At 42.5% G+C, this 72,089-nt stretch overlaps 1 protein-coding gene and 1 pseudogene across 2 annotated transcripts; both read right to left on the reverse strand.

Moving 5' to 3' along the window:
* Positions 1-7,511: 7,511 nt before the first annotated feature.
* LOC147466199 (uncharacterized) lies at positions 7,512-13,737 on the reverse strand. Of its 2 annotated transcripts, none has more exons than XM_086513460.1 (3): positions 13,488-13,737; positions 13,301-13,381; positions 7,512-8,856 (listed from the first exon to the last, which is right to left on the reverse strand). In XM_086513460.1, exon 3 carries the CDS (start codon positions 8,177-8,179, stop codon positions 7,514-7,516), a length of 666 nt encoding a protein of 221 aa, XP_086369586.1. In that variant the 5' UTR covers positions 8,180-8,856; positions 13,301-13,381; positions 13,488-13,737; the 3' UTR covers positions 7,512-7,513. The 2 variants fall into 2 exon arrangements, with proteins under 2 accessions (XP_086369586.1, XP_086369588.1); XM_086513462.1 differs by having other exon boundaries at positions 7,552-8,856.
* Positions 13,738-23,182: 9,445 nt separating this feature from the next.
* Positions 23,183-25,636, reverse strand: LOC147466200 (AAA-ATPase At4g25835 pseudogene; annotated as a pseudogene).
* Between the last annotated feature and the right edge of the window lie 46,453 nt (positions 25,637-72,089).

Here is a 72,089-nt window from a genome sequence, read left to right on the forward strand (position 1 = left end):
TCTGTCCTTATTACTGTCAGTATTTTTGCGATTATTGCCGCAAAAATTACCACGTTGGAGAGGGGAAAGGGGAACACACCCAGCACACAACACAATGCCTCACTATAGCCCAGGGTATACACATCGCCCCAATCCACTAGAGTTCATCTTCAAAACTCAACACTAGCCGCAAGCAAACCATCACTTTCACACAACCATACACATCTATGCCTTGCAATGCACCAGACAGACTCAATCACTCCACTCCACTCAATTCACAGCCTTCCACTCTCACACAACCTCTCTCTATCTCTCTTTGCATGACAAACCTCGGGGGGGCACATACGCCTACACACGCCCGGAAACACACGCACACAAGCAGAAAAGAGAAGGGAGAACGACGCCCAAAAACCGTAGAGAATAGTCTTCTAGCATATGCAATACCATATACAACCAACACCCTGCTGGCATGAATCTCGGCAACCAAAAACAATGGCTCAAAAGCTTTGGCAAAAAAACTAACCTTGGTCAAAGACCCCAAAAAATGAGCGTTTATCTCCTTTTATAAGGGTGTGTCTAGGAGACCCAAAAAAGAAAAATGGGGTGAGCTTCCATGTCTTACACTTCACTTGGAGCTCCATTTAGAATTTACTTGCATTGCCACCACTTGGCACATTTGATTTTTGGAAACATTTGCATGCTACACTTCTTGACTCCTTGTCCATTCCATTTGGCCGCCCGGCTTTCCCATCTTGGACCTTTGAATTCTCTCTCTCCCACTTTGCTCTTCCCTAACCCTTTAGCGGGATTGGACCCTTGGCCGGACTTCTTGAACCCTTTCTGGCCCGCTTTCTCTGCTTGTGTGACCACTTCCTTCCACAAGGGGGGAGGCAATAGCGAGGTCGCTATTGCCCTCCCTCGTTACCTGCAAAAATTTGGGTCCTTAACGGCCGCAAGATCAACCGCTAGCCGGATGCTACGTCATCACCCCTCTCCACACGGGCGCGAGTGCCTCTGCACCGCTGCCATGAGCCAAAACTGCCGCCAACCGCCTCAATGTGCCACACGCAGCGCCTGGCAAGGTTTCCACACGCGCGTCATAGCCAACGAGGAGGGAGCTCCCCTCTCCTCCCTTTGATACCCTATGAGGGCTCATGGCCCTGCTATTATACTGTGGCCCCCTTGCTTCTGCCATCGCATATGGGACGACTACTCGGCCACATGGCATCCCATGAAGCCCAACCCTTCAAGGCTTTGGAAAAACCACCTACTTTTTTTTAAAAGCAAACTTTGTTTCCCCTTTCTTGCCCTGCTTGCCAACTGGGGCCCGGTGGATCGGATTTCGGGGCCGTAAGGTGCTACCTGTAGTCCATCGTCCCTACTTCAATTTGCCAAAGCCTTGCTCCGTTTGAATTTCTCCGGGCACTCTAATGGAGACCGCCAGAACTTGCAACAAACTCTCGGCACTACACTACCGCCTTTTGGCATCAACTTTATCCTGCAATAACTCTCTGCCCCGATCTCCAATTCACGTGTCTTCACTTTGTGCTAACTCCACATGATGTTGCTATCACCGAGAAATTTGGCGAGGTCAAAAAAATGCCAAATGGCACATCCTCCAACACGGCTAAGTGAGCTCAGACCCGGCCCCTGAAAAAAATTCAACTGGCCATAAAATGCAAACCATAGCTCTGATCCGCAATCTGAAAAGATGGGTAGGCTCCATAAGTTGAGCTCAACACACGTGTACATCGACTTCCACTTGGACCACTTGTCTCCAGCTGTCATGTCCGTCAAGAATCTGTGCAAACCACTGAAAATTCAACCTTCAATAACTTGGGCTCCGTAGCTCGGTTTGATGAGCCGTCTGGACTTGCTCCTTCAACACTTCAATCTCTTCATTTTTGGACCCAAAAGCTGCACTTTGCATCTCCTTCATCTGCTACCCAAATTAGCCCCTCATGGAGCCTTCCTTGGCCTATAAGCCGCATCAGGTATACAATTCTGCTTCTACCTATCATCCCATGATTTTCCTAGCTGCTCTAGCCCTTTGCCATGCTTCTGCTTGCCTGCATATATCTGCCCATGCCATCTTCTAGAGTCGACACACTTTGGCTACACCAACGTCTATTACCAAACCCCGCTTTAGCACTTAAATATTCAAATTTTGGTGTTTCCCTTTGTTTTTCTTGTTAATATAAATTAAAGGAAATTATATAAAATCTCAAAAAATGATATTAAAACATGAAACTACAAAGGGCCTGCTCCATCCTAAAGTTATGCATGCACCTCCATGTAAAGCAAGCACTCTCAAAAATGAGAAGATAAACATGGACGACATCTTCTATTGAGCCACGGGCATGATAGAGTGAAGTGTGCCCACATTTTACTAGATGGTAGCACCTATGTTAGTTTCTTGAAGATCTATCTTGCAATAATGTGCACATGGCCTACACTTGTATTATCAATTAAATTAATCACTGCCACTTGATTAACATAATCTAGCATGCTTCACAAAACTAGAGAGAGAGAGGGGGGGGGAGAGAGAGAGATGAATGGACAACAGGACAAAAAAAATTCATAACTCAAAGTATACAAAATGTTTATGAATCATCTTCCAAAAGATCTCAACAAGAAGTGTCATCCAATTCTATGTGAATGGCTCCTAAAGCAATAAAGAGAGAAATAAAATTGTCATTTGTGGATGTCTTGGCTTCATCATCTTTGAATTTGTCATCCTCCATCTCATCATCATCATCATGGAAATCATCCTTGCTAAGACTTGCAGCTGTAGGACTTGAATTATCGATCTCTCTCTCCTCTGCCTCCTCGTCATCCAAAGTAGGAGGTGAAAGAGGGTTGAAGATGGTGTCCACTTCATCAGTGGCAAAAATGATTCTCGCTCGAGGTGTTACAAGAACTAGAAATTAAAGTTTTGGTTGGTGGATTGTTGGGATATAGATGAAAGATAGAAGAGAAGCTCAAAGTGAGTAATATTGGTATAATTAATGCGACAAGAAAATAAGGGTAAAGAAGGTAGCCACTCACCTTCTCACAATTGCATGGAAAAACTAAATTGTCATACCTCCATGTGTGATGCACACTAGAGTCCACAATGTAGAGACCATTCTCATGCCATCTAGACACATTTGCAAACCACTTGCACTCAAAGATGAAGGTATGAAAGGTTCTAAAATTAACTTTTAGTATCTTTTCAATAGTCCCACAGTACGTGGCTTCATCACCATCTATGTCAAGGTTGCCCATGATGCGACAATCCATGGGGGTCTGACTCTCGTTAATGTGGCATGTACAAAAGCATCGACCCTTTGACCACATAGAGTTAAAGGAAAGGCACTACGAAATAAGAAAATATATTTTTATCAGTTACAAAGATACAATCAAGAAAAAACTATACAATATGGTTTAAGTATGTAATGGAAATGGCCTATGAACTTTGAGAGTAGCGGAATTAGGAAATTAGATGAAGCACTTTTGTGAGATTACTTTGTGAGCATAGCGGGTGAACTTAATTGATGGTAGCAACATAAACATTGTACTTAGTTAACTTGGCATGAACAATACTTTTGCAAGAGAGAGAGAGTTTAGAGAACATGACAACAGTTGAGGACCGGATTCATACGGAGCCGGTCCCCTCTCCAATAGGCATTTGTATTATAGTTTCTCCCATCAAGGGAGACTTGGTACAATACAATCTTTGTGTTCCTTGTGACCTAGGTGATGCAATGAAGATGAAAAGCTTTATGCATCACAAGCATAACATAAACTTTATAGAAAGCATTAACTATCCCAAGCCTCGGTTCCAAGGCCTCAAACACCTTCAAAGGTGGAGAGAGCTAGCGGGGAATGAGGATAGGGAACAAGAAGAAGAAAAATTTCATAGAAGAAAGAAATAGTTCCTCACTTATCATCACTCTTCTTGCTAGCATACACAATAGCATAGTAATGAAGATGGAGAAGATGGAAAGCTTAAGCATTGAAGCATGGCTCTTGGTTGGATTTGCATTCTATAGCCAAGAGTGTTGGTGTAGGCTCTCACTTCTCACAAGCTTGGAGAAGGAGGTGGAGTTCCTCTACTTTCACCAAGTGAGAATGGATCCACAAAATGAGTGTGTGTGTGTGTGTGGTGTATATCCCCCTAGCACCCCCCTTGCTTGCTTGGGGCAAGTTGTAACTTTTCCAAATGCTGCACGCTCATTGGACCCCTCTCTCTCTAGCTAATGACATGCAACATGCAGTCAAGTACATGGGTAGTCTTTTGACAAGTGTTCTCCTTACCCCTTAGAGAGAGAGAGAGAGAGAGAGAGAGAGAGAGAGAGAGAGAGAGAGAGCTTGAAAATATCTTAATATTTGTTGGATGGAACTAGAAGGTCATTGGACCCCTCTTTAGCCCAACCAATAGCATTCAAGCACACCATGTGGTTAAGCTTAGGGAGAGTCTCACATGTGTCCCATGTGTCCTTTGAGAAAAGGGGTGCCCTTTGGGTGAGTGGGTGAGTCGGATGGAACTAGAAGGTCATTGGACCCCTCTTTAGCCCAACCAATAGCATTCAAGCACACCATGTGGTTAAGCTTAGGGAGAGTCTCACATGTGTCCCATGTGTCCTTTGAGAAAAGGGGTGCCCTTTGGGTGAGTGGAAGGTTAGGTCAAAGATTCCCCTAACTTTGGGACTTTCATGCATAGGAAGCTTCTCAAGCACCTTCCTCATTAAGTTTGTAGGGTCTCTTTTTTACTCAAGCACCTTACCCCCCATGCATGGGAAGCCTCTCAAGCACCATCCTCATTAAGTATGACAAGTACCTCAAGTACCTTAGTCATCAAACATGACAAGAATCTTAGGTGGAGTTACCACCTCAAGCTCAGTTGCCTGCCTAAGGTCAAATGCAAGTTTAGGTTGGGTTCCCACCTCAAGCTCAGCCCTAGCTTGCCTAAGGTTAAAGGTAAGTTTAGGTCGGGTTCCCACCTCAAGCTCAGCCCCAGCTTTCCTAAGGTCAAAGGACTTCTAACACTAACCATTGGAGGTCTTTAATGAAGCTAACCCTAAGGTCTTTTAAGCTCCATTAGATGCACGTTTCTCTTTGATAGACTACCTCCTTTTGGAACCGTATTGAGATGTAACCATCTCTCCTCTTGGTCCCTTGCTGAGATAATTCTAGAAGCACTTATTGCACATTGCTCTTTGGTAGACCATCTCCTTTTGGACCCGTATTGAGATGCAACCATCTCTCCTTTTGGTCCCGTATTGAGATAGGTCTAGAAACACATGTCTCTATTCTAACTCTTGTTCTCCCACATTAAATGATTAGTTTCATATGAGAAAATCATTTGGTAAAGTTAGATATTATATTTTATGACAAAGTATATGAGTACTCTACCTTTGGTATGCAACCTCGTGCATACTCCCATTATTTGTCGGTGATGTCTTGTCCCCGTGCTTTTGCTTCGGCCATTCTCTCATGAATCCACTCGGCACTAATGACATCTGGGAAACATACAAGGTGTCTAGGCTATAGGGGTGCCCTTCTTCCTCCATGCGCTTACTTCCATGCTTCCCTTTCCTGCATATTCCTTGCCTTTGGCATTGTCCACAAGTCCACCCACTTGATCATAACCTTTGCATTGAGGATACAAAAGTTATTGACTACTCGGGATAGATTCATATCCATGTGAAATAAATTTTTCCTTTCCACTTGGCAAGTATGAAATCATCCTTGCATCCTCCTCGTCTGAACACATGCGAGGCATTGAGGGCCCATCAACTTGTGTCAAATACTCTGAGATGTAAACAAACTCCTCTTGCATGATCCACCCTTTGGCCATACATACCTCTAGCTGGGACCACAGCCACACAAAATCTTTGAGAGCCTTTAACATCTCTCTAGAAATAACATCCATCATGCATGCACTCATTTATGTGACAACTTAAGATGGTTCAAGACTAGGGATATGATCATATATACCTCAGACACATAGAAACCACAAGGCGCATAAACCTTAAATACCATAGCTACAAAGACGTTGCTGGGAAAACAAGAGCAAGGGGCACCTCTATAGCTATGTCTCCCAAGAGTGTTGAAGACACAAGATCAGCACCACAAATGGTATCAAAAGAACCTCAACAAAACCACAACTCAAAGACAAGTGATCTCTTGGGAATTTACCAGCACACGCCCACCCAAAAGACCACCATGAAAATTAGGAAGCACTTATCGTGGCATGGATTTATAGCACACGCCGACCAATGCAATTGAGAGAAAGAGCTTTCACCTTCACCAATAACTCTTCAAAAACACAACTTTGAAGTGTACACACATCTCCAAACAAGAGAGCTTCCACAATCTACCATTCACCAAACTGCCTGCAAGCTGCCATATCCTGTGCGTTGTGGAAAATAGATTGTATCTCCCAAACCACAACTCCAAAAGGGATGCTTTAAAGCCTCAAAAATTCTCTACATTTTCTACAACAAAAGCTCTGAAGACCACAAATTTCAATTCTATGTACCTCTATGTGCAAAATTGGCGCGAACAGCAAGCTGCCATGGCCCGACTACGCGTAGGAAGGCTAGTCGAGGGCAAAACACTGCATCCAAAAGTATCAAGAAGCCACCACGACCCAAAACCTGAAAAATTATGATATTTTACTGAACTTTTTTAATTTTGTACATGATTTTTTATTATATACAAGTCTCACTTCAAAAAACTCACTCACGGGCACTTACAGTAGCCCGACAACTGTCACTAAACTAGCGACTTGCAGTGCATGTACATGTGCTTGCTAAAGCAAACTAAAAAAACCACAAAAAGAAAGCCCACACACCCTTTTGACGTCGGGAGTCATGTCCGTATGTACAAATTTACAAAAAACGGGGTGTCAGAAATGCGCCCAACATAGTTTGCCAACCCCCCAGTCTGCTAGAGCATTCATGCTCAGCAGTAGACTACGCAAAATATTATGTACAAAGATACATCATGTACAATGGAATCAGCACCATATACCCTTACCACAATCAAATGGAAAAGTATTATCCCTTGCATCCATCGTGCACACATAATGGCATCCTTCAAAGTCATAAGAACAATCATCAATCACTAGTGAGCTCCAACCATCAACGTACATGTCATACAAACCAAAATACCATGGATAAACATTCTCATTATCATGAGATGTATCACTCACATCAAGCCAAGACAAAACATCCACTGTATCCATGTCATCATGGCTATCGCAATTTTCCAAGCTACAATCCTCTTCAACATCCACACATGCATGTGAGGTTTTCATAAGCTTCTTCACCCTTGACAATGCATGGCCCACACTAACTTGCATCTCCTCATCCATCTCAACTTGTGGGTCATCAAAGCCCCAATCAAGACTACCATCACAATCCACATCACTCAAACCATCCTCTTGCTCACAATGAAAATCATAACTAGCAGGCAACTCAGTGTCACCAATAGCATCATCAACATCACAAACATTAATCTCAGTATCCCAAATGGGTCCACATACTCACAACTCATCAGGGTACCATAACAACTCATAAGATGGAGGAGAGAAAAGATAATCCATAATCTCAATATGCATGTCATCTACCTCACAATCAAAATCATCCAAAGGCATATAACGCAAGCACATAGAGCTAGACAAGTCCTCATCTTTACAATCATTCAGACATGCATCCAAATCAGCTATATCGTTGCCCTCTTTGTCATACATGCACTCCAAGGTCTTTTCTTTCACAATATTGCTCGCACAAAACTGTTCATTAATATCTACATCATCAAGAGAGAGAACCTCATCTTCTACATCTGACTCAACCTCATCATCACTGCTATAATCATCATTAGTGACAAAGGAGCTCTTGTGTGAAATGCATGAAGAAGTAGACGACTGATTGACATCTTCCAACCATCTTCCTTGCTTCAAGAAATCAACAATTCCTTTCACACCCAAAAAGTCAATGCAAGCAACTTCAATGCCCAAACAACCTGGAAGGGTACCAATGAACAAGAACTTCTCTTCCTTTGTATCCAGAACCATATCCTCAAGAACCTCTAGCTCCTGCTTGAGAGAGCAAAACCTCATATAATGCATGTCCAACTCTTCTACCTTGCTTAGCTTCAATTGTTTCATCGTGTCATTCATCCTCAACAAGGCATCACTGAGCTTGACCATGGCTGCAATTTTATGTCTACACCATCAAGATTGAAGGTAGCTTGAAGCACTCCTCAGTGGGGGCACCAAAACACTGTTGGGAAAACAAGAGCAAGGGGAACCTCTATAGCTATGTCTCCCAAGAGCGTTGAAGACAGAAGATCAGCACCAAAAACGCTATCAAAAGAACCTCAACAAAACCACAACTCAAAGACAAGTGGTCTCTTGGGAATTTACCAGCACACGCTCACCCAAAAGACCACCATGAAAATTAGGAAGCACTTACCCTGGCATGGATTTACAACACACGCCGACCAATGCACTTGAGAGAAAGAGCTTTCACCTTCACCAATAACTCTTCAAAAACACAATTTTGAAGTGTACACACATCTCCAAACAAGAGAGCTTCCACAATCTACCATACACCAAACTGCCTGCAAGCTGCCATATCCTGTGCGCTGTGGGAAATAGACTGTATCTCCCAAACCACAACTCCAAAAGGGATTCTTTCAAGCCTCAAAAATTCTCTGCATTTTCTACAACAAAAGATCTGAAGACCACAAATTTCAATTCTATATACCTCTATGTGCAAAATTGGCGCGAACAGCAAGCTGCCATGGCCCGACTACGCGTAGGAAGGCTAGTCGAGGGCAAAAAACTGCATCCAAAAGCATCAAGAAGCCACCACGACCCAAAACCTGCAAAATTATGATATTTGACTGAACTTTTTTTAAGTTTGTACATGAGTTTTGATTATATACAAGTCTCACTTCAAAAAACTCACTCACGGGCACTTACAGTAGCCCGACAGCTGTCACTAGACTAGCAACTTGCAGTGCATGTACATGTGCTTGCTAAAGAAAACTAAAAAACCCACAAAAAGAAAGCCCACACACCCTTTTGACATCGGGCGTCATGTCCGTATGTACAAATTTACAAAAAACGGGGTGTCAGAAATGCGCCCAACAACGTGAACCGAAACCCAGTGGAAGAGTTTGATTCAGCTACAATAGCTGGATCAAAGCTTCCACCTTGGTTAGGCAAGCCCAAAGAGCTATGGATATGCGGTGCATCACATTAGGAAGTGAATGGGGTATAGGAGGGCCTCTTTATTTGGCAGTTTAAGGGAATGCTTAAAGCTTAAGCCAAGTTTGACCAAGCCTAAAAGAGAGGGCAAAAAGGCCTACGCTGAGATTTTTTTAAAAGCCATTTCCATGTTTTGTATTTGAAAATAGTCTAATTAGTAACCCAAAAGAGAGGTGAGTAAATGAATTTTAAAATGTTTTATTTCCACCCCTCTTCTCTCTCTAACATATAAAACACTCTCTCTCACTTAGGTCTCATTAAAGGAGGCACTTTTTAGCCCCTACCAAAAAACCAGATTTTCCACATTCTCTCACTGCATTCTCTCTGTAAAATGTGAGCCAACTCTCTCTCTCTCTCTCTCTCTCTCTCTCTCTCTCTCTCTCCTTTCTTCTCTTGTCAGTTTTCCCTCCCAATCATTAAGGGGACATTCTTTGTTGCCTACTTCTGACAAAGTACATATACTCCAAGGTTGCAGATCTACTCTCTCTCCCACTATCTCTTCCTTTATTGTCTTTCTATCCCTCTCTCTCTCTCTCTCTCTCTCTCTCTCTCTCTCTCTCTCTCTCTCTCTCTCTCTCTCTCTCTCTCTCTCTCTCTCTCTCTCTCTCTCTCTCTCTCTCTCTCATGCTTCTCCCACTCCAGCTCTAGCTGAGAGCAATGAAAAAGCCCATTACCTTTGTGTGCAACGGCATTTCTATCTCTACACTCATGATCAACAATTTGAATTCAAAAGGAGATTGAGTTGCATTCCATCTCTTTCTTCCCTCCAGAACATAATCCTTTTCTCCCAACTCTGAGTACTCTCCATTTCTTTCCTCCATAGCCAGCTTCACCTGCTTGTAGCAGTCACCATTACACATTCTCTCTCTAATTTGGTTGATTGGCTAACACAAATGTCATTCAATCCCCTACCACTGCAGGACAGTAGTAACAAGACAAAACGATATCGATTAAACGCTGATTTAGAGCGAGATTACGCTATCGTGCGACTTGGCACATCTAATCCCAATGTTGTAGATCAGCTATGGAACCTTGGGTGTAAGGCAATCAACTTATGGGTTGATTACCATATTTATCCTGGCAATCCAATAACCAATGCATCACATCCCTTTCGTAACATCACTAAGCTACTGCGTTTTATTGGAGATGGGAGAGACAGATTGTTTGGCTACTGCTGGAGATTGTATTCAGCTTTTGTCAATGAAAGGGAAGCAAAAAAACATCTATGTGCTACCTATTTATCATTGCAAGAGAAGTACATGAAAGACATTCAGCAAGTCAGAGAGGAAGCCAACAAGAAGACGAAGCAGCTAAACGATGAGATGGTGAAGCTCTATCAAAAAGTAGAGCATCAAAAAATGGAGCAAGAGCATCGTCTAGACAATTATGTTCAGCTACAATACATTGCACGTAATATGCATCGGCAAATCGATAATTTCACACACATTCCATTGGGCTACCACATTCACAAGCGCAAGAGACATGCAATGTCTATGCTATCTTCAAGCGGTGGAGCTCAAAAGAAACGTATCCGTCAAACTTGGTAGGGATACAAATGCAAGCTTCTAATTTCTTACATTTTTTGTAGGTTGTTGTATTATTATTTCAATATGCAGAAACTTGTCTAAGATGATGATGGAAATCCATTCCGATGCACAAATGACTGAACATACTCTGTTGCATCATATCATCAAGCCAAAGGAGTCCATCCAATCCTGGCATTGCTAATGTTTTGCACCAGAAGTATTTCAGTGAGCTAAAGAGCATTGTGTCGCCTCAGGAGATGATGGAGGTGTGTGACAGTGCAGGAATAAATTTCAAGGCCTACGAAGCTTTGTATAGAATTTTTACACTAGGTCACGGAGCAAAAGGTTTGTTTAGGTTGCTGCCAACACCTTACAGTGTCAGCGTTGTGAAAAAGTGCACTAATAATGACGTTGTAAGCTTGTTGGGTGGATTTAAATATGTGGAGGATGCTCTGCCATTAGAAGAGAGAAAATTCTTCCATTACAATGAGATCAATAATGTCTATGTTGACTTGTTGAAGCTCCAGGAGTCAATGATCAGATTTTATGGGTTGACACAGGAAGAGTGTGATGGAAAATTTATATTTGTGATGAAGCTTGATGAGTGCCAGATTGTCAAAGGTCAAAGGCTTGAAAGGGTAAGCATTATACTTATGAACAGAGGCTGGTGGGCGTCGATGTTGAGCTAAATGCCAATGAGAAGGGAAACACCTATTTAGGTGTTCAATCAGAGAAGAATATTTGGTGGCTGGCAGCTTTTCATCTCCCACACAAGACACATGATTCCCTCAAATGGTATTTTAATCACACCCCAATCTTTGATGTCATTCGATAACAACAAGAAGGACAACGATTGCAAAATTCAGTCTAGGTACGTTCCAAGTGGAGTGGAATTTGGTAGGAGACTTGAAAACTCTCAAGTGTATGTTATTGTTAGGGTGTAAGAAAGGTGCAATGACCCTCTTTCCATGCATTTATTGTTGTCATAGTAAAGTCTCATTAGGAACTGAGGGCAAGGGTGGCAAAGCTGCGATCAACTCTGTGAAAGGTGTGCCCACTACACAAATAGTGGGTAAAGCACTACAACAATGGTTTCAAAGTATCCTCAATTGTAACCAGAGTGTACCCTCTAATCAAGACATGGACAATCCAAATTGGGACCCTATTCTACCAAATCCTTTGGTAAATGTGCATGTGTGCACTCTTCATACCTGTCTACGAATCTTGACAAGTTGCTTATGATCAATATTAATTATTCTTGGAATATGGAGCCTACAGAAAGAAGATAAGAGTGATAAGAGAACTCAAATCTATTCTATCAAGTGTTGGTCTACATGGGGGTGTAGTTGAGTTATCAAAGGACAAGAAGGCATCTGGAAGTACACTCAAATGTCCTAATAAAATATGTATGGGTGGTAGTAAAGCTAAGCATTTTATTTTATACTATTTTGACTTCCAAAGTCCCAATGAGTTACAATTCTGGAAAAAGGTGTGTGACATTACCACCTACAGAGGTAACAAAGCATCCCTAGGAATTAAGCGTGCTCGTGTGTGGCAGTCTGTAGAGGATATTTTTTGTTTGCTTGAAAAGGCAAAACTAACCTGTGCTGAGATATCCACCTTAAAGTTTGTAATCAATAGTTTCACAACGCAAATGGTGGATTCCTGGGAGGAGACGCACATACACATTACATGGTGCGTTGAATGCTTTGTCTTTGCAGTAAAAAAACATCAATGTTTGAACTAAAGTTTAATTGTTTTTTTAGCACATTCTTTTTGCACATAGCTCATTTTTTCTTGACACATACGGTTCATTGGGCATCTAGAGTAGCCAAGGAATAGGCCAAGAGATCTCACTTGGAAAACTTACAAGCACGAGCAAAGGCAGAGAGGAAGGTGGTAGAGGATAGACCTCAAGCCACCCAACAAACAAAGGCTAGGAGCTCAATGCCTTCAAAAATACCTAAAAGAGCCAAGCAATGTGCGAAGACGAAGAAGGACAAGGTGATGCCTAAAGAACAACATGCCCAGATCCTCCTCAATGGGCTAGACAGGCGGCTTTTCCACCACCGCCAATAGCACAGAAAAAGTGGAGATGGAAGTGAGGCACAGTTTCTTTGCGGGAGATTCAAAGGTATCAGAAGAGCACTGATCCCATCATACCCAAAGCGGCCTTCTCTCGGGTGGTGAGAGAGATAATGGATGAATATAGTGATTCCGTTACATGCATACAATTCACAGCCTTACTAGCCCTACAAGATGTTGCCGAAGACATTTTGGTGCAGCTGATTCAGGATGGCGTTTCTTGTATGGTGCATTCTAAGTGCGTAACATTGAAAAATACAGATTTATCTCTAGCAATCAATTTGCACTGGCTTAGGCCATTCCATACTCTCCAAGGTTGGCAAGTGAACCGAAGAAAGATTACCATACGCATTTTGCCAGCTAGGTGTGACATAAGTATGATTATAAAAAAAAAAGTCACGTGCGGCAAGCTCAGAGGATGGACAGCCAGCATAGAGCAACTTACCAAGGTTAGTGTGGATGGCCTCAAAAGTTCCTGTGAAGGACTCTATTGGCTCCCAGTCTACAAAATCTGATGGAACAACATCTGCAAACATGAAAAAGAAATGAAAATCTTACAATCATCAAAAGAAACGTACAATGCAAAAATACTAAATAGACAACATAAAAACTTGAAAGAGGAGTAAAATTACAATTTGCAGGAAACCTCGATGGAGCCACTGCTATCTCTAGCTTCACTTGTGAAGCAGCATACACATGTTGTACCTTCATAAGCCTCTTGTCATCTTGTGTTTGCTTGAACTCCACGATTCTTCCCTTGCAATGGTGTACTCGAGAAGCCATGTGTCTCCTTGAGACCTTGTGTGCACCTCTTCAGTTGAATTGCATTGTCATCCACATCATTCGTTTGAACTCCATCGTCACCCAACATCCCTTATCGTCTTGTACATTGCTGCATGAAATGAAGTCAATGACTGTAATGGAAATGGCCTATGAACTTTGAGGACAATAGAATTTAGAGAATTAGAGTGAGCATTTTTGTGAGATTACTTTGAGAACATAAAGGGTGAACTTAATTGATGGTAGCAACATGAACATAGTACTTAATTAACTTGGCATGAACAATAATTTTACAAGAGAGAGAGTATTAGAGAACATGAATTTGTATTATAGATTCTCCCATCAAGAGAGACTTGGTACAATACAATCTTTGTGTTCCTTGTGACCTTGATGATGCTATGAAGATGGAAAGCTTCATGCATATGAGCATAACATAAACTTTGCAAAAATCATTAACTATCCCAAGCCTCAGTCCCAAGGCCTTGAACACCTTCGAAGGTGGAGAGAGCTAGCGGGGAATGAGGCTAGGGAAGAGGAAGAAGAATCATCCATAGGAGAAAGAAATAGTTCCTCACTTATCATCACTCTTCTTGCTTAGCATAGCATAGTAGCATAGTAATGAAGATGAACAAGATGGCAAGCTTAAGCATTGAGGCATGGCTCTTGGTTGGATTTGCATTCCATAGCCAAGAGTGTTGGTGTAGGCACTCCACTTCTCAACAAGCTTGGAGAAAGAGATGGAGCTCTTGCACTTTGCACTCCACACAATGAGAGAATGTGTGTGTGTGTGTGGGAGAGTATACCTTGGTCCACCTCTCTCTCTCTCTCTCTCTCTCTCTCTCTCTCTCTCTCTCTCTCTCTCTCTCTCTCTCCATGGAGAATGATGCAAAATCTCCAAGGAATTTGAATGCTAATCCAACCACATCGTCTACAACAATGGAAGCAATGATCATGGCTTACTTGGTCTCATTCAAGAAACCGTCAACAAGCAAGGTGAAGATCATTGACGGTTTCTTTAGAAGGTTTCATTAAAAACAACAACAGTAGAGAATGGAGAATGAGCACCTCAAGAAGGTTCTTGAAATGCAAACAACACGCTTGATGCATCTTGAGAATGAAGTTCAAGAATGTAAGCACTCTCTTGTTGACATGAATGTATTGAAAGAGCACTTGAGCAAAGTTGAGAGTGATCATGTATTGAAAGAGAAAACGATAGATACAATATGACATGATGTATGTGAGATGAGAAATGCATCCAAATCATGGGCTGATATATGTAAGGATAATGTGGTTTCTACATCTCCTATCACACAAGCCGTTGTCCAAGCAAAGAATGTAGAGAATGTGGACACTCAAGAATTGCAAGAACGGCAAAAATGATCAAAGAACATTGTCATTTGTGGAATCAAGGAGGAAAGCATGGAAACACCCCAATCTCTTGTGGTTGCTATTGAAGAGTTTTTTGCTACATACTTTAACATATCTGGAATCATGGCTTATGGTGCACATCAAGTTGGAAAACAAGAAGTCCCTTGCTTGGGAGAAAGACCTATTGTATGTATCATAGTTGATGAGGTAAAGAGAAAGATCATCCTTGACAATAGTTGGATCTAACTCAAAGGAATGGGTTGTAATGTATATGAGGATTGCACTCTTATGCAACAAAATGTACGTCCTCGCAAAGCATATGAAGAAAGAAGCAAGAAGGTTAAGGTGTCATCTCAAGAAGATAACTCACTTGAGGAGGATGCAAGTCCACCCAACAAATAGGGACACATGATCTATGAGACCAACTCACATTTGTGAATAAGCTTTTGGAATTGTAATGGATATCCATGGAATACAGGAATTGGCATTGATGAGCTTACCAATGACTCCGATGTGATACTTCTTGTTGAAACATGGAAGCATGATGTGCAACAAATTCTTGGATTTGACAAATACGATGTGCATTCTTTGATGTGGGCCAAAAATGTAAAGCAACATAGAGGCCAAGGAGGCATAGCATGTATGATAAACAAAGGGTTTGAAAGATTTTTCCATTGTCAAAGCAGATAAGTATAAACGCTGGCTGAAAATCAGCCCACCAAATGGTCAAGTCATATTTGTGGATGGTTGCTACATTCCTCACTATAACTCCAACTTTTATGCTCGCTTGGATATGGATAGAGATCAGCCCTTTGTTGAACTAGAGGAAGACATTGCTCATTACAAGGACTAGGGTGAAATCATTGTCTTTGGAGACATGAATGCTCACACAAATACGTTACAACACGACACACAACAAGTCAACATGTCGCATATCTCAAGAAGAATGGATGACTCATACATGTATAATCAAAGTTCTAATGATGCAAAAGAACTGGATCACTATGGAAAGTCACTTCTACATATGTGCAATAGTACCAAAATGCTCATTGCAAATGGTGTACCTTTATGGCAAGGCACCAATGACTTTACATGTAGAAAGCACAATGGTGATACAGTGATTGACTATATGTTGTTTTCGGAAGCCACTCTAGAATGCATACAAAGCTTTACACTTGGTGAATGGAATCCTGAATTGGATCATAGGATGTTATGTATTGACCTCAAGTGTGGTAAAAGACCCGAGCATGTAGCCTCCAATCATGATGTGAATCATTCATACCTACGTTTAGACTTCAAATGAGCACTTATATATGCTAATATGGTGGACCAAATGTTAAGCATTACAGAGCATCAAGAGAGCCCAAGATTAGAATGCAAGTGGAAAGTTTTCAAAGAAGTAATTTGCTCTTGTGCAAAGGAAATTTTTTTGGTGAAACACATGTCTTGCAAAAGGTCTAAGAAGGGTAGTACCAAGAAGAAATGGTTTGGCATGGAATGTAGTCAAGCCCAAAAACACTTGCTAAGGTTGGATGCAAGCAAACAAGGAAGTTTACTTGGAACGTTCACACACATACAAAGCACTTGTTCAAAAAAGAAGAAGAAGGTGGGAAATCAAAAAACAACTTCTTTTAGTGCAAGAGAAAGCACATGCATGTGGCAAGTTTTGGCAAAATCTAAAAGGCAAGCGTATTGAAAGCTTTGGTGACTTGACTCTTGAGGAACGCTCACTAAAGCTAACTGAAATCGGAGAAAGTGAGCAGACGTGTGTTGGAGCTGCTGGCAACTAAGCCCGAGAGAATGCAACCTGCTCGGATACCAATTATTGGAATTAGGGTTGCAGGAAAACACACACAGCTTGGAAAAGACGAAGGAAGCTCAAGGAACACAACAAAGAGTGTATTACTTAGTGTGCAATGGAAAGTTAGATAGCCCTAGAGTTATGGGCCTGTATATAATTCACGGGGGGAAAAACCTCCTAAAGAGGGAAAAAATGTCCCAATGGTCCTAGTGTGTTCACACTTATCACTACCACATGTATATGGTAATGCCCATAGCCTCAAATTTGAAATTGAGCTTGAAAATGGATGTCAAGAGCCATAAAAAGGGTTTGCGCGTCTAGATTTCTGCCTTTTGGATAATTAGAGGTCAAATGATATCCAAATGTGAGGAAAATTTGATGGGAAGCTCATAATGATGTGGTAAAAGTGTTAGAGTTGCCTAAATCATAGCAGCCTGCAATTCAAGGGGTCTAGACATCATACATGTATGATGTCTAGGTTGGTATTTTTGGCTCAAACTTGATTTACAGCTAGCTCATGATGTGTGTATTGCTATGCTATGTGCAAATATGAATTTGGAGTAGTGCTCATGTGCCCAAGTCCATAGAAGGTGTTTAGGACACTTGGTTTGGAGCAATTTTGGTAGGTCTAAGACCAAATTGTGGCCCTGTGGGATTAGGCCTAGACTCTGTGTTTTTTGGACATTGGACATCCTAACTAGCTCCAAATCTTATGAAATTTTGTGAACTTCATGTTTAGAGTATGCACACTGTGTTTTTTGGACATTGGACATCCTAACCAGCTCCAAATCTTATGAAATTTTGTGAACTTCATGTTTAAAGTATGCATTATGTGTTTGTGGATTCAAATGAGTAGTTTCTGTGCAAAAATTGGCTGCGAGAATATGATGTCCGTTTTGATAAATCAACTTTGATGCTTTGAAGTGATTTGTGCTTGTGCCATAAGCCCTAATTGCTAGTTTTCATCTTAAAAAGTCAGTTGTTTAGCTTAGAAACTCCCTGTTTGGCATTTCAGCCTCTGAAAGGGATTCCCTCACTTGGAGATGACTTTCCGCGGTGATTCCTCTTGAGATCAATCTCGCAGGCTTGTGGATGCAACAGGGCATCTTTCCATGGCTTTGGTGTAGCATTTGGCCTTACGGATACCCTTTTTGGCAATTTCTCGCTCAAATAGCGTCTTTTTGTGAGGAGATGGTCGGAGACAATTTTTCTTGCTGTTTGACCATATGTGTTGGTTTTTGTTGATATGTTGATGATGCCAATGAATTTTGGTGGCAAACGGACACACAATTTGGCCGTGAGAGCCAAATGACCATTTGCATGTCTGAAGCCTAGTTTGATGTTTTGACCAACTTGTGGTAGTTTGACTCTGGAGGCAAATACATAGGCCAGTAGGAACGCTCAAGAAGCACCTACTTATGGAGTTTGGTATTATTCTGACAACTTTCTTCAAGGTCGGCTTCTACAGGCTCCAAGAAGTTAGGGTTTTTCTAATTGATCTAAACCAACATAGGAGGTCATAGACATGTTTATCTAGCCTAGGGTTAACTCCCTATCAAGTCTTGTAGCTATTGGGCTATTAGTTGTTGCGTTACGGTCCCATTTTGGTCCCTTCCCCGCAATGAATAGGTGGAATAAAAACATCCCTCCCCTTATTGGTTTGGTTGACTCTCTGACTCAACTCTTTTGCATCATTCGCTTCTCATATTTGTCTCCAGAGATTGTCTAAGCCATCATCCTCTTTGTAGGCCTCTAGTATCATAGGATGAAAACTTGATCGATGGTATTCATCACTACCCTTGGCTTTTCTATTTCAGCTGTGGAATTCTCGATGGTCCCTTTAGTTTCATTCCTCGTGGGATTTTTGGTGTGGGAGCTTGAACTTCTATCCAACTCTTTGGCTTACTTGCAGCATGTGGCTCTAGCAAAGCTTAGGCAGTTTGGATCATTTTTTGACACATCTCCAACCCTTGCTTTTCTAACACTGCATAAGGATACATCATCCATTTTTGTTCCTGGTTTTGGTTAGTTTGAAGCCGTGCTTTGTAGGCTTTCATAAGTGTCTAGAGGTTCATTCACCTTCTCAACTAGTACAGATCCTCATGAACTTGCACTAGTTGGTCTCTTTTTCTCATTAGGTTCTCTGGTCTCATGGATTTCCAACTCAAGGTTAGTTTGATTCTCTAATCTCTCTAACCTATCCCTGGTTTTTTTTAACTCCTCCGCTAGGGCTGTCTGTTCACGTTCCTTCCTAGCTTTCATGCGTGCCTTTCTAGCTTTCATTGACTTTCTCGTTCATAACTAGGCACATCTATTTTTTGGTTCCTCAATTATTGGTTCTTCCCTTGCTTTTTGAGCTTGCGCTCTTCTGACGACTTGTATAGGTATCACCATTTCATTTTCTAAACTGCTACTTGATGGGATCACCCCCAATATGTTTAATGTAGTTTTCACTATTCTATTTTGGTTTCTTGGACAGTCACTGATCAAATGAGTAATGTCGCAATCTGGGAAATACACATTCACTCTCATGATCTCTACACTTGTAGCACGATCCTAAAGGTTGAGAAAAAGCTTCCATGTCAAAAACTACCATGTCAAGTACCTTGGGCACTTGATAAAACTAATTATCAGGACAAAACTAATGCACCATAACAAAAAAAAACTACCATATAAAGTTTGTGGATACTATCACATAATAATAAAAATAGCCATGTCACAAAAGAACCCCACAATAGAATAAACTATCGTGTTTTTTACCTTGGGCACTTAGCACCATAATAGAAATAACTACTATAACAAGCATTACCACATAAACAAAAAGACTGCCATGGTAGAAAAACACATAAAAGAATAAACTACCATGGAAAATTTTGACCAACCTGACCACATATGGCTCTCCACATTTTTCATTTGTTATGAATCTATACACCTATAAATGTACCAATATTGCAATCCCTATATCTGTCTCCCAAGTTCACGTCTATTGTCAAGTTTTCATATCAATGTACCTACAAATGGGTGAACACATACCTCAAGATGATCCTCCTCATCTCTTATGTTAAGCTGCATGCATCAACCCCAAGATCTGTGAGTGCACTAGTGCGAGTAGCCACCTTTCCTTCAATCACCAAAAACTTAGGGTCAGCATCAATGATAGCTCCCTTCAATATGCTGGACTGCAATATCTGGAGCTCTTGCAATTTCCCCTTAAGCATTACCATGGCTAAAGATGTCCCATGTATCTTCCATATATTTTGGTTCCTTTATTATAGCTCTACTCTCACATTATCCAATGTTTTGTTCAACACCTTTAATGCATCCCTTTTTGGATCTAGCATCTCCTCCACTTGTGCTTTTATTTGCTAGCCTTTAAAGGAGGCACTAAGAAGAGGAGTGTTGCAAAAAAAAAAGAGCATTTTTCCCACTTGTTCCTCTTGCCCCAACATTGTCTCTTGCCCCAAGAGACGGAGTTGATGTATACCAATGCTTTTGTCATTGAGAATTTCAGATTTCCTTCCCAATGTTGTGAAGCTCCTAGGCTTGCTATTGGATAGAGAGAGAGAGAGAGAGAGAGAGAGAGAGAGAGAGAGAGAGAGATCTAGGTAATGAGCGTTTGGCAATCATGAAAGTGACGATGCAATCTGATGTTACCCTACTCGAATAGATAGGCTGTGTGCTGCTACAATTAGACCTAGCTGCATATCAACTTGCTATCTTGTAAAAACCTGAACCTCCTTCACAAGAGGGAGAGCTTATCACAACCCACTATTGGCGTCCAAACCACTTCCAAGGAGAACGAGGAGCTGCTATCTTACTGCGCCCCCCAAGCTGCTTTGAAAATGCACAGTGTGCGGCCTTGTGTAGCTTCTCGCATATGCTTCTCAACTGTGAGTGCTGAGCTTGTCTCTTGGGACAGGGGCACGGTTAGCATATGGCTCATGCCAATTGTAATGCCTACCAAGAGGAGTCTTCTATGCTTGGCTGTAAGAGCATTGGCAAAATGCACCAACAAATCGCAATCTCTACAGAAAAAAGCTCGATCCTCGACGCAGAAGAGAAAGAATGGCTTCTTCTGAGAGCCAAGCACATGAGCAAGACGTTACAAACCACTCTAAATCTCATGGTCAGAATAGTAATAAATCCATATGCGTGAGCATACACAAACAAACCTAAAAAACGTCGCATATAGCTGGTTTTGAGGTGTCAAGAATGGGGGGGACCCTCTGATGCTTGCTGACCAGCTTGTTAGTGACATGCACTGAGTCGCACGCCAAACACAGCTCTGCCTCATCGGCACAACAAACTGTTCAGGCCACTGCGCTTTCACATACATCACATAAATGCGTCATATCCTTCCTCGGCTACGACAGAGCCTTCATGGGTATGATCTAAGCCAAAGAAAAGAGCACAAGCAAGAAAGGAGATGGTTCATTTTATTACTCTTCAGGCGGCACACAAGCAAGAGAAGTCCAAACCATGATTCAACATATATGAATATATTTGATTGTCCTTGCAATGAGTTCTTCTCTTGCATCATCCAATCAAAAAATTGATTATTTTTTTTAGTTAGCAAAGAGGGAACACATCACTATGGACTTAGCCCTTTGGGCAGGCCAAGAAAAAAGGGAAGGCCTCACCCGGTTTTAATTATAGATCTAGGCGGATGTTTTACCTTTTAAAACGAAGGTCAAAAAAATGTTTTTCCTCCGAGGGCGAGGGTTATCTTACTGTACTTTGGTAGCATCGATGGTTGAATGACACATTTCCATGATAGCAGGTCACTCTAAAACTACTCAACAGATTATGAATTGACACGAGAGCCAACGGTATTGAGCACATTCTGGCGGTTTTGCCCTGTTGCCGAAGTTCTCTCTCTCTCTCTCTCTCTCTCTCTCTCTCTCTCTGTCTCACACACACACGTGACACACACAACAACACAAGTTAGCTCTCATATTTTGATGTTGGATTATCCATCTCCGAGCATTCTGCCAATATCTCTCTCTCTCTCTCTCTCTCTCTCTCTCTCTCTCACACACACACAACAGGTGTGAGCCTGGGAAAGCGAGGGCGTACCTCGAAGGCGGTGTGGAACAGAAAGCGGGAGAGAGGGAGGGGGAGGGAGGGCTCTGGCCCCCATCCATCCATAGTAGGCCTAGTAGGCGCAGCAGAAGTAGCAGCTGTAGCAACAAAGGACTCTGCTCCCGAGAACATCATGTATAGTAATTTGTAAGGTGTGTGATTGTATTATGGATTATTATTAGGAGTGTGGAGAAAAGCCTCAATTCTGCTTTCTTGGGCCGCGCAGCAAAGTAAGAGTATAGCAGCTCGGCCCCACGTACCCCACCCCGATGCCCATGCACGCAACAAGCAACAGAAGGGAAGAGAGAGAGAGCACGCACAAATGCATTCGACTCACCCCGCCATGCAGCACCTATCTACATGGGCACGCACACACACACACTATACAACAGTCTAGTAGACAATTTGACAAAAGGCTGAGAAGCTGCCACACCCGCAAGCTCATGTGTGAACTAATAATTTGAATAAAAAGAAGGACTCACTGCATGCCCGTGTTGTAGCAGTACCAAATATGCCATTTCTGGCTGCAGCACATAAAAGACGGGAGAACCACATTCTCTCCCTCTCTCTCTCTCTCTCTCTCTCCACTGCTCTGCTGCATAAAAAGCATTTGCGCTTTTGTAGGCTTTTCTATGGTTTGCCTCGTTGGCCCTTCACACGTGTGCACAAAGGACAACAAGCACACTCTCTCACGCTCACACACACACACGTGAAGGGGGGAGGAGAAGCAGAACTCATCAGGAGCTGCTGGACTGGTAGCTGATGCCTGATGGGCAGCTTCTTGTTTGATCCGCATCGCATGCCTGGGAAAAAGAGCTCTACTAAAAGCCAAGCCTCCAACATGCCTCCCATTTGGATGCTTTCTGCTTTAAGGGATGAAGCCCAACCTGTCTCTGACTCTCTCTCTCTCTCTCTCTCTGGACGTTAACATTTGCAGCCTCACCCTCGCTCCTGCATGTTCAACCCTTAAAAATACCAGAAAATCTGGTTTTTAGTTATGCATAGATAGAAAGCCACATACGGTATCATATCTTTGCATACCAGTTTTAGTCATATTTTTATGAGCGCGCGCGCACACATATTTCCAAATTTTCACGTTGAATAGACCCCTCTTGAGTCTTGACTCTTATCCCAGCCCCAATTGCCGTGTGTGTGTGTGTGTGTGTGTGTGTGCGTGCGCAAATCCAATCACACACACACAGAGAAAGCAATAAACAAATTAGTGCACTCACTACACACAAACACACCCTGAGCACAAGGTTGCACCCCAAAATCTTTTCAAGGGGACAAGGAGAATCTTATGAAAACTTGTGTTTATAAACCTGAGGGCACGGCAGAAAAAGGGCGGGGGCCACCACCATCACAGGTTTGAGGCCCTCGATGTGTATGAATATCACAACAAAATCTTAAGAGACAAGCTCAATAATAAAGAAGGAAGTGATCCAAAATGGTACATCAGATGTGTGGTAGTGTTGTTGGCAGCCTAAAAGATTGTTCTCTCCAAGGTTTTAGGGTAAAAGAGGAAAACCCAAAATTGAGAATTGCCAAAGGGAGGCGGGGGAAAAAGCAACTCTCTCTTAATCAGCTTTCTGCAGCTTCATTAGTTGACCTGCATTGATGTGTCTGTAGGGCAAAATCTCTTCATCATGATCACCAAATATGAGGTCCTTATTATTACTACTACTCAAAAAGCCAGCTTCCTGATCATGGGGAATTGCATGCTTGCAGTTGGGGCATTGAATGCTCTTCGGCAGCAAATTGTCTCCTGGTACATCACTCTTTTTCTTTGTTCTTAAAGACAGCTCATCAATGCTGCTGTCTTGAACTGCCCTCTTTACTTGCTCCACTTCCTCCTCAATTGAATGCACACACAACTCCTCCTTCACTACCACTGGATTGTCCATCATGCATGGAACCCAAGGCTTGGCTAATAATAAGCCCACATTATGATTACATGTCCCATCAAGCTCCTCCTCCTTAACAGGCGTAGGAGGCAATACCGCCGACTTGACACTACCGCAAACTACATTGCCTTTCTCTGCTTGTTTATGAAGCTCCACCACCACCTCCTTGATTGCAACCTCCGCTTTGCTCCTATAACGGATAAGAATCTCGCTTACTTCCGCAGGTGTCATTTGTGCACAATCCATCGCCTCCTCTATCTCAGCAAAGAGAGGGTGGTCCTTGATGCCTAGATAATTGAAGGCAAGAATCTTAAAGGCCTCAAAGGTGCAATGCGACATGAAAATGTGCATATCCATCCGCCCCGACCGCAAGAGCGCAGGGTCAAGGCTTTCGATCTGATTTGTCGTGAACACGAAAATCCGCTCATCCCCACAGCAAGACCATAACCCATCTGTGAAGTTGAGAAGGCCAGACAGAGTCATGCTAGAACAACTGGACGATGGAGAGCTTTGCATTAATGCACATTCGTCTAATCCTCCTCCCCTCCCACTTTCTACACCCCCCTTCAGACCGCCGCCAAATGAATGTGAATCCATGCTCGTTGTGCTTCTTCTAATTCCTAACGTCGGTGCCCTGGATAGTCTGGTTGATGAACCCGCCCTGCTTCCTAGCTCTAGGGAGCAATCTATGTCCTCTATCACTATGATTGACTTGCTTGTGGTTCTCAACAATAGCTTGCGCAGCTCTGCATTGGAGCGCACCTGTGTAAGCTCGAGATCGTACACATCATACCTCAGCAGATTGGCCATGGCCGCAATCAAGCTCGACTTGCCCGTACCGGGAGGACCGTAAAGAAGGTAGCCCCGCTTCCAAGCTCGTCCGGTGCGCCTGTAGAACTCTTCCCCCATGGCAAATGCTTGCAGATCCTCCTCAATTTGCCGCTTTTTGACAGGATCAAGCGCCAGCGTCTCAAAAGTGGAGGGATGCTTGAAAGGAACAGAATCCCAGGGATGTCGAAAAGAGTCGTTTCGCCCATTGGTGTACAAGAGTCTCTCTCTGTTTTTGTGTCTTATTTCCCTTGCTTGCTTGAGGATGTGTTCCATGTATGGCTTAAGGACTCTGTTCTTATCCTTCTTGTGCAACTTGAGAATGAAGGATCTCTTCTCATCAGGCAATGGCGGGCGGTTCCACAGAGTGGCATGCATTTGATGTTGAGGAGATGATTGCTCTGGCGCGGTGAAATGCTCCCAAAACAGGTTTGACCCCAAGAAAGTGATGGGCAGCAGCTCATGGTGGCCAGGGCTCCATGTGAAATCCCTAGCATTGGCAGCGCAATAGAGCTTGAGGCGCTTGGCGGACAGCACCGACGTCCTCGTGATGCTGACGCTTAGATGGAGCTTGATGGCACCGTAAAGCTCGTTCGGCAGACATGATTCATCGTATTCGGGAACCTCGACGTAGTGGAAACGAGAGAGTGCATTTTGCGCTCGGCACATGAGCCCCGCTACAACTCCCATGAGAGGAGTGGGAAGCAAATTGTGAAGCATGGTTTGGGCCACTGTAAGCAAGCCAATGAAGGACCCTAAGTACCCCAAAAGCTCAGATGCCCTAACCTCCATCAGTCTCTCTCTTCTGTTGCTCACTCTATTCAAATTTTTCTGTGTGTGTGTGCACCGTGACATATAGGTATGGAGAATTCTAGAGGCAGCAAAAGAACTAAGAGCTCATCAGTACTAGTGAGTACGTGCAGTGAGAGAAGGGGGTTGGAGGATGTGGGGTGGGCTGGGGGGGGGGGCGGGGGTATAATGCAGGGGTAGGACTGTGTGTATGTGAGAGAGAGAGAGAGAGAAGGGAGAGAAGGGAGCGCGAGGCTGCGAGCCCGCTTGAAGACGCACAGAGTTGATGGATTTTGAGAACAGATGAGTTTTAAAAGGCTTTTTGATGGAGCCTTGTGGGACTTCTCAAGTTCTCACGTGGGACCTGCCGCAGGGCTGCCGTCCTACGTGGCGCTGGTCACTGCCAGCTAGGCGAAAACCTATTATGACTCATCATTCTCTCTGGCGTTGCCTCAAAATTCCGGTGCCTCCCTTTATCACCCTGCAGCCTGCAAATTTTCTACTCACTCTTGAGGAAGAACTGGGTTCATCCACCCAAAGCTATCTATTGTCCATGCAACAACTCACAAAGCTCACGCTTGAGGGGAAGGAACCCTTACCTTAGCTTAGTGCAATCAAACATGGCTCCGAGCATAGGAATAAAAGCTACTAGTACGGCCGGCGGCCTTAGGCCGTCTATCTCTCTCTGTTTTGCTCCAGCCTCCCCCTCTTTATCGTGTGCTTCTCTCCCTTTTGGCTTATAGCCTTCAACTCGTAGATAATGACCCGTGTAAAGGGTCATCCTCTCCGCCATATTATGTTAGTAGATTTTATGGCACCGAATATGAGAAGATGCTCTCTCCCGCCCTTTTTTTTTTTGAGTGAAACAGCTTAATTGATTAGAAAAAACAAAGGAGAAAATACAATAAACCCTAAGGTAGGATAAGGGCTACCTTGGCCATAAGAAAAGTGGCCCAAAAGTATGAGGAACATCAATGAGTTTTACGAGATGAAATATAGCTAACAATAGCTTGAAGTCTCAAGGGTTCATAAAACGATAACATGAAAGGCCTCCACCTTTACCACCTCAAGCTCTTTTGTATTGCCTTAACATAAGCTTGAGCCACATCAGAAACTAAACCAGCAATTTTTGTCATAACTGCTCTCAAACTCAAAGCAAGAGGAACTGACAATGAGGAGTAAGGGAGGCCAAATACTCAAAGCAAGAGGAACTGACAATGAGGAGTAAGGGAGGCCAAATACTGCTTTATTCCTTTCTTACCATCTATGCCACAAAAAGGCCCTACTGAGGCAAGTCCAAGGTGGAACATCTATGAAGTTGCACTCTCCCAGCACTATTGATCTCCAAGTAGACTTTGATGGGTCAATAGCACAGGCTCTCGGGGGGTTCACCGTTCAGTATCCCCCTATATAACGTGTGTTCGTGGGGTATTAAAAAAAAACCTTTTTTAACATGTTTAAATGAATAAAATGATCCTTTATTTTAGAATTTTTTTTCAAAATTGAATATAGAACCCCCTTAATTTAATGTATCTGTATTAAATTGTCTAAATTTTTTGCATTTTAAAACCCCTCCTTTCAAACTCACGTTATACATTAACATGATTACATAGTGCACCCCCCGAGCATAGGCTTTATGGAGTTCACCTCTGAAGAGGATGTTGGAGTAGCACACTAGAACAGTTTCATACATGTACTTAATGGGGCTCACATTCACATGGGGGTTGGTTTTAGGCGAGCACTTTTTCACTCTAGGAAAGTTTTTCTTTAGGACTAAATATTTCTATCTTTACACACTTATAATTATATAAAACTACTTGAAAAAATCCAAGAAGTACACAATGAAAGATATTCATCATTTGAAGATCCCTCTTCATAAATTTTGATTTCAAGATTGATAGCAAGCGAGGAAGGGTTTCTCAAGCAGTACATCTTAAATTGTAAGGTGTAGGGAATGGTCACCTGGTGAACATTCCTTGTAATGCCTATGACCTCGTGGCGGCTGGCGGAGACCGTGAGCCATGGGGGAGCAGGCATTGTAGGGAATGGTCACCAATTGACCATTCCCGGCCGTCAAGAGTAGATGGGGAGGGGAGGCAATAGGCATGCAACAGAAGGCAGAGGACGGTGATACACGGCCTCGAGGATTGCGCCAAATTGTAAACCTCAGTCCCACTGCCTGCGTTTGTCCGGAGGTCGCCGCTTAGTGCTGACGTGGAGGACGGTGGATGGTCAAAGCACAATTGTGGTATGTTTTATTACTTGCACTGACTTGGACTGCAATCATTGGAGCAGATAGATGATATATCCGAGTGTTGGTAATTCTGAGCGCTGAGTTGTCATGCAATCATTGGCAATGATGATTGGCATGATTGGAGGAGGCAACCAAAGATTCTGAGTGCTGAGTGCTGAGCTTGACAATGTATATTGGTGCACAGTTTGTCAACATTGCCTCTCCGATTCTCAGTGTTGAGTTGTCATGCATCCAACAGTCCTCACGGTAGTTTTGTATAGTAATGGAGGCGGGATGGACAGTCAGGATGACGTGCCCCTTGACCCTCGATCTTGACGGAAATGTCAAAATGTTAGTCGTGCTAGAAAGTGAGATTTCTTGTGGTTTCCTGCTTTCTTCATGGAAGTAATTCCTAAATGGTAAATGGAAGCATAAAAAGAATGATCCTTCTCCTATATTTGAGAAAATTTTGGTACATGATACCATTTTAAAAATGAGAGCGGCCCTTAAATCCTTAATTGACTCCATCTAATCATGTCAAGTTTTTGCTTTGTGCATTCAAAAGCTCAACAAGTTCTAGGGTTAGCTGCCCTTAAAAGTACACCTTCGACATACTTGTCAGCCAAAGCAATATGTAGAGTGTGTCAGTACAATGCTTTTTTTTAACAACACTAGGCCCTAACTAAAATTATCAATAGTAAATTGTTTGCAATTGTAACTTTTTGCATTGGCTAATACCAAATGCTGTTAGATAATAAGCATGTGAGTATGTGTGATTGTTTCACCCCTGTGTGAATGGCTTTAAAAGTTCATAGTAACTTTATATGGATCAATAAGTGGATTGGGTAAGCTTGAAGCTCCGAAGCATGCACAAAGGACGCATACACAATAATGCTTTTGAGACATAAGCGGAAAGATGCATCAAATTATGCCCATGTCACACATAACTGACAGTCATTTTGTGACGTGAATTAAACTGGGTAGCGGCCACTTCAAAATTCTTTTTCACAACTAGTAGCAAACTCTAGGTAGACATCATGCATAGATATGAATGTCACTAAACTCAAACAATATGCAATGCTCTCCCCTATAGCTATCAAGGAGCTTTTGATACTCTGGCAGTTGAAAATCTTAGCACAAACATATAATGAGAGGGTACAATTTTATTACACCAGATGTTGAAGGAAAATGTACATCTCCAACAAGAAAGAAAATCTTTAAAATAATCTTGTGTATATGAAAAACTCAATGTCTTCTAGAGGGAAGCCATGGATAAGGCACAATTCTACACATGCTCGCTCTTGTGATGGATACCCCATCCACAAGTTACAAAGGAAGAATAGAAATAGTCAAAATCCAAAAACAACTTTGGGAGTAGTGCTCCTCTTTTTCCACCTTCTAATGAGTCATGACATAGATCACAGTAGCCAACTTCTTGTGATATACCCTCTTATCTACTTGTCTCCAATCTTTAAGTGTCTGAGGAGATATAGATGGGTCCAATTGCACTCTTGTTACCATGTGAGATGTGTTTGCCTATGTACTTAGGGCTTATAATGGACATGTGAGTAGAGGTGTGTACTGGGTAGTAGTGCTCCATTTTATGCCGAGCGTTTATAGTTGAGATAGCGAGCTCAACATGTATGACTCCTGGATGACTATCACCGACAGTCATCATCACTGGCGCGCCTTGGTGGATATGCATATCTTCGCCAGTGATACTACAACTGGACTACACCGATGTTGTCTAGCTACCGGAGTGATGTCACACTTATCTACTCACCTCACTCACTAGCGGTTCATACTAGACCGTTGTATTAGTTCCCCTTTTATGTTGTATTTTCTCTTATGTTTGTAGACCTCTTATCTTGAGTTTGTGAAGAAGAATAAGTATAGTCTTTTGCCTCCATCTTTGTGTGTGTGTGCTTGCCACTTACTATAAAACAGTCTGTGTGTGTGCTTGCAAGAGCTCAAGCTCTCCCCTTCTCTATCTCTTGACATGGTATCAGAGTCTGGTTGTGTTTGAGGAGCATGGAGCAGTAAGCATGAGAAGTCTAGGAAGCGGCTTCAGTATTCTTGGGGAGCCATCATCAACGATCTCCGTTTGAGGTGATTTCTTTTGGAGAGTGTTGGTCTCAGGGTTCTATTTAGTCCTTTGGATTGCTATTGTGCAACCAGATTTCCACTCCGGGCACATTTCAACCCCCTTTTGGAGTTAGAGTGCGTTCACATCCAGAAAAGCTAAGGTTTGAGATTTTGCAAATCTGCACATAGGTGGTGTAGAAAGCTTTGGTTTGGTTGCAGTGTACATAGATATTGTTTAGTACAATGAAACAAATGTATGTACACAGTGAGGTGGTCTGGGGCGAGCAACAAGAGAGGCGACCTCTAAACACCCCTCAAGGCTCCCGTGCTGCTTAATTGGGGTTGGGGCAACCACAAGCACAATACAACAACAAACCCATAGCCAAACCCAAACAAGATAGGGGCGCCACCTAGTTATGGGATGCGATCTAGGACGCAAGAGAGATTTTATCACAACCAAGAGGAGGTGCAACAAAACACACACAAGCAATCTCACACAAAGACACACACCAAATGGCGCAAGAGAGAGTCAGAGCAAAGGGAAGAAAGAGAGAGAGGAGTGGAGTTTGTGCAAATACCTGATTGACAACTTGCAAGGTAAGGTTGTTACTTATCACACTATCACGGAGCTTGTATAAACTAAACCAACAATTAGTGAATGGTAAACACTGCTAGCATACACACATTGTCTTAGGATGTGGGAAACCTCTCACCACAAAACCCTCTTACAATGAACAAGAAACTTAGCAATGAGAACACACTTGCCACTATCTCAAACAAGCTCAAATGACGGAACTTAAAAGATACGAGTCACCTTGCATACACCTAACCACGCGGCACAAGTGAAGGACGAAGATTATAGAACAAAGACACGCCTTTGAAATAATCTTGTTAAAATTTTAAATTTCAGCAATGGAAAGCCCATTCATTTGAACTCATGTGGTAACTTACATGTCTAAGAGGTGAACCCTCTGAGAGCAGCAGTGACTAGAAGAACATTTGGAAAAGGCATGGAAGACACACCTAATCCAATATCTACACAAGAACCATCTGCAATTCTTGAGGAGCTTAAGGCAATCAAGGTAGATTTAGCTCAATAAAAGTATGCTAGACAGATCATGAAAGTTGACCATATGGCCATACATGCTTAGAAAGACAAAGAGATCCAGACATTGAAAGAGTAGCTAACTAAGGCACAAGCTGATCTTGTCGCACAAGCTAAAAAAGAACACTCAGAAGCTTTAAAGAAAGACCTAACAATCAGTGCCCCACAAGCAATGGTAGTAGTACTAGCTCAACAGGCACTAACAGAGAAGTAGAAATAGCAAGGGTAGACCTTTCCCCAATAGATCTACCAAGTACATCTATTGAGGGTGGGCTCCATGATGTTGAGAACACAGAAAATCTCACAATGTGAGGGAGGAAATGAAAAGGTGTATAGTTGAGATTCTAAATCCATCTGACAAGGAGTATATGCTATATGAGCTTAAGGTCTTGGAATCTGCAGCTTTACTAATGATCAAGCCCGACGAGGTGGTCCAAAATTTTTGCCACGAAATGATACCATTGTTGCAGATGAATCAAGAAGACCTATTATGAAAAAGAAAGCTCCTTCGAGCACTTGAACCCAATAAAAAGGGAGACTACAAGGATGTGCCAGTGTTGGTGGGTCAAGTGCTAGCCATTCTAGAGAATCAACCTCTATGGTGCAATAAGTGGTTCGCAAGAAGCGATCACAGGATGAAACGACCTATTGAAGTGTGCCACAACACCTTGGGATCGACCCGACTTTTTGCCCTATCATTAGAAGGAAATCCTATGAGAGTTATCACACATGGCAAAGAAGGCAACCATCAGTACTGAACTATCTAGTGTTGACAAATCCAATCAAGAACTAAAATCCAAAAGAATTGTATATAGTGCACACTATACAGATAGTGATCACACAAATGTGGGATCTTCCCGATTTCACCTACCAGATGTTGGTCAAGATTGCAAAGATGATCATCACTTGCATCAGAACCTTTGAAGATATTGAAGCATCGGAACACCCTTGTCGTATGTAGTATCTTTGTACCCCCCATGTTAATGTTCAATCGTATTAGGAGCGAGTCAACATCTTCAATAACAATTCTTGAGTGCAGTGATACGGGGCCTCTTTCTTGATTCTTTTCTTTCTTGCTGATTCAGTGCTTTGACTTGGTCTCTTTCTTCTGGTTGACTTTGATCGGTCTTTGCAGCTTCTTTCTTCTCTTCGCCCTCATGAGTTGTCTCCGTCTCCTCTTGGCCATCCTTATTTTCCTCAAAGTCTTCTGTCTCGAATAAGGCTTGCTTTTGATCTGCATCTTTCTTTCTAGATTATTCTTTGTCTTTATCAATGGGTGGTGGTGTTGTTGGCTTTGGTGAAAACCACTACTCTGTCTTAGTTTAAGTCTCTTGTGTGACATCCGTTGTTGCCTCCCGTGGTGGTTCTTCATTTGTTGTGTCATTAGGAAGTGAATATGGTATAAGAGGGCTTCTTTATTTGGCAGTTTAAGGGAATGCTTAAAGCTTAAGCCAAGTTTGACCAAGCCTAAAAGAGAGGGCAAAAAGGCCTATGCTGAGAATTTAAAAAAAGTCGTTTCCATATTTTGTATTTGAAAATAGTCTATTTAGTAACCCAAAAGAGAGGTGGGTAAATGAATTTTAGAATGTCCTTTTCCCACCCCTCTTCTTTTTCTAACATATAAAACACTCTCTCTCACTTAGAACTCATTGAAGGAGGCACTTTTTAGCCCTTGCCAAAAAAACAGATTTCCACATTCTCTCGTTGCATTCTCTCTCTAAAAAGTGAGCCAACTCTCTCTCTTACTTTTCCCCCCTTTTCTCTCTTGTCACTTTCTGTCCCAATAAGTAAGGATCCTCCAAGGTTGCAGATATGCCCTCTCTCCCACTCTCTCTTCCATTATTGTCTTTCTATCTCCCACTCCCTCTCTCTCTCTCTGCCCCGCCCCCCCTCATGTTTCTCCCACTCTAGCTCTAGCTAAGAACAATGGAAAAATCCATTACCTCTGTGTGTAGCAGCATTTCTCTCTCTACACTCATGATCAACAATTCAAATTCAAAGGATATTGAGTTGCACCCCCTCTCTTTCTTTTCTCCACAACATAATTGTTTTCTCCTATCTCTGAGTGCTCCCCACTTCTTTCCTCCATAGCCACCTTCACATGCTTGTAACACTCACCATTGCACATACTCTCTAATTTGCTTGATTAACTAACACAAATATCATTCAATTTCCTACCACTGCAAGACATTACTAACAAGTCAAAATGATATCAATTAAACACTAATTTAGATCAGGAATAGGGTACTTGTGACTTGGCACATCTAATCCCCATGATGGAGATCAGTTATGGAACCTTGGGTGCAAGGTAATCAACTTATGGAACCTTGGGTGCAAGGTAATCAACTTATGGGTTGATGGCCATATTTACCCTAGTGATCCAATGATCAGTGCATCACCGCCCTTTTCGTAATGTCACTGAGCTACCACGTTTTATTGGAGATAGGAGAGACGGATTGTTTAGCTACTGCTGGAGATTATATTCAACTTTTGTCAATGTAAGGGAAGCAAGAAAACATCTCTATGCTGCCTATTCATCATTGTAAGAGAAGTATATGAAAGACATTTAGCAAGTCAAAGAGGAAGCCAACGAGAAGACAAAGTAGCAAAACGACGAGATGTCAAAGCTTATTAAAAAAGCAGAGCATTAAAAAATGGAGCAAGAGCGTCGTCTAGACAATTATGTTCAGCTACAACACACTTCACGTAATATGCAGCACCGGCGAATCAATCATCTCGCACACATTCCATTGGGCTACCACATTCGCAAGCGCAAGAGACATGCAATGTCTATGCTATCTTCAAGCGGTGGAGCTCAAAAGAAATGTATCCGTCAAACTCGGTAGAAATACAAATGCAAGCTTCTAATTTCTTACATTTTTTGCAAGTGCTGTAATATTATTTAATATGCAGAAACTTGGCTCGGATGATGATGGGAATCGATTTTGATGCTCAAATGACTGGACATACTCTGCTGCAACATATTATCAAACAAAAGGAGTTGGTGGAGCTATTGGATGATCCATCCAATGCTGGTATTGCTAATGTTTTGCGCCAGAAGTATTTCAGTGAGCTAAAGAGCATTGTGTCACCTCAGGAGATGATGGAGGTGTGTGACAGCGCAGGAATAGGTTTCAAGGCCTACGAAGCTTTTTATAGACTTGTCACACTAGGTCACAGAGCAAAAGGTTTGTTTAGATTGTTGCCAACACCTTATAGTGTCATCGTCGCAAAAAGGTGCCAATAATGATGTTGCAAGCTTGTTGGGTGGATTTCAATATGTGGAGGATTCTCTGCCATTAGAAGAGAGAAAATCCTTCCATTACAATGAGTTCAATAATGTCTATGTTGACTTGTTGAAGCTCCAAGAGTCAATGATCATATTTTTTGGGTTAACACAGGAAGAGTGTGATGGCAAAGTTATATTTATGATAAGCTTGATGAGTGCCATATTGTCAAAGGTCAATGACTTGAAAGGGTAAGCGTTACGCTTATGATCAAAGCCTTGGTGAGCATCGATGTTGAGCTAAATGCCAACAAGAAGGGAAACACCTGTTTAGGTGTTCAGTCTGAGAAGAATATTTGGTGGCTGGTAGCTTTTCGTCTTCCACAGGAGACACATGAGTCCCTCAAATGGTATTTTAATCACACCCCAATCATTGATGTCATTCGGCAACAACAAGAAGGACAATGATTGCAAGTTTCAAGTTTGGGTATGTTCCAAGTGGAATGGCATTTGGCAAGAGACTTGAAAACTCTCAAGTGTATACTAGGGTGCAAGCAAGGTGCAATGACCCTCTTTCCATGAATTTATTGATGCCATAGCAGAATCTCATTAGGAATTGAGGGCAAGGGTTCAAAGGCCAACAAGTCAAAGGGTGGTAAGGGTAAGGGTGGCAAAGCTGTAGTCAACTCTGCAAAAGGTGTGTCCACTACACAAACTGTGGGTAAAGCACTACAACAATGGTTTTAAGGTATCCTCAATTGTAATCTGAGTGTACCCCCTAATCAAGACATGGACGATCCAAATTGGGATCCTATTCTAGCGATTCCTCTGATAAATGTGCATGTGTGCACTCTTCATGCCCGTATATGAATTTTTGACAAGTTGCTTATGCTGCATATTAATTATGCTTAGAATATGGAGCCTGCAGAAAGAAGAGAAGAGTGTATCAGAGAACTTGAATCTATTCTATCAATTGTTACATGGGGATGCAGTAGAGTTATCAAAGGACAAGAAGGCATCTGGCAGTACAGAGGATTGTCCTAATAAAATATGTATGGGTGGTAGTAAATCTAGGCATATTCTTTCAAACTATTCTGACTCCCAAAGACCCAATGAGTTTCAATTGTGGAAAAAGGTGTGTGACATTACCACCTACAGAGGTAACAAAGCATCCCTAGGAATTAAGCCTGTCATGTGTGGCAATCTGTAGATGATATTTTTTGTTTGCTTGAAAAGGCAAAGCTAACCTGTGCTGAGATATCCACCTTAAAGTTTGTAATCGATAGTTTCACAGTGCAAATGGTGGTTGCTTGGGGGGAGACGCACATAACACATTACATCGTGGGTCAAACACTTTGTCTTTACAGTCAAAAAAATCAGTGTTTGAACTAAAGTTTTATAATTTTTTCAGCACATTCTCTTTGCTCATAGCTCAATTTTTCTCGACACATTCGGTTCATTGGGCATTTGGAGTAGCCAAGGAATGGAGCGCTCATACTATCAAGCAAAAGCAGTGTATTTTAAAAATGCACGGCAAGGAGCAATGCCCTACACGAAATGTTCAATTGGTTCTACAGATTTTTAGCGAGAAGAGAAAGGAAGAAGACTAGAGTGCAAAGAAATTTGAATTGCAGAATAGAGAAAGTTGTTATCCTGAGGCGATCACTATCATATCATGCTTCTATTGCAAAAGATCGATTCTGACGATGGTTGGAGACAAGGCGATGAAATGGCAGGCATTGGGTGAAAAACCAAAAAAAAATTGACACTAACCACGTCTATTGTAAACATGCATTGTAATGCCACGAGATTCGTTGACGCCCCAATCAGTGGTTCCATGGGTCAAATTTCGTCTATTTTGGAGTTTTTTTAAATTTTTATTAGTATTATTGAGTTTTTAAGTTTTTTGTGGAAAACTTTAGTACTATATAGGTCAAAACTCACAACTTGAAGTTCATTTCTTGTTGGCACATTCTAGAAGATCTTCTCGAGCACAAATGTGCATGCACTCATATCTTGCACCACATGGACGATCCACACACATATTTTTGGAGATCTCGGACAATTAAACCATGCCAACTGCACACCTTTAACAAATCCCCCACCAATTTCATCTCTACACAGAGCCACGCAAAAAAACAAGAGCAATAGAAGAAGAGTACCGAGGTCCGCTTCAAAATTTGAAGCCCTTGCCTGCTGTCACAGGAACTGGTGCTCAAGCGCCGCAGAAATCACGCTGAAAAAATTTCCACCACGAATGAAACATGGAGTAATCAAGGTAATACCAGGTGATCCGGTTTCTAAAGCACGAGAGGCCAAGAGGAGGAAAAGAATGAGGGAGATGGAAGCACAGAGATTGCAGGAAGAGCAAAGAAGACAGAGAGAGCAAGAGGAATGGTAGAGAGTCAAGGCCAAGAGAGCTCAATGGGCAAACTTACAAGCACAAGCAGAGGTAGAGAGAAAGGCGGCAGAAGATACAGCTCAAGCCACCCAACAAGAAAAGGTTGGGAGCTCAAGGCCTTCAAAAATACCTCAAAGAGCCAAGCAATGTGCAAAGAGAAAAAAGGACAAGGTGATGTCTAAAGAACAACAGGCCCAAGAGGAGAGGAGGAAAAAGTATAAATATGGTCCTCCTCAATGGGCCAAGCAGGTGGCTCCTCCACCACCATCAACAGCACAAAAAAAGCGGAGATGAAATCCAGGCACGATTGCTTTGTGGGATATTTAAAAATATCAAAACAGCATTGAGCCAATCATACCCAAAGCAGCCTTCTCTCAAGTGGTGAGAGAGATAATGGATGAATATAGTGACTTTGTTACAGGTATACAACGCGCAACTTTACTGGCCCTAGAGGATGCCGCTGAGACATTTTGGTGCAGTTGTTTTAGGACGATGTTTCCTGTATGGTGCATGCTAAGCATGTAACATTGAAAAATACAGATTTAGCTTTAGCAATCACTTTACAAAATGAAAGATGCCTTCGCAGCTTTAGCCAACGCGAGTGGTTTCTTGAAAACTTGCTTCCGCCAAAAAAATAAAGTAGAGATTTCTGGTGAGGTTATTCATGATGTCAAATTCTACCATTTCGTGCAATTGTTCAACTTGATTTTGTACATTGTTTTTATAAGTGTTTGAATTGTTGGGTATGTTAAGTTTAAGCTGACTACCACGGCACACGGCTCGTCCGGCTGTGTCGACATGCACAGAACCTCGAACATGCTGCCTCCCGTCGATCAAGGGGCACATCTCGGTGATTCTTTTGCGAAACGGGCGACAGGGGGGGCATACGGGGTCAATCAGACCACATAGGAGCATGGCGACGCCCGACGGGGCAAAAAAAGCCCCTATGAGCCATGGCGCACAGGGAGCAGATCTATGTGGTCCACTTGACCCTGTATGCCCCCCTCGCCCCGTTTCTTCTTTGTAGCACTACTGTCAAAGTACCACACATGAGCATCTGTAGCTATTGACATACATGCATCATGGACAGAAGGATCATAACTGCACTCTGCACTAAAATCCCATTGTGCATTTACATCAGCTGGATGTTGCTTGATCAAGTGATCATTATCTTTACAATAGTAGCAACGCATCTTCTTTTTTCCTTTTTCACCAAAATTACCAAATGAAGTGTTGCTAGCAGAAGCATTAGGAAAAGGTGATTTACCACTCGTAGAAGAACCATGAGAAGTGGTTACATTGTTGTTTACCACTTTTTCTTTAAGCAGCAATAAAAAATGTTCAACTGCATGCTATTTAGCAGTGTTTTTATGGAAAATGACTCTTGCAACATCAATGTGCATAATGCATCAAACTTGAAAACTTCACGATTCACTTGGGTGATAAGTCTCCAAGTACTAGCAAAAGTCTCGTAAGAATCTAGCAAAGCATCAAGAATAGTCTACATAAGGAAACTGACAGAAATGACTTCACCCACAGAGATATGTTTCTCATTGATATCCTTGATACCAGCAAGGAGCATGTCCATTTCATCTTCCTCATACATAATCTTCGACTCCGTCTCTTTAAGGAGCAATGCATTTTAGCCTCATTGCGAGTTGCATAAAGACCATCCCAAGCCTATTTTGTAGATTTAGTTGAACAAATGTGAGGAGTAATTGTCCGCTTCATAGATATTGCAATCAATGCATGCGCATCTCTTACATCCCAATGAGCCTGCTCGGCCGTAGGAAAACAACTCTAGCAACATCAATCCTGCCACCAAAACCCACAACATCCTCAACATCCCCTGTATCCTCAGAACCAAGCCGTACATCACTGCCCTACCTTGTAATCATGTTAATGTATAACGTGAGTTCGAAAGGAGGGGTTTTAAAATGCAAAAAATTTAGGCAATTTAATAGAGATACATTGTTAAAGGGGGTTTTATATTCAATTTTGGAAAAAAATCCTAAAATAAGGGATCATTTTATTCATTTAGACATGTTAAAAGAGGGGTTTTTTTTAATACCCCACGAATGCACGTTATATAGGAGGTACTGAATGATGAACCCCCCGAGTGCCCTACACAACGTTCCACGCATTCTTTGACACAAGAACATGCTGCATTATCTAATCCCACATTGGATCCAATTTATCCTCAGTTGCAATCATCTAGAACACATCTGTGTTGTTGTCAGCCATGGTGAATGCCTGCACCTGATGTGAAAACTGCTCGAAAAGAGGAGAAACAATGTTGGAATAATGTGTGCTATATAGCACAACTCGTAGAAGATTGTAAGGGACCTATTATGCAGAAAACAACATTGATTAAAAATTTACACAAAAGGACAAAATTGTCTGCGTAGTACTGCATGTAGTGGAAACGGAGGCCGAAATGAGTCCGAATGGAAAATCTGAGTAGACTAAGCTCTATGAGCTTGCTTGAATTATTTTTCAACCTATTGACGCTCACAAATCTCAAAAAAATCTAAGAAAGTGAGTAGGCAAGTGTTGGCAATGCTGGCGACTAAGTGCAAGAGGATCCAGCCTGCTCTGATACCAATTGTTGGAAATAGGGTTGTAGGGAAACGCACACACCTTGGAGATGACAAAGAAAGCTCAAGGCACAAGACAGATAGTAGTATTACTTAGTGTGCAATTGAAAGATAAGTTAGCCCTAGAGTGATGGACGCATATACAATGCAGGGGGAAAAAACCTCATAGCGAGAGGAAAAATGCCCCGATGATCCTAAGTGTGTTCACACACATCACTATCACATGTATGGTAAAATAGCATAGGCTGCAAGTCTATGAGAGGATGATTCTTTTATCATGGAAAGGGGAGAGAGAGGACAGAGGAGGTGAGAAAACACAGAGAATGAGGCTCAAAAAAAGGAAGGATTTTGGGACTCATGTGCCAGTGTAGGTATATGAATAGTAATATTCAAGGTAATATGTGTAGTAATACCTATCAAGATATGTGTAGTGATGTATACAAAAGTCAAACATCTATGAAACTTACAACCTGGTGCGTTTTTCTCCAAAAGTATACCCTTTACTTGCATGGTACAATGCTACCTCAAGAGGGACCAAGGAAGCAACCTGCATATTAGATTTTTATAGACATAGCCAACTAGAAGAGTTCATATGACCAAAACATGCATGCCAATGCTTTGCATCCAAATTAGCTTCATAGCTCATTCCAACGGCTAAAATACCGATACATATCCTGACGACACCGTATCGGCATCTATTCCGGTGATTATTTCAGCGTATTTTACTTTTAAAACAAGCTTTGAGTCGTCGATATCCGCGTCGATTTTTGTGCAGCATGTTGTAGTGGATGCAAAGCTCCGGTATTGTAAGAGATGATACAACGTGGTAGCCAATGTTCTTAGATATATGGTTGAGGTCAACTCTCTTCTTTTTATAGAGCTTTGAAGTGAGTTTTTGGAATCTTTAAAATGCAAGTCTAAACATGATGAAGCATACTCCAAGGTGCGGAGGGGGTGCGGAGTCATGTCAAAATGATGGATCCTTCTTGTTGTGCACGTGTGCGTGTACGGAGTGTGTGCAAGAGAGGGGGAAGAAGAGAATGGGGAAGGGGATGATACACAGACAGCCACTGTGTGGGTTAGTGGAGAAGAAAGAGAAGAGTCAACCCTTCCTCTTTTTCTCCCTATATTTATTAGGTGAAATCAAGTGTACAAGGGTGGTTTCCCACGGCCACCTGGCCTACACCCCAACAACCTCCCACTTGAAGGTCATGGTGGCCAATAGTGGCATTAGTATAGTTAGTCTATACAAAATTGATGAAGCATTGCCGAGGCTTCATCCTACACCCATAAGTTCTATACAATGTGTAAATCGCTCCGAGGCTAGGCTCTTTGTGAGAGCATATGCGGGGTTGTCATCAGTGTGAACCTTGACAAGCTCGATACGCTTGCCAGCCAATGCATCTCGTATGACATGGTATCTAACCTCTATGTGTTTCGACTTTGAGTGAAACACCGGATTCTTTGCCAAAGCAATGACACTCTGACTATCACAATGTAGTACTGGAACCTCGTGAATGCCCAAATCTCCCACTAGACGAGCCAACCATATGGCTTCCTTGCTAGCGTCAGACGCAACAACATATTCTGCCTCAGTGGTAGATGAAGACGTGCAATCTTGGAGACACAATCTCCAAGAGATAGCTGCTCCAGCAAACATGAACACATAGCCAGATGTGGATCTTCTACGATCCACGCAACCCGCATAATCCACATCCGTGTAACCTACAATAGATGCATCATTGTTTCCGAAGCGTAAACACTTGCTAGCTGTACCTTTCAAATATCTGAGGATTTTCTTCACTGCTTCCCAATGCTTCTTGCCAAGGTTTGCCATGTACCTACTAACCACTCCCACTGCATGTGCAATGTCTGGTCTTGTGGCTACCATAGCGTACATCAAACTACCAACTGCTGAAGAATATGGTACTTTTGCCATTTCCTCTTTCTCAGCCACTGTCTTGGGAGAGTCTTCCTTGCTAAGTTTGGAGTATGCTTGCATTGGGGTACTCAATGACTTCCCCCCCTACATACTAAAACGTTGCAAGACTTTGTGAATGTACTTTTCTTGAGATAATTCAAGAATTCCACGTTGCCTGTCTCTCTTGATGTGCATACCAAGCAAGTGATTGGCATCTCCCAAATTCTTCATGGAAAACTGAGTGTTTAGCATCTTTTTCAATTGATTGATTTCATCAATTGATTTTCCTGATAAGCATATCATCTACATACAAGATCAAGATGATTAAAGAACCATCGTTCAACCTTTTTGTGTATAAGAAGTGATCCTCTTGACTTCTGATGTAACCTTGAGACTACATGAATTTGTCAAATTTTTGATACCATTGCATGGAACCTTGCTTGATGCCATATAGTGCCTTTTTAAGTCTACAAACCAATTCTGTCCTCGTTGGTTTTTGGGTTTCACATACGAATCCCTCTGGTTGTTTCATGTAGACATCTTCATCTAGATCCCCGTGAAGAAATGTTGTGTTTACATCCATTTGGACAAGTTCTATGTCCTATATAGCAACCAAGCCAAGCACGGTGCGAAGTGTAGTCATCTTGACTATTGGAGAGAAAATATCATCAAAATCCACACCTTTTTGCTGCTTGAAACCCTTGGCAACTAGACGAGCCTTGTATCTAGGCTCGGGATCTTCCGCTGTATACTTCTTCTTGTATACCCACTTGCAAGGTAAAGCATTTTTGCCTTTTGGTAATTCAACCAAATCCCATGTCTCATTAGCCACAATCGAATTGTATTCTGATTGCATAGCCTGCTCCCACTTAACAGTATCCTCCATTTGTATAGCTTCTTTGTAGCAGGTTGGCTCTCCACTGTCAGTGACCAAAATGTGGTGTATACCCGGCTCAAACCGCTCGGGCGCACGTGATACTCTCTCAGAGCGTCTCAGTGCTTGACTGTTGGACTCTGCTCTCTCTGGAGCATTAGTAGTATCTTGCACTTGAGGAGTAGGTGCAACACTACTGAACTGAGTTGGTTCGGAGACTACATCCTCAAAACGAACACGTATGTAGTCAACATCTTTGATGGGCTTCTTGTGCATTTTTGATTCATTGAAAATCACATGTGAGCTACGAATGAATTTGTTTGATTCTGGGTGCCAAAGACGATAGCCCATCTCTCCATTTGCACCATAGCCAATAAAGATGCATTTGTGTGATCTGGGATCTAACTTCCGACGAAGTTCTTTGGGCACATGTGCATATGCCTCGCATCCAAATACACGTAGATGCTCATAGCTCGGCCTTTTGCCATTCCATAATTCCTCTGGAATTTTGAAATTCAAAGGAGAACTAGAAGACTTGTTGATGATGTGCAATGCTGTCAGAACAGCTTCCCCCCAAAATTCGAGAGTAAGCTTTGCCATAGACATCATAGAGACAACTCGCTCTTGAATTGTACGATTCATTCTTTCAGCTATCCCATTTTGTGCAGGTGTGTATGGAGCAGTAAATTGCCGCCGAATGCCTCTTCTATTGCAAAAATCCTTGAACTCTATGGAGACGTATTCTCCACCATTGTTCGTGCGAAAAGCTTTGAGCTGTGTTCCTGATTGGTTCTCAACCATGGCGAGGAATTTTTGGAATGTCGAAAAGACTTCTTCCTTTCGCTTAAGGAGATACACCCACACCTTTCTGGTAGAATCATCTATGAATGTGAGAAAGCAGTTCGCCCCCCCTAGAGTTTTATGTGGCATTGGACCACACAAATCATTGTGCACCAAGTCTAGAGGTTCGCCTAGTTTCTTATTCAATGGCGAAGATGTCAATCTAGTCTGTTTGAATACAGACAATGCTCACACAATGGAAAGTCCGTGTAATCTAACACAGGTAAGTAGCCAAAACACTGAAGTGTTTTCATTCCCTTTTGGCTAATATGCCCTAGCCGGCTATGCCACAACTCAGGAGATGGCAGCTCGGCAACATAGATAGAGTGTTCGTCGACACTCGAAACAAACAAAGAGTACAGGGATCCATTTTTATTGCCTTTCATCATGATAAGGTTGTTCTTGCGGATCATCCAAGAACGATTACCAAAAACTGTAGTGTAGCCAAGATCATCCAATTGCCCTATAGAAAGCAAGCTTTTCATAAGCTTGGGCACATGTCTGACATTCTGCAGCACAAAAGTAGTGCCATTATGCATTTGAAGTTTCACATCACCAATGCCAATAATGTCAAGCTCATAGGAATCACCAAGCTTGACTATTCCATGCATGGATGCATAAGAGGAAAACCACTCTCTATGCGGTGTGACATGAAAACTTGCATAAGAATCAAGGATCCAATTCTGTGCATAACATTCATCCTGTGCAACCAAAGCATCTGGAGTGAGATCTTAAGTGAAAATGAGAACATATGAGGCATCTGCTGTCACCTTGGCATGAATCTCTGTGGGCATAATGAGCATCACTGGAGGAGGAGCATCCTCTACTGCAGTGGTAGGCATGGGAGACTCAACAATATTGAGCTCCTCAATCTTTACTGTACTTTTGCCTTTGCCATAATTATCCTTTTGCATGTTTTGTTGATCTCTTAGGAAACTGCGACAATCCTTTTTGTAATGACCCTTCTTGTGGCAATAGTAACACTCGACATTTTTGGCATTGTGGTCTCTACTTTGGTTGATGTGTCTACTAGGACTACGAGGATTTCGCTCTCTACTTTTGCTTTTGTATTTGTTCCTGTCACGGCCTCTTGCCTTTGTTGAACTGCTAGCTATATATGCATCTCCATGACTAGCATTATCGAGAGATTTACGACGAATCTCTTCAATGAGCAACGCATCTGTGACAGCATTGAACTCTAACTTGCCATTCGGAGCTGAATTGCTAATGGCTGTGCAAAAGATATCCCATGAACTGGGTAGAGAGAATAACAAGAAGATAGATTTGAGTTCATCGTCAAACTCCTTAAAGCCCTGAGATGTCAGCTGACTGAACAAGGAGTTGAAACCATTTAAATGACTCGAAACTGTGCTACCTTCTTTCATGTTGAGCTTCATAAGCTTTTTCATGAGAAAAACTTTGTTGGATGCACTTTTGCTCTCCCATGCGGAACATAAGCTATCCCAAAGTTCCCTGGTTGTTTTCTTCCCGATGATAGTGAAGAAGACTGACTCGGCTAGATATAGACGTATCGTAGCCATGGCTTTTGCATCCAAAAGCTCCCATTGAGCTTGTGTATAATCATCATCCTCTGTGCGCTCATTCAATGGTTCTGAGAGGCCTTTGTTTATCAAAACATCTTTCATGCGCTCTTTCCACATGGTGAAGTTGCTGCCATCGAACTTCCAAATGAAATACTCCTCCTTTTCTGAAGAAGAAGCCATCACTGATAAGAGGGTTTGAGAGGTGCCAAACTATGGCGAGAAGCTGTAGAAATTTGGGCAGAGTAACCTTTGTAGCGGGAGTAAAATCTCAACCGAAATAGACTCAAAAGTGCCAACAATGGAAGTCACAACTCGCGGGAAGTAAATCCCGCAGAGTCTCCTTTGTATGAGGAGTTAAAACTCAACTCAAAATGTATATAAATGTGCCAACTGCACTAACTGGGCATCTGCTGCACAAAACAACTGCTAGGTGAGTGCCAACTCGGCATCAAAAGCATAAATAACCGTCTAGATACATATCCTATGGCGAGGGTACCGAAAAGGGGAACTCCAGCTACCTGTATCACCGAAGGTGTCTCAACATTCGAGCACACCCCAGCTCAAAGAAAACCTCACGCTATCGACCCTCCAAAGGCTAATGCAGACACAAATGGACTAGCCACAGTCTCAGAAAGGGCTCTTCCGATCCGAGTCTCAGAAACCGCCGGGAAAAACTGCCAAAATAGCCAAAAATGGATCCACACGTAGTACAGTGGGCATTGTCCGCAACTCAGCGTACATGAGTAAAATTGCGCTTAAACAGGCGCCAAGAACTGCTGCATGCAGTGAAAGTGATCCCTGCGGGGATATCTGCTCTCAAGAGAGCTCAGTAGCACTATGTGTGCTCACAACAAAATGCATCTGTCAACGCATATGTCCGCAGAGAATCTGCTGTCAAAATGACTGCCAAATCTCCTGTGAAAGCGTTGTGTCTGGTAACCTGGAGAATCTGTGAGTGAATGGGCTGAAAAACCCCCCTGTAACATGTAACCTGTGTGTCGGTGTCGCTATGTGCCGATTTCTGCCGCCGGGCAGAAATATGGTAGTCGAATAGCCGCCAAAGGTGTCGTATCTATAAACTGTGTCGTACTACGCGATCGGTGCGCTCGATGCCGATGCCGGGTGTCACTCCTCTATGATAGACGTACCTCACCCGCGCATGTCGCAAGCACGATCGTCGATCGCGGGAACGCGCTCGTGTGGGAAAGCGCCCGGTGTCTAGGTCGGATGTCGGAGATCCGCCGCAATGAGGAGTGTCGAGCCGGTGCGCATGAGCGGTGTCGATGTCGATGTCGCCTTCCACCGCCGGGCGGAAGTGGCTAGTCGAGTAGCCGTAAAACGCCAATGCTCGAGCGGCCAATACCGAGTCGGATCGGTATCGATCGCAGATTTTGCTCGATCTGAGAAGATTGCTCTCAAATTTGTCGGACTCGGTTGCTTGTGCTCGCTCGCAAGCACGGTGTCAAGCTCTCTCTCTCTCACTCTCTCTATCTCACAAGCTTTCGCGCAATGAGAGAATGTGTGTCTATCTCTCTATCCCACAAGCTGCAAATTTCTGAGAAGCATCCTTTTCACTAGCTCGAGGAGAGGAGTCGAGGGATTCGGTCACAGGCTCAGTGGGAATGAGCCCTTGCACACAAGAGAGAGTCAATTGAATTTTTTTATTTTTTTCTAAAAACAATTACGGACTGCCGAAAAGAAAAAGAAAAAAAAACTGTCGACTGCCTGCTACACTGACTCTACCAGCGCTGCCTTTGGGCACTGAGTGTGTGTATGTGTGTGAGAACACCACCAGCGCCCTCTCCTTTGCTTCGATTGACTAGCGCTGTCTGCTTAGCCTCATTTTGTAGCCGACTGTTGCCCAATGGAGCCCCCACTGAGTGTGTGTGTGTGTGTGTGTGTGTGTGTGTGTGTGTGTGTGTGTGTGTTAACACTAGGTTGGTAACCTAAGAGGACATAAAAGTGTCCTTTCATGGTTTTGAAAAAAACCTCCAAAACCATAGTAGATCCACTCATTTTGTAAATTCCTTTCATGAGGTTATAGTTCAAGGCCTACTAAGCATGGAAAAAATAAGAAACTTGTAAAATTTCTCATCTTTTGGTCACACCAAGCCTCCAAAGTTGATGGACCAGTGAATTTTCATCAAAACAGTCATTTCTTACGTTTTGTTGCATAAAAATAAGATTAGGGATTTTTGTAGGACTTGAGATAAATTCCCTAGTTAACTTCAATGGGTTGGTGATCAGAACATATGATTGCTTCTCACTCACTATTTTTTGTTTTGCCAAAATAAATAGGTACAAAAAAGTTGAATTTTTACCATTCTGCAAACCTATCATCAAAGTTTCTATAGCCACGCTCAATACAAATAATATATGCATGTTTTCTTAGTTCCCTATTGTCCTTTATGTTCATAAGGAGCCATGGAGCATGTCAAAAGAATAATACATCTCTTACCCAGGGGAATCTTGGGGACAAAGGTGAAGTGTTAAATACAGCAAACATGAAAAAATTGGGTTGAACATTATGAGTTGTAGAATCCCATAGAAACTATTCAATATCTAGCCAAATTTGATCCTTATGACTAGATATGGTTACTACCTACAAAATGCATGTAGTTGTCACAAGAAACTAACAATATTGAAAAGCTATACTTGATATACTAGAATGTTTCGTTTTCTTCCATAATTGAAAAAATCAACCATCGTTATGTACTATGCAAAATAGGGTATTAGGTGCCCCATAACTCAAGGAATGTTAGCTTTACGTTACAATATGCGACATAGAAAATCAAAAATGAATTTGGATATCATGAAATCCACCAAAAAAATCATAGAAGAGCTAAAATTGGCTAAAAAACAGGATTTGACAATTTTTGTAATTTGGTCATAACTTACAACTTTAATATTTATTTCTTCCTAGAAGCATCAGGACATGTTGACGACTACTAAAGATAGTTCTCTAGCATTATAGACCTCACAAACATGAAATCTAGAGTGGTATAGTTGCAAAAAGTGGAAAAAAGCCAAAAACAGGATCCGTTTTTTCACACAGTTTAGGTTGTGAAATGTTGTGCAAGGACAATGTTAAAGATGGAATTGATATTCCAAAAAAATGTCGAGTTTTTTTCAGCTCATGAGACAACTTTATAGATAGATAGCACCTCAAAATCCATTTTGAAACTCTTGACATAATTCAAGGAAAATGGTCACTTCACAGGACATAAAAGTGTCCCAGGACATACCTAGTGTTAAAACACACAACCAAGCTTGCATCCACAGCTCGCCAAACTTCACAGCCTGCAATCCAGTCGACCTTGCTGGCTCATCATCAACGTGTCAAGCTTGGCAGTACATTGGATTCAAGGACAGCTATCGTGCCGCTACAAATTGTTGCAACGTAGCCTCCATTGCCGTCTAGCTCTGCGTGTGCTCGTCATCACCAACAGCCCGTGCCACTGGCTCCATAGCCCCAACACACCTACTCAGGAACCTCTGTCAGGTCAACAAAAGTTGCTACTTGCTACTATACCTCTGCCCAAGCATCGGCCACCTTATCTGACCTGCCGACACCTGCCTTCCCCCCAATCAAGTCCTCTGTACTGCTGTGCGTCATCACCTTCTGAGGCATCAAGGCATTGTGTGCTCCTCGCGGTGCAGTCACGTCATCATCTGTGCTAAACCCTGCGCACCATGGGCTGCTGTTATGCCACGCACACACTCTCTCTCCTATGAGCTTCCAACTCACTGCAGTCCTGTCTGATGATGCTCTAGTGTTTGGATCTACTAAATTCTCCCCCTATCACTGTTTGCTAATTCCCTCCAAGCTCCTATGGAGCCTCGATTCGACTTCCCCCAATTGCTCCTTGCTTTGCAAACATAGATCTGCCAAATTTCCTGCAGAGCTTCAAAAATCCCAAGACTCCCTCTCCGATGGAGTCGTTGCACACGTCATGAAGCCGGGAACCGTCGACCTTGCCCGATCTCTCTTATCCGTGCCAGATCCGCTGTCACCGCCAAGCTCAAGCACAAGCTCCGAGCTCCATTGCTTCTGAGTCGATCGTCAAAGAGCGGTCGCGCGTGCGGTTCGTCGTCGCAGCTCTGATACCAATTGTTGTGCGCACGTGTGCGTGTACAGAGTGTGTGCAAGAGAGGGGGAAGAAGAGAATGGGGAAGGGGATGATACACAGACAGCCATTGTGTGGGTTAGTGGAGAAGAAAGAGAAGAGTCAACCCTTCCTCTTTTTCTCCCTATATTTATTAGGTGAAATCAAGTGTACAAGGGTGGTTTCCCACGGCCACCTGGCCTACACCCCAACACTTCTCACTCCAATTCTAGCATTTTGTATATTTTCTCCACACCTAGTTCTGCTCTTTTGAGTGATGAGCTGCAAAGATCGAAGAATTATTCCATAGATGATGGGTACCTACTTCACAAGAGGAAAGTTTGTGTACTGATGGACGTAGAAATTTGGCATCAAATTCTTTATAAATGCGCCCATGACAGTCCTAGTGCAAGGCACCCACGCATAAAGAAAACTTATGCACTTGTACAATGATAGTTTTACTAGCCACGTTTACATGTGTATGTTCAAGACTATGTCTTGCATTGCCAAAAATTCCAAGTGAATAAAGCAAAGTGTCTGAAAGTAGGAGGTCTCTTACATCCTTTGGAGATTCCCAATGGTAAATGGGAGAGTATCTCTATGGACTTTATTGCGGGTTTACCAACCACTGTATGAGGTCATGACTCGGTATGGGTTGTAGTAGATCAGTTGACTAAACTTTGCAAGTTTATTTCAACTAAGTCCATGATTAAAACTCGAGAGTTAGCAAAACTATTTGTTGACAATCTGCATAGACAATATGGATTGCCCAACAATATCATGAGTGATTGTGATCCCAAGTTTAACAATCATTTTTGGAGGGATGTGTTTAAAGCATTGGGCACACAACCGTAACGTCACTATTGTAAATCATCCAGAGTCGGATGGCCCGAGGGATGGCTAGATCACTAAACGTGTTAATCAAGTGCTAGAGAATATGCTAAGAGAATACGTTAGCAAAAAGCAATCTAATTGAGAAGATTATCTTTCTTTTTCAGAGTTTACTTACAGTGGTGCAAAGCATGTTAAGACTGGATTTAGCCCTTTCATGCTTATGTATGGGTTTCAACTTAGATCACTAGTTATGATGGGGTTGGCAATTGAAAAACTTTAGTAGGTCAAGGACTTTCTCCAAGATCATATGCATATGCTAAAACTTGCTCGTCAAAATGTTCGACAAGAACAAGCTAGATATAGAAACACTTCTCCAAGGGGGGAGTAATGTAAGGCCATGGGCCAATGTCACAACGCTACTAGGCTCAAGGGGTGCCTATATAAAGGTGTATGTCTAGGTGGAGAGCCAAGGCTTCACTTCCCCATGCCTGAGAGGGGCAATGGATCGAGAGAGGAGTCAGATCGACTATGCTCATTATGATTTTGAGAGCTAGAATATCACACACTACTAGAGTATTCATCCTTTTCTTACATCCGAACTTGCTTCCCTCACATTTCTAGCCATGACATATATCACACTTTCCTCTCCTAACCGCAGTATGAGCTCTCTATTGTGATTCTCATCACCACAATCCTTGAGTGGTCATGCGATGCATAGTTCTCTGCAATGGATCACCATACACAACTAAACCCTCCTCATTAATGGACAAGCAGTGTAGACGTTCGTTGTGGTCACGGGCAGGAGAGTTGACTATCTTTACAGGCAATGGAGGTCGCATGGGAAGTGTTGAGAGCATGCACTTGATACATAGAGCACAAGGGGCCATAGCCATATGCTAGAGAATGGGGACACAACAACGTTGTCCACTCCCGAATGGCCACGTTGTTATGAGGAGCAAAAGTTGCAGCCCACTTTCACCCATTAAATTCCTCTTGCCCTTCAAATTTTGGAACCATGCTGATCTTGGCATAGTTGCAAAACCTCAGGCATAGTTCTAGAGAGGCATAGTTATCAGTAAAAGTAACTAATAACTATGGCTCGTGTGACTACGCCCTTAGTAGTAGCTGCCGCTAGCGGCTAGCCGGTGCGCGACCCTACGTGCTGCAAGGAAAATGTTGTCTGTTTATTCCCTCATCCCAATGCTGCGCCCACCTGAGGAGCCGAACTTCGAAGCCTACTCTCTAGTGTGTACACTGTACACTGTACAGTGTCACACAGAGAGAGAGAGAGAGAGAGAGAGAGAGAGACAGATTGGGACTGGCAAGTTGGCAACAGGTCAGTCTCTGAGCTGCTTTGCCGCCTTTCACGAAAGCACGTAGATATTGAAGGCCATTCCCTCCTTTGTCCTGTTCCCTCAGACCTTCTATGTTCTCTCTCTAGACTCTCTCTCGGCGGGCGGAAATGAGGAATCATGGGGTATTCGTTTTGTACAGATTTGTATGCTCCCCTGAGCCCTCCCCCAGTCCCCTCCCTCGCTCTCTCGTCTCAGTACTCAGTAGGCCTACTCAGTAGAGCACAGTGTAAAGTACGCAAGCGGCAAGAACATGGCAGCATGAGCAGCCTTTCTGCGCGCCCCATCCCGCTCTCATGAAATGGCGCTATAATTTCTTATCTTATAATATTAATAATTAACACATTCCTGCTCATCGCCCCCATTGTACGCTACCTCTCTCTTAACACTCATACTCTCTCTCTCTCTCTCTCTCTCTCTCTCTCACTCTCTCATTGGTACACTCGAGTCTGGACAGTGGAGCATGAGTCTCTCTGTATCGTTTGAAGGGTGTCAAGGTTGCTTGCCGCCCTGTTGTCAGCGTGGCTACGTGGCGTAGGAGTTGATGTGGCCCCCGCCCTTCCAAGACGGCGTTCTCCTCTCTCTCTCTCTCTCTCTCTCACACACAATCAAGTTCTCAACATCCTCAGTAATAGTAAGTACTACTACCTATTCTCCAACAATCTTTCACGATGCATCTCCTAAATTACCCTTGAGCCTTAATGTGATTTCGCTTTCTTATCCACTTCCCCAAAACCACAGTGGGTGCACACGCCATCTCTAAACTAGTACACCAAATGATCGAAAGGGGTCCTAAGGATGATATTAGGCTGCTGCACAGTGCTCCAGAAAAACCTAGGTTTAGTGTAATCCCACCTACAACTTTTGAAATTTACCTCTAAATTCTCTATTTGAAGGCGAGAAAACCTACAAAATTTGGAAAAAAATAGTGTAATTCAATGTAAAAACCTTCAAATTTTTATCAATTTATCTCTCTAGTTTCACATATAATGTAGGTTTGCCAAGTTTATGGAAAAATGTTCTTTTCGAGCACTGATTAGGCATCGAGGATTGAAGGTAATCTGAGTCTTGAGGGTGCCAACTTCCAAGGTAACCAAGACTACCAAAATTTGGTGTCATAAGTTCACCCCTAGTTGATCCTATGTTTAGCAACTTTACCCAAAGCTCAACGAAGTACCTAGCCTCTCATACAAGCCCAAGGGGTCCACCTCAAAATATATTGGTGAGTTCATCTAAAGGGTTTTCTTGTATTTCATGAATTACATGTGCAAACGGGATTTTAAAAATGAAACTTTTAAAAAACTTAAGATCTAAGGAAAGAAAAACTTAAGATCTAAGGAAAGAAAAGGGTCTTTTAATTCATGGTAAAGTGTATATGTAAAGGCATTTTAATATAAACACCTCTTGAATTTACGTGGTGTAGGTACTTTTGAATGGTGGACCTTGGGCATACAAGAGAGTAACGAGAATGTGCACATGCCAAATTAGCTTCCTCCTTTTAACAAGCATCCTTCTCTAAACCATTCTAAACCATTTTCCTGAGCATGCACAATCTTTCTCTGATTTTGTTGGAAAAGGGTTTGAAAATTTTGAACTAGCCTTTCTGTACTTGTACATTATTTTCCAAATTTTTGAGAGGATGTTTCTCATCTACTAACATAATATGGCGGAAGGGGAGCCCTTTACACGTGTCGTAATCTGCGATCTGAAGGTTAAAGTCCAAAACAAAAACCAGCCCCTTTGCACATAATAAAGAGGGAGAGAGGGGGAGAGAGTGAGGCCGCCGAAGGCGACCGACCGTACTATTTCTCTTAGTTGTGACCTTGAGGGGTCACTATATGAAAGCCTTCAATATCGCATGTGTTTAAGGCTAAATTTAAAAAACCCCTAGTCTATATATCTTTCATGAATGTAACGTACCCTTTCTTTCTTTTTTCAACCAAACTCACAATAGTGAGTGAAGATATAAATTAAGAAACCAAAAAGAGTTACAATGAAAACCATGTCCGAGCCATGGCATCAACTAGCAACCTAATCACACCAAAAAAAATCCAGATACATCAGTTGATAAAGGGTGCCTCTTTGTAATCATATACCATCAACAACAAAGGAGAATTTAAACTGGCTTGCAGTTGCCACAAAGGAGAGAGCTCTAGCACAACACACCCCTTGACCGTCAAGCCAATGCACAGGAAACATACTGTTGAAGAGTCGCAACGAGTATCATTTTTTCTTCTTTCGTTTTAGTAAACTAACAGTGTTGGTCGTAGAGCCCGAGACATCTACAATATGGCTGATGAGGTCTAATTTCTAGTCCTAAGCTCCATGTGCATAAGAGTCAGGCTAACTAAATTCATTAGACGTCGGAGCCTCTACAACAGGACTAACAAGCCACTACAACAGGACTAACAAGCCACTTTGGTTTATCTTACATCTCATCTAATAGGCTCTCAATCTCTTTGCTTATCTCACCAGCAGAGGGTCCGACAAAGGCGAATCTGGTTTCTCTTGCATCTCTACTGATGGGCACGCCGTCTCTTTAGCCACCTCCTCGCAAGTCAAATCCTGGTCACTAGTCTTTACTTCCAGTTTGGTGTCATCCGCAGGGGGCTTGACATTCCTAGTGACATGCCTCCAAGTTGTCTTGACCAGCGGATTGTGTATAGCTTCTACCTCGGGGAAGTCCCTAGCATAGTGACCAATTTTGCGACATTTGTAGCAAGCATTTGGAAATGAGGCAAATGCTAAATCTTGTCGAAAGGTGCCAAAACTACCCATATTTAGATTCAGATGCTTGGAAAGGAGCATGCTCATGTTCCACATTATCCAAATTTTTATATCCAAACCCGATCCAACCCACTACAGTTTTGGAATGAACAACACCCAACACATCATGGTAGCTATGGAGTCCACATGGTCATGCAGCCTGAGAGAGAAGCCCTTGAGTGTAACCCACAATGGATAGTAGTCCATAAACTCTTCGTTCAGACAAAACTCGAGCATCCAAGGCATAGCATAAGCGAAGTGGAAAGCTCCCCATATGCCTCCTCTCATAACCAGATCCTGAACAGTTTGCTCGGAGGCACATCTTGCCACATAAAAACCTTTGCCTATCAGTGTGAGATGGCAGATCATGATACTATTATTTGTCGCCACTACCGCCTTGGTTCGACATTTGACGGCCCATAAAATAAAGCACCATCGAGTGAGCACAGGAGGCCTCTAAGCTTTGTAACATTGCTTCTAGACTGAACTTTTCCTGCATCACGTACCCATCTTTAGCCTTATTTTGACTTAACCTAATCACCCCGTGTAGGATTTCCTATGACAATGTACGAGTGCCAAAGGAAGAAGGCTTCAAAATCTTTTCCAGATTGGAGGCGGTTTGCATAGGATTCAATAGGCTTTTTCTTCCCCTTCACTGCAAAGACAAAATATGCGCTTACGTTGAGATGAGAGCCCCAACCAGAAGGATCAGGTGTGGCCCCTCCCCACTTCCATCTTGAACTTCAAACTTCAACCCATCGGGCTTCATGCCTGCGATAAACACCCTCTAGGGTGGGGCTCGACAAGAACCTGATTGTGAAGGCTAATGGACGAGAACGCATAATGTACCCTTTTTTTATTCAATATGTGTATCGCCCCTTTCATTAGTTCTCTTATGTATGTTAATATTGGGATTTAATAATCTCCTTTTGTTGAGATCATGTGCTATGTTGCCCCATTTCTGATTGGCATTGTTGCAGAATTGTAAGTGGACGTGTATTTTTTAGCATGCATGGACACTCAATCAAAAGGCTTCACGTCATACCATAACCAGTTCCATTGAGCACTTCACTCCATGAGCCATACTCCATTCGGAAGTGAAAAGGGCCTATGAGGGCTTCTTTATTCGATAGTGTAAGAAAATGCTTAAGGCTTAAGCATGCTTTGACAAAGCCTAGAATGGTGGGGTGGGACCGAGATTTTGAATGATCCATTGAATTTGAGCATGGCCAAAAAATTTGAGCTATACAGGATTCTCTGAATTGAGGGATGTTGTGAAACCTCACAAAATGATGGAGTTATGTGATATTAGTGCAGGAAGATTTAAAGCATATGAAGCTTTGTACAGAGTGATATACACACTATGTCAATTACCAATGAAAGGCAAGGGTGCAAGGGCCAACAAGGCAAAGCATGGAAACAACCATGCCATGTTAGAATCCTCAAAAATAGTGGCCTAATTTTTCATATGGTGCTCCATGTACTCCAAAAACAATTTGAATGTGTTGATGTGCAAGTTTGTTGTGGCCTTCATGTTGATGGAGCCTTTAAAAATGGGCACTAGCACATTTTCTTAATTTGTAAGTCCCACCTTAGCAAGCTGCATGAGGAGAGCATCATGTGGTGTTGTCATAAATGTATGCAAGAGGAGCTAGCAAGGAAGGATTAAAGCTATAGTTTTGCAAGAGTGAGAATGGACTAGTAAAGCCATTCAAAGTGATTTATATATGCAAAATCACTTTAGATTATATTTAAAGAAACATAAATCCAAACATAAAAACTAAAATTTAAAATACATCTCTAGAGAAATGATACAAAAGATAATTTTCATCAATCAACAACGGCAGTTGCCCAAGTTGGAGACTTGTCCTAGAGACTTGTCCAGTATTGAACATTGAAATGCAATAGCTTTAAAGTAGTCACTCTTAAAACTTAATTAAGAAAAACACAAAACTCATTCAAAACTATAAGCTGCACTTTATCAAAAATTTAAATACTTTCCTAAAAACTTAAATTTGAAGTAAATTTAGCCAAAAAATTATACAAAACATCATCTTTATCAATAAAGAGTGGAGGTCACCTCATTTGAAATCTTGTATAATAATGCACACAGGAACACAATATCCTTACCAAAAAAAAGCAACTTTCTTTCTATACACCAAATAGCCTTGTCATTGACAACAAAAAGATATTATTCATGTAATTCATATCTCGAGTTGAGATTCTTGTGAAGATGGCCAAGGTGCCAATCATCATTGATAGAGATGTCATGCATTGCATCATCATCGAGGCTTACTTGAATATCTATAGTCTCCCAAACAAAAGAAAGGTATCATTCATGAAATTCATATCTCGGGTTGAGATTCTTGTGAACATGGCCAAGGTGCCAATCATCATTTATAGTGTCGTGCATTGAATCATCATCGAGGCTTACTTGAAGATCTATAATCTCCTAAGCATTTTTAATCCCAAAGGACCACTGAAGGGTTCATTTTTTTTCCTAATGAGACTATTTTGAACACTTGGGGAAGCCATGAAAAGAAAGGTAGCACTAGTGTGCACAAAGGAAATAAAGATTAGTTTCACTTCTATTATGAGCTACATACAGAGAAAAGTAAAGATGTATAGAAAGATGGACAATGACACCACTATGAAGCTCCACCTGCAAGTTAGAAACCAATAGCAAAATGGTAAGGCTTTCATATATCTATTGAGTTCTTACTAAATAATGTGATTGTGTTATGTGTTGGGTGTGTTCCCCCATTACCCCTCTCCATCTTCTCGTGCTGCCATAGAGGAGTGCACTAATTGCTCCCAGTTTGAAGAGAAGGCACAATTCTTGGTGTTGGAAATCATGGCAATGCAAAGTTATGGACCAATTTTCATAGCTGAGGAGAATCTTGATAAGTGGATGTCGGATTCAAGTTGTATATGCTATCATTGTGTATGCCGAACGAGGACAACAAAATGCAGACATTCGCTTTTGTGATGCATGCAAAAGCTAAAGTATGGTACGAAGCTTTGGAAGGCGGGTCGAGGCCGGCTCGAAGGGTGCCTTTTCTTCACGATTTTTGCAACGAGGCGTCCTAGTCAAAATGGATGTGAAGCTAAAGGTGCTTAGACAAGATGTAAGTGATGAGTTACATTTGTTTTTGGATCATTTTGAAGCATGTTGGGCAAAATTAGTGGCAGGCATGCAATTGGTCAATGGAGACTACTTCAAGCTGGATAAATTTATGGTGTGTTTGCATCCTAAAGTGAGAGAAAAGGTAGCCTTTGAAATCCCAAAGAATTACAACGGTGCTATGGCCATTGCAAGGTCGAAGAGGAGGAAGATAAAGAAGATGATTGAGCAAGGCATGTTGAGCTACAAGATGGTGGCTCCCCCCCCCCCCCCCCCCCAACTGCAGAGTCTGAGAGAGGCTCTTCATGAGGAGAGCCATGGAAACTGAGGTGTAGCAATTGTGCCAAAAAATTGGGTGCGAACCATCCAAGATCTATCCGAGCATATATAGGAACTGCGACTACGTGTAATGCATAGAGGAAAACCAAGAGGAGAAAGAGCCAAGGCAAGGCCGCTAAGACATTGTTGGCCTTAAAGTAATGTATGTCACTAGCTTGCATCACTACTTTCTAGCCTGAAAAGAGATCTAACGTCCAAACAAAAGTTGTAGTGTGAGATAAAATGATTCAAGAGCTAAATGGGGAAGAAGGAGCAGGGAAGGTGTTGAGGGTAGTGATTCCTCTCAAAGGAAAAAAAACCTATAGAAAACTATGCTTCAAATCTACAGCTCTATGGAGGGGTGTGAAGGTAAATTTGATACAACAATGGAAAGTTTCAAGAGCTTGTTGCGGATTCCAGTGAGGAGAAACACAAGAAATTCAATAATATAATGGCTTGATAGCTTGAGGAGAGAAGTGTGGTGTCAAACCTCTATTGCAAGAAGCATTTGAAGCGAAAAGTGAGCTTGATAAAGGAGATTCAAGTTGCAAAGCTGGCATAGAGAGGATAGAGATAGGGAGAGGAGAGAGGGAAGTGAAGAGCACAATTTTGGAGGGTTTAGGAGAGTAGGGGGGAGAAAATGGTAGAATCTAAAGAGAGGAAAATTTGGTTTTACCCCAAAAAAATTTAAAAGGTTCAAATTTTCTAACTTTTTAAAATCTTTTCTCATTAAATTAATAAAGACTTATTCCTACCTCCTCTAGGACTACAAGTTTGACCGCTAACTTTTAGACCTTGTCTCACCCGCTTTTTTAATCCACATGGTAATCAACCATTTTCTCATTCTCATTTTTAATCCCACGAAAAATAAAGAGGCCATCCTATGTCCATTCTCTTCATAATGCCACTATCCGACACACTAGTTCCCAATCTAGAGAAAGAAGGCAAATGTAAGAAATCCATTCTCATGTATATGTGCGTATGGTAGGGGGGTGGGAGGGGGGGGCACAAAGAGAGAGAGAGAGAGAGAGAGAGAGAGAGAGAGAGAGAGAGAGAGAAGGTCCTCCATCTTTGTGATGCTTCAAATAAAGGGATGGATAGGTAGATAGATTTTACTATCATTGTTAGAGGTCAAATATGACATATGGGACCAAAGATACATGTGATGTATTATGTGTGGGGGTGATAAAGTGATTCTTAATGCTCAAGGATCATAGTTATGTGATCAAAATAAAGAATCCAAAGTGGTTCAATTGTGAAATTGAATACACTGATTGGATGTCTCCTATTGTGATTGTGCCCGAAAAGAATGGAAAATTGAGGGTGTGTCAATCTAGAAAATGTGAACATAGCAACCATCAAAGACAATTATCCCCTACCTATATCAAAACATGTATTGGAAAGAGAAGGAGGGAAAGAAGCATATAGCTTCTTGGATGGATTCTTTGATAACAACCAAATTGACTATACATCCTCAAACTTCGAAACCAACACAAAACAGCTTTTGCAATAGAATGGGGTATTTTTGCTTTATCGTTTCATGCCATTTAGACTTACCAATGCCCCAACTCCTTTCACTATAAGAGGAGTTGTCTATAACCGCTAACATTGACGTGAAAAAACAAAGGGAAAAGGAGAGAGAAAATTTGCGAGAGCGGCAATAACCCCGGCTATGCACGCGGTAATGGTTTCTCAGCAAAAAGCGCGGTAATAGTCACGGTAATATATCTGTTGCTATGACCACGCCAGTTGCCGCAGATATTATCACACTTATTGCCGCTACACGGCAATTCAAAAATAAAGGTGCTCATTTGGGCCACCCAATTTTGGGTGGCCCAAATGAGCACCTTTATTTTTTACCTGCATAAAACAATGAAACATCAATTGCTTTTTGGAAGAGTATAAAACATACCAAAGAATTGAAATTGAATTCACTTTACCTTGACAATTTAAAATGCAAAAGATCGACTATTTAAAAAAGCTACAATAAAATGTAAATAGTTGTATATACATTGTGCCACATTGGAACTTTACAAAAGTTTGGACAAAATATTTTTCTATCTATTCCTCCTCTATCTCGTCGTCATTCAGAGGCACGTATGTTTGATCACTTTGACTCTACATAAACCCAAACCAAATTAAACAATTATCAACAACTCAAAACAATTGATACAAGATTACTTATTTAAACTTACCGCTAGTAGTGATCCAACCGCCGCGTCGAATTCCTCGCGAGAGATGTGGTTGTTTTTGAACAACCATCTCCAAGTATCAAATTATGTATGTCGCTCCTGATACTTGACCATCTCTCTGGTTGGTCGAGAGAGAGTGAATATATTTTCCTAAGTTAGCAATAACAATACCAAATCATCAACTATAATTTTTATAATCACTGATCGACGTTATAATTTAATTAATCTTACATATTTATCCTTCCAAGCTTCCTTGCCTCCTGAGCCATAGTGCGTGGGAGTTTGTCTTGCGTGAGCGTCGCGTTGTTGTCTGTATGATGAGCCCGTCGTCGCAGCTTGATCGCTCTTTTCTTGAATTGCCCAGTCCGCGTCTGCCATGTTGCCACCGCGATAACTCATGTCTCGATCTCTGACCTGGTTGGCTGCTACACGGCGCACACTGGACTGCTTGTTTTTCAGAAATGTCTTTATGTAACCCTCCAACCACTATTGTGGAAAACGTTGATCGAGGGTATTTGGAAATCTAGCTCACAGAGCATCCTCAATGTACCGTGCATGATCGGGTGCTTGGTCTCTAAACTTTATAAAATAGTTCTTATACGTTGAATGTATAAGAATTTGTAGATGGCATCGAAATGCCCTGCCCTGTGCTATGCCGAAGTCCACCTCCCTGCCATATTTAACCATGTAGTAGCACCCATGCGTGTCTGGCACGGGTGCGTCTCGTCCTCTGCGTCAGGGACGGCACGCTCTGAAAGTGGGGACTCCATTCCCCCGCCACTACCAAAACAGACGAAACCACAAGATCCGTCGCCGCTTCCTCTCTCACGGCGCTCGCTGCCCTGAGACGAAATGTCTTTATGTAACCCTCCAACCACTATTGTGGAAAACGTTGATCGAGGGTATTTGGAAATCTAGCTCACAGAGCATCCTCAATGTACCGTGCATGATCGGGTGCTTGGTCTCTAAACTTTATAAAATAGTTCTTATACGTTGAATGTATAAGAATTTGTAGATGGCATCGAAATGCCCTGCCCTGTGCTATGCCGAAGTCCACCTCCCTGCCATATTTAACCATGTAGTAGCACCCATGCGTGTCTGGCACGGGTGCGTCTCGTCCTCTGCGTCAGGGACGGCACGCTCTGAAAGTGGGGACTCCATTCCCCCGCCACTACCAAAACAGACGAAACCACAAGATCCGTCGCCGCTTCCTCTCTCACGGCGCTCGCTGCCCTGAGACGAGTATCGACGCGTGCTGCTAGAGGAAGTTCGTCAATGGTGTTCTGGTGAAGTAGAAGCCGAATGGAGTGGCGTAGGACCCTGTGATGCGATGGGAGTGGGACCCTGTGATGAAAGGGGAGTAGTACGATAAGAAGGGGCCGTAGATTGAGGTGTCGTCGGTGCGAGGCTCTGTAGGTAAGGAGTCCCTCCCTGACTCCCCCATGGTGTAGTCTACAGAGAAATACTGTAGGTCGCAAGCTACTGCAGAGTGTAGCAACCAAACAAATTCTCTATCTCTCGGAGGTACTGGTCTTGTAAAGAGAGAGCCTGGTGTAGGTCTAGATCTACGACCAGTGGAGGAACCTGAGAAGGGTAGGTGTAGGATGGCCATGCTTGCAAATAACAAAAATAAACCTATGACGCTCATGGTTTAGGGTTAACTAGCCATAAACATTCTTTATTTCTTTGCTTGTTCTCACCGACTCAAGACTCGGGTCCACTGAAGGCGATGTCCACCCCGGGTGGGAGCCCACCTGGGATGTGAACCAACCAAAAGCTTTCGACCAATTGGTCTCTCGTCTGACATCTACATTACAAAGAGCAATATATGATTAAGCTTTCTACCCTACTCACTCATCTATAAATACGTACACAAGTATATTAGTGCAGAAACACGTAGATACATATACATACTAGTAGACCTAAGTAGGGGCTAGTAGTGCCAAAGGTCAACTGCGCCTCTTTAGATATCATCACAGTCTCAACCGTGGTAAAACCAAAGGTACATTGTGGTACGTAATCCATGCATGAGTGGATCAATGACCGCAATGCCATGATTAAAAAAGGACTATACCCAAGAGGAAGTGTCTAACCTTCGGGTGCTATGCTCCCGTACTTAGTGCCTACATACATGCATAAACAAATATATATGTACACACTAATATATATACATAATGTAGCCATCGTTTTGAGTAGAGATAAAGAGTTATGGTTGTAAATGTAGCCATCGTTTTGTGTTGTGCGCAGTGCGAGAGTGCTCTTGCTTCTGTAGAGTGCTATGAAGAAGAGCTTCTTTATTGTGCTTCTTGCGCAGCATCTCTTCATAGCAGCTCCTTGTTCGAGGGATTACTTTGCCTCCATTCTGAGGTACGATATCATTGGACAACACACACAACTCCTCCCGTTCTCCTACGTGATGAGCTTGCTACAGACCATGCTCATCGTTGTCCTACTTGTGGGTCTCAACTTGCACGCCTTTTTCCCCTCCGTTCTAAAATCAAGAAAATGAAGGCATCTCCCATGGTTCCAATCTTTATCGAATTTTTTGAAATCGTGGCTACACCTAGATTCAACGTCTAAGTGATCAACTGATCGTAACATTACAATTCTAATGTAATGCAATAAGTAACTCCATTTCTCTCACTGAGTCTCTCTCTCTCTCCCTCTTGCTCTCCCCCTCTCGGTCGTGCAGTTGAGCTACGAAGCGGAAGCTCCATCCCAAAGTCATGCCTGCGCCTCCATGTAAAGCAAGCACTCTCAGAGATGAGAAGCCAAACATGGACGACATCTTCTGTTGAGGCATGGAGGTCTCGGCTAAGGTCATGGTGGCTTTGGACTTGGGCACCACTTTTTCGGGCTTTGCGTACGTCCACAAGAGTGACCCCAGGGACATCCACCATGTCTTGGATTGGCCCTCACAAACTGAGGCAACAGCTTCATCCCGTTATTGCAAAACACAAACTATGTTGTTTTACAAGTGGAACCCCTTGTCTTCTACCTACACCCTCCAAGCTTGGGGATGGACTGCTTTTTTGATGTATCAAAAAACCCTTCGTTCAACAAAGCGTCCTCGCCTTGAAGGTAATCTTGGTGCTGGTTGCTCAGGTATCCCTTTGGAGCCCAATTTTCATCTCCTTAACTTCTTTCTCTCTCTCCCTCTTTCCCCTCTTTCTCTCTCTCCCTATCTCTCTCTCTTTCCCTCTTTCCTTCTTTCCCTATATCTCTCTATTCCTCTATATTTACTCTCTCTCTCTCTCTCTCTCTCTCTCTCTCTCTCTCTCTCTCTCTCTCTCTCTGTCCCTCTGCCCCTCTCCCTCTCCCTCTTTATCTATCCCTCATTCTCTCTATTCCTATCCCTCTCTATCTCTCCCTCTTTCTCTCGTTCTCTCTTTATCTATCTCTCTCTCTCTCTCCATTTATCTCCCTCTCTTTATCTATCTTTCTCTCTATCTATTTCCCTTCTCCTCTCTCTATATATATCCCTCTCCATTTATCTCCCTCTCTTTAAATTTCTCTCTCTCTCTCTCTCTCTCTCTCTCTCTCTCTCTCTCTCTCTCTCTCTCTCTCTCTCTCTCTCTCTCTCTCTCTAACAAACTTAATATTTCTATCTAGCATTCTATCCAAACAAGCTGAGCAAAGCAATCATTTCCAAACAGGCATAGCAAAGCAACCATTTCCAAACAAGCATAGCACATGCAACCATTTCCAAATGAACAAGGTATGTTATGAATTCTCTTTTTATTTTATTTTATTACGATTTATGCATGTGTATGTGTATGTGTGTGTGTGTGTGTGTGTGTGTGTGTGTGTGTGTGTGTGTGTGTGTGTGTGTGTGTAGTAGTAGTAGTAGTAGTAGTAGTAGTAGTAGTAGTAGTAGTAGTAGAAAACAATAGGGAAAGAGGGGGGAGATGCTTTGTATTGTGTTTACCTCTTTCCTTGTAGCATGGTTGAGCTTCGGCTAGGTTGAGCTTCCAAAGACGATGGCGGAAAACCCCCTTCGATGTTGTGCTTCCAAAGACGATGGCGGAAACCCCCTTCGACGAAACTTGGGAAGCTTGGAGAAGGAGAGAGAGGGAAGGGAGAGGGGGGGTGGGAGAAGCTTGGGAGCGATGGCGGATTGCAAGAACACAGAGTATGCAGCAAAAAACACGGCATACTCTGCCTTCATGCCTATTTTAGGCGCCATGCATTACCGTGATTATTATCGCGGATATTATCACGTCCTTTATCGCGCCCATTACCGTGTCTATTACCGCAGTCGGTCATTTCAAACGGATACATGCGAATCCGAGGTTGCAAAGGAGGGGGGGGGGGGTTACAAACCACCCTCTCTATCCTTAGCTATCCATTATTTCATTTTTTAGCCTTTTGAGTTTATTGATGAAGATTTTTACTTTTTTATGGATACTTTATTTTTTAGTACTTTTAAATGTTTATTAATTGTATTTTTTAAGTTCTCTTTTAGTTAAAAATAAAGTTAGCACTCATTGTCATTTATTCCTTTTGAAAATGTTGTTTATTTATTTTTTTAATGGAATTTAGGGCTTTTCTAATTATTTATTTTTTAAGACACATGACTAAATAACAACATTTCGCGTGTGCAGGACATCGACTGGGATGATCGTGGTCCCCCTGGAGGCCCTGAGCACGATCGTTGGCTCAAGAAAAAACTCCATTGTCCTTGCACCAAGTGCAAAAGGGCCATCCCTCACTTGAGGTGCATTGCCTTGGAGCACGTGGAGAACGAAGGGCTTTGGCATCCTCAAAAAAGCGCTCAGAGAGATGAAGCGTGACTGACCTGTCGCTTGAGGAGGTGCCCCATTGGTCTGTGTTCGGTGGTGGTGCACCGGCGCACAAGGCCGAACAGTAGAGGCAAGAGTGACTGGGTGATTTGGGTGCACCGCATGGTGATCCTCCCATTGGCTCTACTTCGGCAGCTCCTATGGCATCTCCGTCTTTGAGGCAGAGAATGAGCACATGTTCGATATGTGTGATGAGTTACTAGCTTATGAGCGCGACGTGTGCGAGGAGGATTGTCAGCCTTGCACTAAACGGGGGCTGTCGAAACGGAGGATAGATTGATGACGAGTGCCCGAACATCTCTTTACAATGGTGCATGGTACTCGATGCTTCAAGCATTGCTGGAAGTCCTCAACTTGCAAGCAAAATTTGGTTGGAGTAATGCAAGTGTCGATGCACTACTTTTGTAAGTATGCAATGTGGCTTTTATATACTCTCCACTCGCTTTATGGTGCCGTCTTCGTGCAATTATACTAATACGCATGTTTGTTGTAGTTTGATGGGGAAAATGTTGCTAGAAGATCACCACATGCCTCCAGATCGTCGATGAGCTAGATCCTATGTCACTGCACTTGGAATGGAGTATGAGCGCATCCATGCGTGCATCAACGATTGCATGCTATACCGCAATGAGCATGCACATGCTACCTCATGTCCTGTGTGCGGGGAGGCACGATACAAGATAGGAGTGAGCGGGGCGCACATACCCCGCAAGGTATTGAGACATTTTCCATTAATTCCTCGCATCCAACATATGTTTAAAAGTAGATCTACCATGGAGCTTCTTGCATGGCACGTGAACCATCGCCCAAATGAATGAATGATGCGTGTCCCTGCCGATTCACCTGCATGGAGGCACATCGCACCTCAATGGCCAAAGTTTGGGTTGGAGCCTCGACACTTGAGCCTTGGGTTAGCAAGTGATGGTGTCAACCCCTTCAGCACTAAGTCTACTTCATGGAGCACTTGGCCTGTGGTGATCGTCAACTACAATATTCTACGATGGGAGACAACCAAGAAGGGAAGTATACTTTTTTCCTTGTTGGTGCCAGGGAAGTACAAAGTGTCAAATATTGATGTCTACCTCCAGCCCCTCATCGAGGAGTTGGAGAAGTTATGGAGAGGTATTCCTGTTGTCGATGTCTCACTTGCAAAGGGGGGGAGAGAGGCCATTGTGCGGGGAATCCTTATGTGGACTATACACGACTATCCTGGGCTTGGAGAGATTTCTGGTAACCCCCTTTCCTCTATCTCTTTCTCCCTCTTTCCCTCTCTCCCTTTAGTTCACTTTAGTTCACTCATCTCTCTAACCATATGATATGTATGCAGGGTTGTCCACATCGGGGCACAATGCATGTCCTACTTGCGGGCCATCATTGGCAACGGAGAGGCCGGCCCGATTCCTTGCGCAAGGTAATCTATCCAAACAACCATCGTTTCTTACCCCAAGGGCATAACAAGCACAAGGCTCCAACAAATGGGAAGACCCCTCTAAAGCTCACGATGGCAGATTGGGCAACCATTTGGGAAGAGCACCACAACAACAATCCGGCTTCGTGTCCTCCACCAAAAGGTATGTCAAGGTATTCCATATTTTTAAGGCTTCCATATTGGAAGGACTTAAAAATACAACACCTCTTGGATCCCATGCACATATTCAAGAATGTAGCCCAAACACTATGGGACCACATTATTGGCAAGAAGGACTTTGAAGCTTTTAAAATGTCTCCCCACCTCTACTACTCCACATCGTGCCCCAAATGGAAATATTGTGCTTCCTAAAGCACCATGGATGCTAGCCAAAGAAGAATTAGACAAGGTGAAGGGTATCATTTCCTCTATTCGCACACCAATAGGATACATGAGGTCACTAAACGGAGATTTCACAAAAGCGAAGAAGGGTGGAAGCGTTCAATTGTATGGGTTGAAGTCCCATGATTGGCACAAGATGCTTCAGGTAACCTTCATACTCCTTATTCTATTTATAGTTTGTGTATGACTATCACTCACTTTTCCTTTCCCTGATTTACATTGTAGTTCATTCTGCCGGCGAGTATGTGTATATGTTGGGACAAGAAAGTCAAGGACACTATTTTCAAACTAGGAGAGCTAGTAAGGTACACCACAAGACTCCACACAACTACACTTTTTTATGTACACAATAATTTCAACTAGCACTTAGTGTATCCTTGTGTGTTTTCTTGCAGATTTGTGAGCTCCAAGGAAATCGAAATAGATGCTATCCCTACTGCTCAAACACTTGCAACAGAAACTGTGTGTGCCATTGAAGATGCATTTCCTCGATCGGTACTTCTTAGTCAAATTCACCTCTTGGTTCAAATGGTGGAGGAGATCGCTATATATGGAGTAGTGCAGGCACGATGGATGTTCTTCTAATTAGAGAGGTTTTTAAAGACTCTCAAAGATTTTGTGCTGCAACAGTCTCAACCAGCGGCATGTATGGCCGAAGGGTGGATTGTTCAAGAGGCATTTGTTTACATATCAGAGTATTTGGCACAAGTTGATCCTTCAATGCCTCGCATGTGGTCAGACGAGGAAGATGCAAGGATGACTTCACACTTGCCAAGTGGAAAGGGAAACTACTTAACATGGATATGAATCTATCCGGACTAGTCAATAACTTTTGTATTCTCAATGCAAAGATTATGACCAAGTGGGTGGACTTGTGGATAGTGGCAAAGGCAAGGCGTTTGCAAGAGAGGGAAGCATGGAAACAAGCACATAGGGGAAGGAGGGCACCCCCAGTGCCTAGATACCTTGCATGTTTCCCAGATCTCATTAGTGCAGAGTAGATTCATGAGAGAATGACTGAGGCAAAAGCGTGCGGAGAAGACATCACCAGCAAAGAATGGGAGTATGCATGAGGCTGCATACCAAAGGTAGAGTACTCATATATCTAAACCATAAGTAATTTTTTTTCTTGAAATTATCTTTAATATGTATTTGATAAATTAATATATTTTTCTATTGTGTAGTGCCTTTCCTTCAACTCTATGTGGTCAAAGGGTCATCACTTTTGTACCTGCTACATTGACGAGCGTAGAACCACCATGGATTGTGTCATCATGGGCAACTTTGACACAGATGGTGATAAAGCCAGGTACTGCAGAACTATTGAAAGGATACTAAAGGTTAATTTTAGAACCTTTCATACCTTCATCTTCGAGTGCAAGTGGTTTGCAAATGTGTCTAGATGACATGAATCGAAATGGCATGTACATGGTGGACTCTAGTGTGCATCACACAGGGAGGTATAACAATTTAGTTTTATTGCACAATTGTGAGTAGGTGAGTGACATGTACCTTTTTTGCTTGTAGCATTAGTTATATCAATGTTACTCACTTTGAGATTCTATTTTATAGGTCATCATTATCCTAGCAATCCACCAATCAAAACTTTGGTTTGTAATTCCCGTAACACCTCGGGGGAGAACCATTTTTTCCATTGATGAAGTGGAGACTATCTCCGATCCTCCTCCACCTCCGACTTTGGATGAGGTGGAAACAGAGGAGAGGGAGGTTGATGAATCAAGTCCGGCGGCAACAAGTCTTAGCGAGGATGATTGTCATGATGATGAAGATGATGAGATGGAGGATTACGAACTCGAAGATGATGAAGGCAATGCTGTAGACATGTAGTAGTGTTAGTGTGTATACGCGCTTCACCAGGGGCACTTTTCTCCCACTGGGTTTTTCCCCCTGGACATCCGGTGTGAAAGGACACCTTATCTCTTAGGGTTTCATATAAGCTTTGTAGCTCTGAGTTTGTATACACTATTATTCCAATACAGAGAGAGAGACTACAGAGATCTCGTACACAAGCTCTGTGTCTTCTCCTTCTCCATCTTCTTCCTACTCTGAGTTGCTGTCTTCCTTCTGTTTCCTGTTTCATCATCTTCAACAATTGGTATCAGAGCAAGGTGATTTCCAGAGCCTCTACTTGCGTTTTCGCGTCCGCGCGCGCAATCGCAGTTTTCAGGCAGTTTTCAGAAAATTTGCTCGTGGGAGCATCCTCGACGTTCCGGGAGTATTTTGTGCAGGTGACCTGCTGTTTTACCCCCCTTTCGAAGCCGTTCGAGCCCTCAGAATTTTGTTCTGAGCAGCGTAGCAGAAGTTACTTTTTGGAGGCGTTTAGATCAAGAGGGTGTGCTTTTTGACAGATTTTCTTCAGGTAAACAGTTCTTTTGGGAAGCAGCTTGTCTTAGCTTTGTGCTGACATTTTGTGTAGAGTTTTGCTTGCATTGGAGAGGAGATTTGTGAATCTCTTGGAGGTTCTTTTGCTCTCTTGTGTGCATCTACAGTATGGCTCAATCTACGGAGAAAGAGATTTTTGGTGCGTTTACATCCGAAGACAAATTGGATGGTACCAACTATTCTCTTTGGTCTTTTATGGCCAAAAATGTTTTGGTTGGTAAAGGATTGTGGGATTATGTATCTGGAGATGAAGTTCGTCCAGGTAGCATTGCACCTGCCACGCCTGGTCGTGGTGCAGCTGTTGGTGCAGGACCCTCACAAGTCACTCCAGAGCAAAAGAGATGGGATACTAAAGATGCACAGGCTATGGCTGTGATTGCCTTAACCATAAAGAGGACAATCACACCACATATCAGATCTTGCAGAACTTCTGAGGATGCTTGGAACACTCTGCAAGCTATGTTTGGAGGAAGAAACGCTGCCAGAATAGAGTTTTTGAAGAAACAACTTGACAAAATACAGATGGACGAAGGTGACGATATTGTCGAGCATCTTACAAAAATCAGGGATCTTAAAGAGCAATTGCTTAGCATTGATGAAGTGATTCCAGAGAAGGACTTGGTTTCCAAAACACTCAATTCACTACCACCATCTTATTTGACTTTTCAGACTTCTTTGACTTTGTCTTTGCGAGCTAATCCTGACCCTCTTCATTTTGAAGAGTTAGTGGCTTTGCTATTGCAGGAGTATCAATCACGTAAGAACAAGTCTTTACAGGTGGATGGTATGGATCATGCTCTTGTTGTACAGAACAAAAACAGGGGTAAAGAGAGTGCTCATCACTCCAAGTCTAGTGCAGGAAAATCTTCAGAGAAGTCTAAAGGTGATTCCGACAAGTCCAAGAAGAAAGGTAAATGTCACTACTGCAAGAAACCTGGTCACTACATTAGTGAGTGTAAAAAGCAAATTGCTAAAGAAAAGAAGAAAGAGTCAAGTTTGGTTGTTTCAGCTTCTGGTGATTCTTCTACAGCTAAAGAAGAGTCTGCAAACTTTGTGCAGGATTCTTATGCTTTTGTAGTATGTTCAGATCTTTCTGCTTACAGTGTTGACAAGACACAAATGATTTGGTACTTTGATAGTGGTGCATCCAGGCATATTACTTCAAGGAAGGATTTGTTTTGTTCATTGGATGTAGCTCCAGCAGGAAAGAAGGTGACATGTGCAAATAATGCTTCTTATCCAATCAAAGGCGTTGGTAAGATTTTGATTACCATTTCAGATGGTTCAGATTTATGCTTGCCAGATGTCTTATATGTTCCAGGGATCAAGAAGAATTTGTTGTCTGTATCCTCTCTTGCAAAAAATGGTCTTCGGGTCATTTTTGAGGATGACAGATGTGTTGTACGAGATCGAGAGAATGGTTATTCTCTTATCACTACATGTACGCTGGACAATGGACTATTTGTGCTAGATCGTTATGAAAAGCAGATTCAGGTATGTATTGCAGAAACAAAGACTCAGGCCATGGAGGATGCTGAGTTGTGGCATGCTAGATTTGGGCATGTTGGTTATGGCAGTTTGATGACTTTACAACGTCATAATATGGTGCATGATTTGTCTTTATTGGAGATGCCACCAAGACATGTATGTGAAGGTTGCGTTCTTGGAAAGATGCACAGATTTGCATTTTCGCAGGATGGTTCAGTTAGAGCGACATGAAAATTGCAGCTTGTACACAGTGATGTATGTGGTCCTATGAGGACGCCATCTATAGGAAACAGCCTTTATTTTGTGACCTTCATTGATGACTTTTCCAAGTTTTGTTGGGTGTATCCACTCAAAGCAAAGTCAGATGTGTTTGCAGTTTTTCAACATTATGTCGCCATGGTTGAAAATGAAACAAGTTGCAAAGTACAGACTCTTCGTACTGATCGAGGAGGTGAATACATGTCAGATGCATTTAAGGATTTTTTGGGAAAGAAAGGCATTAAACACCAATGCACTATGCCATACACACCACAACAGAATGGTGTTGCAGAACGGAAGAACAGGTCTTTAATGGAGACGGCTAGATGTATGCTCAAGGCTAAGAGTTTGCCTCATAAGCTATGGATGGAGGCAGTTGCTTGTGCAACACATGTTTTGAACAGGTGTCCTACTCGTGCCTTGAAGACCATTACTGCATATGAAGCTTGGTATAACAAAAAACCTTCAGTCAGTTATCTTCGTGTTTTTGGTTGTCTTGCTTATGCTCACATCCCTCAGCAGTTACGTGGGAAGCTTGATGATAAGGCAATCAAATGTATATTTGTGGGGTACAGTAGTGGAAGTAAAGGTTATAGACTTTACAATCCTGCTACAAACAAGATTTTTGAAAGTCGTGATGTAATTTTTGCAGAAACTACTGCTCAACCTATGGTTGCTTTTGATGTACCTCATATGCAGACACATGATGTATTTGAAGGTTTGCTTCCTTCTTTTGTGGAGAAGCAAGAATCACAACAGGTTGATAATCTTGATCAATCTTTTGATCAGCATGTGACACCTCATGATGTAGAGGAAATTGTGCGTGAAGAGAAAGAAGTTCTCAGGGAAGAAAGAACCTTGCCTAAATGGGTTCAGAAAACTTTGCAGGATAGCAAGTTGGATGCACCGTTGCCACGAAAAACACGTGCTGGTACTACTTTTGGCAGAGAGCAAGTAGATTTGGCTTGCTTTAGCACTCTTTGTGATGCAGATGAGCCTGATTCATTTGAACAAGCTTTAGAGTGTGTTCAGTGGAAAGATGCTATGCAGCAAGAAATTGATTCTATTCATAAGAATCATACATGGGATCTAGTGGACTTGCCTACAAGTAAAAAGCCTATTGGTACAAAGTGGGTATTTAAGGTAAAAAGGAAACAAGATGGTACTGTTGACAGGTACAAAGCAAGGCTTGTGGCAAAAGGCTATGCGCAACAGAAAGGCATAGATTATGATGAAACCTTTGCTCCTACTTCTCGTGCGTCCACAGTTAGATCACTAGTTGCAATTGCTGCTCATCATGGTTGGAAAGTGCATCAGTTGGATATCAAAACTGCTTTTTTGAATGGTGATTTGCAGGAAGAAGTTTATGTAAGTCAACCAAGTGGTTTTGTTGTAAAAGGTCAAGAGAAAAAGGTATGTAGATTGCGTAAAGCTTTGTATGGTCTCAAACAGGCTCCAAGAGCATGGTATGAGAAGATGCATACTTATTTAATTGGCCAGGGATTTCAGAATAGTCCAACAGAAAGTACTTTGTATGTCAAAAAGAGAGATGGAGTTCTCATTATGCTAACACTTTATGTGGATGATATGCTTCTTACAGGCAATAATGCAAATGAAATTGAAGCGTTTAAAGATGCTTTGAGAAAAACCTTTGAGATGTCTGATCTTGGTTTGCTACATTATTACTTGGGTATTCAGTTTGTGCAATCAGAGGATGGCATATACATGTTGCAGGCAAAATATTTGCATAAAATTTTGGACAAGTTTGGTATGCAAAATTGTAAGCCAATCTCTACACCCGTAGAAACTGGATCAAAGTTGAGCATGCATGATGCTGGAGAAACTTTTGATGTACATACTTATGCAGCAGTGGTTGGTTGCTTGATATATTTGGTAGGCAACACTCGTCCAGACATTCAATTTGGGGTTTCACAAGCAAGCAGATTTATGCACAGCCCAGGTATGCATCATTGGCCGGCTGTGAAGCGCATACTTCGTTACCTTTTAGGTACCCCTAATCTTGCCATGTTCTTTCCAAGGGGGGATATGTATGGAAAGCACAGTTCTATGCAGCTTCTTGGTTACAGCGATTCAGATTGGGCTGGTGATTTTGACACACGACATTCCACAAGTGGCAATTGTTTTTTCTTGGGAAATGCATGTATATCTTGGCTAAGCAAGAAGCAACCCACAGTGGCTACATCAACTTGTGAAGCTGAGTACAGGGCAGCTTTCACGGCAATAGTTGATTGTGTATGGATACGCAGGTTATTGGCAGATCTTTGTGAGTGTCAACAGGCACCCACTACCATTTTCACTGACAGTCAGAGTGCTATGGCAGTTGCAAGGAATCCAGTATTTCATGCAAGAACAAAGCACATAGAGGTTCACTACCACTATGTC

Source organism: Adiantum capillus-veneris, chromosome 1 (assembly GCF_014529385.1).
Source record: "Adiantum capillus-veneris isolate H3 chromosome 1, ASM1452938v2, whole genome shotgun sequence".
NCBI classification, from domain to species: Eukaryota; Viridiplantae; Streptophyta; class Polypodiopsida; order Polypodiales; family Pteridaceae; genus Adiantum; species Adiantum capillus-veneris.

Bases quoted from the DNA above. Each gene is read 5' to 3' on its own strand.
- LOC147466199 (XM_086513460.1), bottom strand. From the start codon at position 8,179: ATGGTCAAGCTCAGTGATGCCTTGTTGAGGATGAATGACACGATGAAA.